The sequence below is a fragment of the Musca vetustissima genome, unplaced genomic scaffold, assembly GCF_032173495.1.
Source record: "Musca vetustissima isolate MV318-11 ecotype Yass unplaced genomic scaffold, APGP_CSIRO_Mvet_v1 utg28568, whole genome shotgun sequence".
Classification (NCBI taxonomy): Eukaryota; Metazoa; Arthropoda; class Insecta; order Diptera; family Muscidae; genus Musca; species Musca vetustissima.
Window position 1 is genome coordinate 1 of NW_026884392.1, and position 54,915 is coordinate 54,915.

The 54,915-nt window shown below is 34.4% G+C and overlaps 4 protein-coding genes across 4 annotated transcripts; all 4 read right to left on the minus strand.

Moving 5' to 3' along the window:
- Window positions 1-6,436: 6,436 nt before the first annotated feature.
- On the minus strand, window positions 6,437-33,450 carry LOC133331347 (carbonic anhydrase 2-like; the record flags this gene model as incomplete). Its single annotated transcript, XM_061539743.1, has 7 exons — window positions 33,375-33,450; window positions 28,444-28,556; window positions 23,945-24,035; window positions 23,616-23,878; window positions 23,056-23,368; window positions 10,057-10,245; window positions 6,437-6,546 (listed from the first exon to the last, which is right to left on the minus strand). Coding segments are annotated over exons 1-7 (1,155 nt in total), but the record flags the coding sequence as incomplete, so codon positions are not given.
- A 4,633-nt stretch (window positions 33,451-38,083) lies between these two features.
- Window positions 38,084-39,136, minus strand: LOC133331349 (NPC intracellular cholesterol transporter 2-like). The gene is made up of 3 exons (XM_061539746.1): window positions 39,067-39,136; window positions 38,472-38,582; window positions 38,084-38,388 (listed from the first exon to the last, which is right to left on the minus strand). Exons 1-3 carry the CDS (start codon window positions 39,134-39,136, stop codon window positions 38,084-38,086), a joined length of 486 nt encoding a protein of 161 aa, XP_061395730.1.
- Window positions 39,137-42,339: 3,203 nt separating this feature from the next.
- LOC133331348 (NPC intracellular cholesterol transporter 2 homolog a-like) lies at window positions 42,340-44,955 on the minus strand. Its single transcript, XM_061539745.1, has 3 exons — window positions 44,886-44,955; window positions 42,723-42,833; window positions 42,340-42,644 (listed from the first exon to the last, which is right to left on the minus strand). The coding sequence occupies exons 1-3, from the start codon at window positions 44,953-44,955 to the stop codon at window positions 42,340-42,342; spliced, it is 486 nt and encodes a 161-aa protein (XP_061395729.1).
- A 3,967-nt stretch (window positions 44,956-48,922) lies between these two features.
- Window positions 48,923-51,079, minus strand: LOC133331350 (NPC intracellular cholesterol transporter 2-like). The gene is made up of 3 exons (XM_061539747.1): window positions 51,029-51,079; window positions 49,306-49,416; window positions 48,923-49,227 (listed from the first exon to the last, which is right to left on the minus strand). Exons 1-3 carry the CDS (start codon window positions 51,063-51,065, stop codon window positions 48,923-48,925), a joined length of 453 nt encoding a protein of 150 aa, XP_061395731.1. The 5' UTR covers window positions 51,066-51,079.
- Between the last annotated feature and the right edge of the window lie 3,836 nt (window positions 51,080-54,915).

Consider the following 54,915-nt stretch of genomic DNA (forward strand, 5'->3'; position numbering starts at 1 on the left):
AAAACAACAACAATTTTAACTTTATTAATGTCATGATTTATAATTTATTGGTATATTTAACAATTGTGCCAGGGGGCCATTACAGACTGACATAACTGTGTGAAAATTACAAAAAAATAATACACGACAAGTTAACCTCTAACACCATATGCTACTTATGTTGGGGGGAATTCCGATTATTAGATGACACATACGGCAAAAATTCCCCGAGTTCCACAGAAAAAAAATATTATATTGAAAGTTAATTTTTATTTGAGTAAGGGCGATGATCATTGAAAGATTTTAAGTCGGAAAAACCAGTCGATCATTAAGTTCGATTCGAAAGAGAAAAAATTGTTTTGAAAGTAAATGTTCAAAACAGAAATGTAACGATAATTGGAAAGTTTATTGTAGGTTTCGGAATAAAGCGAATCAGTTATACAACATGAGCGTAGAAAAATTTTTTTCCAAAAAAATCATTGCTTTGGTTTCAATTACATATTTTGATTGTGATGCTCATAAATAAAACTAAGTTGAAATCTATTGGAATTGATGGGGTGGGCGCCTGTAGATTTTTTGAAAACAATTTTTCCATATATTTCCGATTATGTTTTATATTTTATAAATTCTATATTAGTGTTCTCTGCTTTTCCCCAACTGCGGAAACAAGCTCGAGTAGTTCTAATACCAAAAGGAAATGTTGTTAATGGTCCAGATGATCTCAGGTCCATATCTATTTTTCCTGTCTTGTCCGAAGTGTGTGAACATATCATGAAGGATTAAAACATTATGGATGTTAGTGGTTACATTTATGACGGTCCGTTTCCGTTCCATTTCTCATTTTAGGCCATGGGTAATTTCTTGACTTTTAATGCTTCCAAGACAAAAGACATCAGATTCGGTTCTTCCGCATGTGATCTCAATATTTATCTGGATGGAAACCAAAGTCACTTTGTTTTGCGGGCTTTTATGTGGGCCTAAGTCAAAATATTGTTCAATATTTAACAAGTGCTGACAACAGATATTTTATTCTCCAAAATTCCTCCCTATAATTTAAAATGGACTCAACAAAAGAACCGGAATGCTATCTATTTTGAAAAAGGCGCTCAACATTTCCAACATTTAATCATAATGTTCGGTATGTTTATGGTCCTAACCCATCCTGAGTACCTGTAGTTTAGTATTTCGTTTTTTTTTCCTTGATGGTTATAGGTATTTTGAATGTGAGGTGCACAAAATGTTCGACCCGACCGAGCTTATCTCCGTTCATACATATTTATATGCTCACTAAGTAAATGATTGATCTACTGTAGCCTACCCTTGTATCTGGAGCAACCATCTATCATTGTATAGAAATAACGCCAGTATGAATTTTGTACAATGGTTAGGGTCCTTGCTTATTAAGTGTTGTCGTTTTCCGCTGATCGGCGCCATTTACTGACAACTTTAAAATAAGCTCTACCTAATGATGGTACTTTGGGGACCACCATATTCTCGATATAAAATTTCGAAGATTTTTTCCAATATGAAACAAGTTCTGACAACTGGTATTTTACAAGACCGGAATAAGTTTTTTACACACCAAGAACACGAATGACAATCTACGCCTTGGTTGAAAAATGGGCCTAGCACCATAAAATAGCCATAATCGTGATGGGGTCTCTACGGAACCAGGATGGTACTGCTAGTAATTGTTAGAAAATATATACACCTCATTTATATAATACTAGGATACCAACATTTAAGTAACAAACGCACTTTGCAACAATAATAACTAGACAAATGGACTTTAAAGAAAGGCTATGAAAAAATATGGGACAGTAATTCTCATTCACTTTGTGTTGTCGTATAGATAAGTCTTTCAGTTTTCATCGGTAGAGGTTGTCAAGTGCTGGACTGAAATTGACTTGTGGCTGTGTCCGCTGTCGCACTACCTTGTACCAAGCATAACTAAAAACGAAGAAGTGGTAGTATAACGCCGATAACACTATGGGAACAGCAAGTAGGGACCCCAACCACTTAACAAAATTCAAGGAGGCATTGTTTCTAGGCAACGATAGAGGGCAGCCGCAATATCTAGGACTACATCAGACCACTACATCGTCTAATCAACTAACACAAGTACTAATCGAGTAAGATGCCAATGCTTTGTGGCAGCCCTATGGGAGTAACAGAAAAAATATACAACGGGCATTTTTAAAAAAAATGTTTTCAAAGGCTATCTAAGTCGTGGATTTTAAGCCTAATTGCTTTTTTCGTGTATGGTCCTTTAGTTGTATATACTATTATGTGGAGCTTATATTAAATTTGGCAGGAGATATCGCCATCCTGAGGAAAATAGCAACGCCAAATTATCAAGGGCCCTAACAACAGCACATAATTCAAGGAGGCATTGTTTCTAGGCAACCATAGATGACAGCCGCATCATCAGACCAAACATCTAACACACACGGACTAATCGAGTAAGATGGCGATGATTTGTAGCATAGAACAAGATAAATATATAAGGTGTGAATTTAAAGCATAATTTTTTCGGAAAGGTCATTTCGGTACCCAAGCTGCATGTACTATTACTTGGAGCGTATATAAAATGACAACACAAATTTAGCAAGGGACCCTACCACTGAACAAAATTCAAGAAGGCGTTACTTCTAATCAACGATAGATGGCAGCACCACCATATAGCAAATCAATCATCTAGCTGGCAGAAGAGGGCGCCACCCACAAAAAATGAAAACACTAAATAAGCAAGGACAAAAGCACAAAATTCAAGGAGGCGTTGCTCCATAATCCAGGACAATATAATAGCAGATCAATCATCTACTTAGCTAAAATAAAAACAATGACATGATTACCTTCCATAGGGCTTATGTTTAGTCTGGAAATCAAAATATATAGATATTTTTTCACAATATAAATCTCAGGATAAATGTAGTATATGTCGTAGTTCGAAATTATATGTGTCGGTATTAGGATAATTATGAATATTAATTTTGTTGTTGTATATTTAAAAAATATTAGCATATTAACATAAGGTGTTAAACAACAAAACCTAGACACTACTCAATGAAAACGCTCATATTTCATTTTTAATCACTAAATTAGTGGCGACTTATGACCAAATATAAAATCATAATAGTCAAGGTATAAATAGGCATTTCATTGACACATTTCAGCGACATCTCGGATTTGTATAATTATTTAGTCGGTTTGTATACCTAAAAAAGGCTCTACACTGACCTCCCCTCCGCGTCACCCCACCGTCGGAAAATTCAGCCTCTATGAAGAAACATCCGACAACGGCATGCGGTTGTTTGACTTCGTGGCCGCAAAAAACATGGTAGTTAGCAGCACCAGACTTAAACATCTCGATATACACAAGGCCACTTGGATTTCTTCTGATCAAGCAACGAGAAATGTTGTGGTATATGGAAGGAATTCATCCAGAGTTTTAGACGTTCGATCGATCCGAGGAGCAAATGTCGATTACCTTGTGGCAGCCTAGGTTCGCACTCTTAATATAGCAGCAAACACAACAGCTAGCAGAGGCATACTCCGGTCAACTTACCCAGTTGCTTGGCGAAATCACTCTACTTCTCCCGATAATAATGTAGAAGCACAATGGCAAAGAATTGTCCATTCCCTACAAACTGCAGCAAAAGCACCACTGGGAATCAAAGACCCCCATGAAGAAACCCGTGCTACGATTAGGAGTGTAGTAATGCTACTGATTTGAAAAAACGCAGCGTATCGTGCAACCCTGCAGACAGTAGCAAAACGCAATGCGAGAGAAAATTATCGGGAGAAAAGGAGAGAAGAGAAACGTATTTTCAGAAAAATCGAGTTGTACAGGAGTCAAAACGAAGTTCGGAATTTTTTCCAACGAGTAAAACACCAACCCGAAGGCTTTGTTGCAGGCACATCCTCCTTTAGAGATGAAGATGGAAACCTGTGACAGATACAGACAGCCAGTTGGGGATCTGGAGGGAACATTTTGAAGAGCAAATAGTGGCGGTGAAGAAGATACCCCAGAACCAATAAGAGATGACGGTACTGAGTGTATACCACCTAACCACCTTCTGGTATCAAATAGTAACGGTGAAGAAGATACCCCGGGACCAATAATAGATGACGGTATGGAGTGTATACCACCTAGCCAAGATGAGGTCAGAATAACAATTAATCGGCTAAAGAATAATATAAGCAGGTGCCGATGGATTGCCAGCCGAACTATCCAAGCCCGGCAGTCAGACGCTGATCAAGAGAATGCACCAGCTCATTAGTACCATTTAGCTAGAGGAATGCATGTCTAATGATTGGAACCTTAACATCCTGTGTTCCGTGCACAAAAAAGAGACAAGACGATATGTGCCAACTACAGAGGAATAAGTCTCCTTCCTGTCGCATATAAAGAGCTATCCAGCGTGCTGTGTAAACGACTGATTCCAATAGTCAATGATATTATTGGATCTTATCAATGCGGCTTCAGACTTGGCAAATCCACTATAAGTTGATTTTTACACTGCCCCAAATCCTGGAAAAGACCCACGAAAAACACATCAACATAGTCCTCCGATTCGTCGACTATAAAGCCGCATTCGACAGCCCAATCCGCTCAGAGGCGTTTAAAAAAGCCTTGTCTACTTTCGGCATTCCTGCAAAATTCATACGGATATGCAGGATAACTTTAACTGGCACAAGGTCAGCTGTTATAGTCGGAAATGAACTCTCGGAACCCTTTAGTACCGAACGAAGATTCAAACAAGGTGACAGTTTGTCGAGTGACCTGTTTAACATCCTGCTGGAAAAGGTCATACGAGACGCAAAGGTGAACAGAAATGGCACTCTGTACACCAAACAACACATGTTACTCCCCTACGCCGATGACATCGATATAATGGGTCGAACATTGCGAGCGGTAACAGCCACCTTTGAACAAATTGAAAAGGAGTCTGCCAAAGTGGGTCTGGCAGTAAACGGCGAGAAGACCAAGCTGATGATATCAACGCGCAAGACGTCCAGTAAACTCGGACCAACTGTGAAACTTGAGAACTACAGCTTCGAGGTTGTTAAAGACTTTATATACCTTGGTATCGCCATAAATATAACGAATGACATCAGTCTTGAAATTCGGAGAAGGATTGTGATGGCCAACAGATGCTATTATGGTCTAAGTAAGCAGTTTAGAAACAAGGCCACCTCCCACCAGACCAGGCTCACACTTTACAAGACGCTGATACTACCCGTGCTGTTATATGGATCTGAAGCATGGGTACTTGCGCAAGCAGATGAGGCAGCTCTTGGGGTGTTTGAAAGAAAAATTCTCCGAAAGATCTACGAGCCGATCTGCGTCGACGGTGAGTTGTACCATCTATTCTCGGACATCGACATAGTGGGAAGTAACGATACGACTATGGTGGCGATGTCATGTTTTGAGAATTATTGAGGATGCACCAGCTCAAGAGGCATATAAAAACGAGGATCAAGTGGAAAACAACCTTTCAAATTGAAAGCGCTGTGCACAAGATCGGTTCACATTGAAAATTTCTACGCTATATTAAGAACAATAAGTTATATTTTACATCAAATTAACATTCAAATGGTAATCTCTTAGAATGATATATTTCATGTCTTAAACTAGGCCTTTTGACGCGATAAAAATCTTTTCAGGGGAAATTTTTCTGTACGTGATTTTGTAAAACATTAAAGAAAACACTTGATTTACATCAAGTACGTTATTCTCATTAAAGATGACACGTTCTGTTGATATATCGGCGTTAGCCATTCGACAGTACAAAACAGTTAAATCATTCAAAATGAGATGTTGTGGGGTATTACACGATACAAAAGCCGTTAGGCCATTTTTCATGTCATCCGATAAATGTTTTATTGAATAGGTTTTTCGTTTTCGATGAAGATAAATCTTCATGTGATCTTCCATTGAAAATCCAATGTAAAAGTGGAAAATTTTCAATTGAGGTTGGTTTGTTGTGGCAACACAACCTGAGGTGAATTTTTAATTTGAAAAAAAAAAAAACTATGACTCTAACGTCTATATCTTAACATCTTCAAAATACCTCTAACATGTAGAAGTGCAAATTTAAGCTTGACAAATTTTAATTAATTGTTTTTTTGTTTGCTTTGCTCAACACTTGACCTTATCGAATTCGCCCGCTAAAATAGCCGAGATTATTTTGGTTATGCCTAACAAAAATAAACAAAAAAACTTCTTCTTTTTCTGCTTCGATCAACCTACTAACCTTGTTCAGTTAGATTGAGAGGGAAAGATGAAAACAAAACAAAAGCTTAAACAGACGACAAATTAAATTAAATATCGTAAACAAATAAAATTTAAAATTTAACAACAACAGAGTAATGTACTCAAAAATTAAATTCAAATATTTGAACTTGTCCAATTTTTTTTTTTTTTTTTTTTTTGACAACTCAATTCACTTACCGTTGATGTCTTGATGTGTATTGGCGATTGACGATTACCGCCACAATTTGGATGATCTATCGACCAATTGGGTGCATTGTCGTAGGTCCAGTCGGTAGCAAGTGTGAGAGCTGAAAAAAAAATAAAAAAAAATTTTTTGTCTTAGAATGGGTGTTTTATTCATAAGCCAAAGAACTGGTAGCTAGTCGGAGTCGACATTCATTGTGATGTCATAATTATGAATATTAATATTTTTTTGTTATTGTATATTTGAAAATAAATATTAGCATATTTGTGTTAACACGAGATGTTAAATGAATAGATATAGAACTAACCTAGACAATACTCAATGGAGACGCTAATATTTCATTTTATTAATCACTAAATTAGTTGTGATTTATTAACAAATATAAAAACTTAATACCATGTATCCATTGTGTGGTTTGCTTATAAAAAGGCATTTCATTGGCACATCTCAGCGACATCTCGTTTCTGGATAATTATTTAGTCGAATTTGTTGTGAATTTCAATCAATTAGACATAAAAAATCTTCCGATTGCATTTTTCTGACCCTGACCGTATTTGCTTAGCTAAATCATAAGAAACCGGTTAATGTAGAAGTTTAGTCAAACGGTTCGGTCATTTGATACCCTAGATAACTAGTTCTGTGCATTAATTACCTGCAGATTTAAATCACGTGCTTGATGTCCGCATCTGCTGCAGACTTTGTTTCTAAGGAGAAAAATATATGCCAACGAATGAATGACCAGTAAGCGGAGCAGTATAATCGGATGGGGTCGACTATATTGTACCCTACACAACTACCAGTGAGCTTAACTCATTTCGCTCTGAGATTTTAATTTAAATTTTTTAATGGCAATTTTTAAACGGTTGGCAATAATTCTTCATTGCAATTTTTTTAATAAGTAAATTATGAAAATTATACGAAAATATGGACTTCAGATATTTACCCCATTTTGTCATTTTGCCCCTCGATGGTAGGGGTAAACATCTGAAGGATTTAAAGGAGGATATTTTATTAGCTGAAATAGGTGTTATATTTTCGACAACTATAATTTTTTCTTAATTTGACCCTTCTCATGCATACATATATTTTTGAAACAACTGTTCGATAAACCGAATAGCGGAGCTTATACTCCGAACATGACAAAATTTTCTTTACCTTGTGTTAATGGTTATACTGAACTACGCTTGAGTATATATTTATGTATTAGACTTCATTGCAATATTAAGTAAATCTCCTATATTCGTCATATTATACCAATAGAATTGATATCAGATTAATGGTCAACCTGACTCGTTTATACACTGGCGAATTTTCCGGACCACGCCTGGAGTAAACATATGTACATTTTGATTAATCATTTTCAAAGCTTATTTCTTAGTCAGATCCCCTTCCTAGGAAAAATGTTCATGATGTTCGTGTTTCGACTGTAAAAAAGTTGTAAAAGTCTAAAAAGCAGGGTGCGCGAAAATTCGCCAGCGAATGATTAAAAATACATTCTTTTCGTTTTGTGCTCATTTTACGAATGAATTTATGGCGATAAAGTCTTTACCAAACGAGCATTCGCCAAAGAATGTTCGCACACACATGACAAACGAGTGAGAGCACAAAACAACGACCGTTCGTTTCGTTTGGTGGTTGAAATTCTTTCTGACATTCTCTCACGAATGAAAACAAACATTCCCGAATTCTCGCGAATGCTCAAAACGGCAACAACAATAACAACAAACGTTCGTGAAGTCAATAGTTGTTGGGCATGTGTTTTGTTATTCCACACACTTTCTGCTACACACACATTCATTCGTTGTGTGTTTACTTTTTTGTGATATTTTTGTTGTTGTTGTTTTTAACAGTGCTCGCGAGCATTCTCGAACATTTGTTTTTTGAGTTTTTTCAAAAGAATGTTATTCAGCAACAAATGCTCGCTAACGAACGAATCGACGACGCTTGCAGCGAAATTTTATCGTTCGTGAATTTTTCGCGAGAGATAGCAAATGCGTGTTCAATCATTGTAACTTTATCATTCGTGATAAATTGAAAACATTCGAATTCTCGTGGAGGTTCCAGGAGGTCTACTGGACTGGTAACCTCCACCTACGAACTTGATCTAAAGAACAAATTACGATGTTAAATGACAGTACTAATTCTGTCCCACTGCTCTTCACCAAGGAATCGTCGGAATTACAAATATTGTACTGGGATTGTCCTTGTTGTAAAGAACTTAGAAGATCGTTATATTAGTTTTTATTTTTATTTTTTCACAGATGTTGAACGAATCCGTAAGAACTGTAACTGTGTGTGTTGTATGCCCTCCATAATTTAAGTACGTAGGTGGTCCTAACTGTTTTTTTAATTCGTTTTCAGATGATAAAAAATTTATGTAATTGTTTGGTTATAGCTTATATACTCGTTCTCGTCCATTTTTGTATACTTTAAAGGGTATTCGTATATAATTATTAGGTATTATATAGTTTTTTTTTTTAACTTCATTGGCTTGCAATTTAAAGAATAATTCAATATTTATTGTTTTATTTATTTTACAAGCACGTGCAGTTCCGAACAAATAAATTGAGTTATTGTTTATTTTTTTACATGTGTTATTAAAAAAGGATCTGTAACTGATGAATATAAGCCATCTGGTCGTATAACCTACCCTTTATTCAGTGTATATTTTTTTATATAAAACAATGTTATTTCATGTTTATTTTAAAAAAATAAAATAATTATTAAATATATATATATATATATTACAAATGTTTAAGTAAAAATAAATGTATTTACACGACGAACATTTAGAAGCGGTGGGAAAATGTTTATTTTTAAATATCGACAGACTTCGAAAATAAATTTACACCTTACAAATTTCTAAAATAACATGTTTTTTTATAAAATAGTAGAATGATGTATATGGAGCATATCTCGACAAGATAAATTGTTATAACTTTGTGTGTCCGTCTGTCCATTAAATGTACAGGGCGTACATGAACCGATCGTAACGAAATGTGAAATGAAGTTTGGCTCGGACCAAAGAGGCCCTTAAAGCGATGATCGGTTAATGTTTAAGTATCAACTTAATCAACAACTTCTACCTGGATCTGAATGTTACTAATTGGATTTAATATCATGCTCTTTTGAGTGAGATACTGGTGCGTTGTCTTGATGAAAAAATATTTTTGTGTGTGTTGTAAGCCAGGACGTTTTGCTCCAATTTGTACATTTAATTGATTCAAAAGGTTGCAATAGTACTCTGAATTTATTGTTTCACCCTTTTGCAGATAGTCAATCAATAAAATACCAAAGAAACCGTTGCCATAACCTTACCAGCCGATTCAATTGTTTTTGTCTTCTATTGGGCACTTCCTCCAGCTTTAGACCATTGTTTGGATTGTTCTTTTGTCTCTCATTTATATCGCTTAAATCAATATCCAAACAAGCTTGAGAGATGTTCATTCTTATGCATTTTTGATCGACTATTCACATATTCGGCACCCATAATGCAGAAAGCTTGTTCATATGTAGTTCTTCATGCAAAATTAAATGGAATCGATCATTTGAGATGCCCATGATACGATTATTATTTCACGCACTATTATTCGTCGATCATTTAATACCATACTCGTATCATGCACTTTGGCTACAATTTCTATTGTTGTTGCTGCTTTTGGACGTCTACTACGTGGTTCATCCTCAATGCTTCTACGACCACATTTAAATTCAGCAGCCCAATTTTTTACTGTTGCATATGAAGGAGCACTTTCACCTAACACATTCATCATATTATTACGAATTTCTTGTCCCGATAAACCTTTTTTTATATAAGTATTTAATGACACCAGGCATTTCTAATTTGTCCATTGTACAAAAAAATTGCGGATGCGTCATTTTTGAGAACCTGCTTCTATATGAAGGAGTTGCCAGATCGAAACAAAATTTAACATGTTTAATTTTATACTTTAATTTAATATTTAATGTTGTCATTGAATGTGGATGTATGTGGTATTTTTCTTGCATTTTGATTTCCTAACCAACTATATTATAAGGGTTTTATAGTTTTGTGTGGCCCCAAGAGTTTACAACACCGCAATATATTGTTTATGGAATACCGGATTAGTCATATCTGACTAACTGAAGCGATCTAGACATGTGTGTCCATCCGTATGTCTAATATATTTTTTAAACACGATACATGCCACATTTATGGATCAAACGTCGCGAAATTTTGCATGTAAGTTCAGTTTGGACCAAAGAAGACTTCTATTGTTTTTGATAATCATCGTTTAGTGTTTGTGGGAAGAAATGACCAAAAACATTTTTTAATCATTTTTTGGTCGCTCTAGAGGCCACAATTGTGACCAGAACATCACGAAATTTTACACGAGGAAGGGAATCTGGCCAAAAATAGCACGACTTTATGAAAAATGGAAAAAATGCATACTATGGTGTATCTATTTAAGGGGACCCCTTAATAAATTAAGTTTTTTTACTATTTCGAACACACACCATAATTCAAGAATGTCCCCATAAAATTATTATTATAAAGATATAACTTTTTTAACATCAAGCGACGTCAAGAGTGCTGCTCAAACTTTCAACGCTTTTTTCTCCAAAAAGTGACACGATAACTCAAGAACTAATAATATAATCGGTTCACAATTTTAACATGTTAAGCCTAAAAGATAAAGGAGGAGTGGTTGACCTTTAACCGGATGCAAGTGTTATTATATTTAACCTTTACAGGCGTCTATACATTCGTATATAACGGACGGAAATGTAGCGGAAATTTGAGACGCCGAAAATTTTATTTCTAGTCGCTAAAGACGCCACAGTTGTACGCCGAGCATCACTAATTATACCCTTCACCACACTGTGGTACAGTGTATTATGTCTTTGTGCATATGTTTGTAACAGGCAAAAGGAAACGACATAGACACATGGTTCCTTTTGAGAATATGCATAGAATCACGTTCTAAGTCGATTTATCAATATCCGTCCGTCCGTCCGTCCATGTATTTTTGTGAGCAAAGTACAGGTCACATTTATGATCCGAATTAGATGAAATTTGGCACAGCCCATTTGTTTGGCCCAAGGACGAACCCTATTGAAATTGGAGAAAATCGGTTCAGATTTAGATATAGCTCCTATATATATTTTCATTCGATTTTAGGTAAATGGTGCACCAAAGTCCCTTAAAATCATTCGATTTTCACGAATTTTGGCATAGCGTACTGAATAGACGTAATTCAGTACGCAATGATGTGTGCTAAATTTCGTGAAAATCGGTTCAGATTTAGATATAGCTCCCATATATAGTATCGCCCGATTTTAGGTAAATGGTGCCCCAAAGTCCCTGAAAACCATAAGATTTGCACGAATTTTGGCATAGCCTACTAAATTAAGTCTAGAATGACGTGTGCTAAGTTTCGTGAAAATCGGTTCAGATTGAGATATAGCTCCCATATAATATAGCATTTCCAGATTAAATGAAACCTTTTACAAATTAAATGAACTCTTTTCCAAATTAAATGAAACCTTTTCCAAATTAAATGAAACCTTTTCCAAATTAAATGAAACCTTTTCCAATTGAAATGAAACCTTTTACAAATAGAATGAAACTTTTTCCAAATTAAATGAAACCTTTATTCTTATCTAAGGAAATATAATATTTGCACTAATTTTAAACCAATATTTGAAAATTAAATCAAAGAATATTAACAAATATAGTTGTATGGCTATGTAATTAACATAAATATTCTTTAATTCGGTGTGATTTCATTTAATATCTTTACTACATAAAACTAAATATAGCATTTCCAGATTAAATGAAACCTTTTACAAATTAAATGAAACCTTTTCCAAATTAAATGAAACCTTTTCCAATTGAAATGAAACCTTTTACAAATAGAATGAAACCTTTTCCAATTGAAATGAAACCTTTTACAAATAGAATGAAACTTTTTCCAAATTAAATGAAACCTTTATTCTTATCTAAGGAAATATAATATTTGCAGTAATTTTAAACCAATATTTGAAAATTAAATCAAAGAATATTAACAAATATAATTGTATGGCTATGTAATTAACATAAATATTCTTTAATTCGGTGTGATTTCATTTAATATCTTTACTACATAAAACTAAATAAATAGTAATACAAACTGGGGTATTTCTTGACATTTTAATAAATAAATATTTAAGAACAGGAATTGAATACCCGGTCCTAAATGCGAAATACATATTTGACTTAATAAATTGTTGATGATAAGGTAACTGCTTATCTTAATGAAGGGGTTCCCGACTTGCAGCTTGTGGGATTTTCAAAACCATGTCCATAACGTAGTTAGAACAATCTTGCCGAGTAAGCTTTTGAATACTTCGCTCGATTACATCAACAATGTTATGTTCCATTGAAACGTCACACAGATCAGCTCTTGGACATAATTTTATTTTTGAAAATGCATTTTCGATTGGATTTAGCATTGGAGAATAAGGCGGTAAGAATTTAAGGTTGCATCTTTTGGATTCGATCAAATTTTTTATGTCATGTCGCTTGTGTATTTGAGCGTTATTTTCCAACTCTGGATTGATTTTCTCAAAAAAAAAATTTCTATAAATAATTTAAATCTGTCTGCATTGACACTGGAATTAGAAACGATTGTGTGATGTACAACTCCCGCGTTGTTTATTGCTGCAATTATAGTGACATTACGACCTCTGACTGTAGGCAACATAATGTGTGTTATTGTTCCTTGTCTTGAACGGCCTTGGGTTCTTCGTATGTGAAGATTAAATCCACACTCATCAATGAATATTAATTTTTCTCCTTGTTGGGGTATCCATTTTGTAAAGTCTTGAGCATATTTTTGTCTCAAGCCTAATGTTCTGAAGTCATTCTTTCGTTCTATTTCAATAGAGGCCATCTTAAACGTAATTTTTAATTTCCGTAATCCATATTCTATGCAGCTTGTGGAAATATTTATTTCATTTTCCCTCAACAGTTTAGTTTTTATGGCTTTGAGGGTAATTCCAGGTTGACTTTCCATATAGAACTCGATCAGACTTAAAACTTGTGGTGTCAACAACATAGTTCTATTTCCTCCACGCTTATTTTCCTTCAATGTTCCAAAATTTTGTTTGTATCTTCTTATAAATGTTTTTTCGGAATTTATGTTTATGCAGGTTAAATTTGCAGCCTCGGAAATGGTTCTCCCCTCTTCATAGAATTTAAATAATAACAATTTCATGTCTTTTGTTATTTTGTTATACTGACCCAATTTGTTTCGGGGTCTTGTAGATGTAGCTTCGGTAGGTTCTGGAGCATTTCCACTTGCAATACTTGGCGAGGATATTGATTCTTCCTCAGGTTCCCAATTATCAGAGCTTCCCGAGCTAAAATCAGGTTCGCATTTATTTTAAACGTTGCTATTTTTAAATACAGTGAACTCTCGATAATGTGAACATCCAAAACAGTAAACTCTCGACAATGTGAAGTAATTACAAACAAAATTTTGGAACATTGAAGGGAAATAAGCGTGGAGGAAATAGAATTAAGTTGTTGACACCACAAGTTTTAAGTCTGATCGAGTTCTATATAGAAAGTCAACCTGGAATTACCCTCAAAGCCATAAAAACTAAACTGTTGAGAGAAAATGATATAAATATTTCCACAAGCTGCATAGAATATGGATTACGGAAATTAAAAATTACGTTTAAGATGGCCTCTATTGAAATAGAACGAAAGAATGACTCCAGAACATTAGGCTTGAGACAAAAATATGCTCAAGACTTTACAAAATGGATACCCCAACAAGGAGAAAAATTATTATTCATTGATGAGTGTGGATTTAATCTTCACATACGAAGAACCCAAGCCCGTTCAAGACAAGGAACAAGAGCACACATTGTGTTGCCTACGGTCAGAGGTCGTAATGTCACTATAATTGCAGCAATAAACAACGCGGGAGTTGTACATCACACAATCGTTTCTAATTCCAGTGTCAATGCAGACAGATTTAAATTATTTATAGACATTTTTTTTGAGAAAATCAATCCAGAGTTGGAAAATAACGCTCAAATACACAAGCGACATGACATAAAAAATTTGATCGAATCCAAAAGATGCAACCTTAAATTCTTACCGCCTTATTCTCCAATGCTAAATCCAATCGAAAATGCATTTTCAAAAATAAAATTATGTCCAAGAGCTGATCTGTGTGACGTTTCAATGGAACATAACATTGTTGATGTAATCGAGCGAAGTATTCAAAAGCTTACTCGGCAAGATTGTTCTAACTACGTTATGGACATGGTTTTGAAAGTGAAATCACACCGAATTAAAGAATATTTATGTTAATTACATAGCCATACAACTATATTTGTTAATATTCTTTGATTTAATTTTCAAATATTGGTTTAAAATTATTGCAAATATTATATTTCCTTAGATAAGAATAAAGGTTTCATTTAATTTGGAAAAAGTTTCATTCTATTTGTAAAAGGTTTCATTTCAATTGGAAAAGGGTTCATTCTATTTGTAAAAGGTTTCATTTCAATTGGAAAAGGTTTCATTTAATTTGGAAAAGGTTTCATTTAATTTGGAAAAGGTTTCATTTAATTTGGAAAAGGTTTCATTTAATTTGGAAAAGGTTTCATTTAATTTGTAAAAGGTTTCATTTAATCTGGAAATGCTATATATAATTTCGTTCCATTTTATGTAAATGCCGCACCGAAGCCCCCTTTATCTTTCGATTTTTGTATAGCGTACTGAATTAAGTATAGAATGAATTGTGCATAGTTTCTTGAAAATCGGTACAGATTTACATACACCTCCTATATAAAGATGCATAGTTAGGCCGATTGACGCAACGTACTGAAGTTAATATAAATTAATCTCTGCAAGTTTCCTTGAAATCGGTTCAGATATAGATATATCATTCGACTTATTCATGTTTATTGTACACCAAATAATCAATGGGTGTTTGATTGAGATTAAATTGTAAACAGTACAGCATACCGAATAGATTGTGTCAAGTTTTCTTTAAATCGATTTACAAAATTTAGCATAGGTTGCAGAATGACATGTGTAGGGATTGATGTTATTCGGTTTAGAGATAGATAAAGACGACAATGTTCCTTCGAAATGGCGACGTCTTTTAGGATACATATGTAGAATATGCCCAAAGTGGTGAAGGGTATCATATAGTCGGCCCAGTCCGACTTTACTACTTTCCTTACTGGTTTTCCACGGGGAAGACCATCGGACCAACTAGTTCGGATTACTGTCACGATAATGAAACTCAATATTTAGCGGATGAAAGGATGTAGCAGAAGAGCTGTTGATATATAATCGGCATTGTTAGTTGTGTAAGGTATCATACGTTTCATCCCGTCCGAATAGTTCAAAAGTAGTATCATAAGGGAAGATTTTTTTTTTTTTTTGAAAAATTCAAATTATTCAAATGAATAGTTTTTATTTTTTATTTGTGTTATAATTAGTTTCTATGATTTATTGAATTTACCTTTTGGTGGTGTATTATATGGATACACCAATGGCAATATAATATACAATCGGTTAACTAAATCTTGTGCAGCCACCATACTCTGTATTATTAATTTATTTCGAATTTATTTAATTCGTTGAAACTAGCACTTATATTATCACAATTTTTTTTTTATAAAACCACTTTTATTATTTAAATCTTGTATGGACTTATTTTCGTTTTGTGTGTCAGTCCTATTAATTAATATTTTTGCAAAGTCCTTTTTTAATATTATTCCGAAATTTGTATAATTTATATTTATTATTATCTATCGATCAGAAAAAAATACGGATGTTTAACCGAGCTCACTTTGTGTTAAACTAAGCATAACATAAGATAATACAATATATAATATATTGAATATATATTTGAAATATGCAACGGATTTGGCATAACGTAAATAAAAAATTATGTGTGTATGGGGTGTTTTCTTGTGGTGTGTGTATGCTTATAGTGTCGATTACATTAGCATATAAAAACATAGAAAAGCATAAAACCAAACCAACAACAAAAATTAATCAAAATAATTTGAAATCAAACTGGAATTTCAGCATGCGTTCGGCATGTTATTGCTCATCATCGTCCGCATGGTAGCAACGAAGCGAAATAATAATAAAAAATGGTCCACATATGTAAATATAAATAAAAACATTTATAGAAATTCAAAAAATTAAAACAAAATTGCATTAGGGATTTGGTTTGTTGTAATAGTTTGGCTATTTATCGTTTTCTTTTACGGTAATTCGTAATGCTGTGGTTTTTAGGGGTCTTCCGATGACTTTCGGTTTTGTTTATTCGAAACGGAAAAAAAAATAATAATTGTCATCATGAGTTGATGGGAAAAAATCGTAAAACTTGAGTCATAAATACAAAACAAACAATTGTCGACAGACAGTTCAGTAACCTGTCTTTTTTTTAAATTGATGGCCTTAGAAAACTAAAGAAAATTTGAATATTTTTTAATACCATACAAACAATTTGCAAATTTTGAAGGTTTGTTGTTAGTTTTTTTTTTGGCACAGATCGAAATATTTTTCTAGAATTATTTGAACTTTGGACGGCGTGCGTTTAAAGGAAACAATATTCAATTGTACAAATTATAAAAAAATACTAGTATTCAACTAGACTTTTTGGCTGGATCTGTTGTGTTTTAATTTAAATATTAAAAATTTTAAAAATAACGTGTCAACTTTAGTCTAGACTCATTGGTCAACGTCATTCATACGATCAAACCAGTAGGTAAATGAATAAAGTCGGACGGTGACGACTATAAGATACCCTACATCATGAACAATTAAAGGGTGATTTTTTTATGAGCTACTAGCAAAGTGCCCGCTACTTCGTATGCGGAAAGGAAATACAAGAAATATTTCATATGGAATCGAAAATACTGTTAATTTGTTTTAAGATAGTTTGCGATTTAGTACTCTTCATACACATAAGCACTATTTTCCGAAATCTCTCTTTCTTCCATTAAAAAGATAAAAACCAGTAAGGAAAGTAGTAAAGTATCTGATGCAAAATTTCGAGCAAGTCAAAAGATATATAGGGACTTTGGTACACCATTTATATTAAATCGGACGAAATTATATATGAGAGCTATATCTAAATCGGAACCGATTTTCACGATGTTTAACACACATCGTTCTAAACTTAATTCAGCTCGTTGTGCCTAATTTCGTGTAAATCGAAGAATATATAGGGAGTTTGGTGGACTATTTACCTAAAATCGGACTAAAATATATGGGAGCTATATCTAAATCTGAACCGATTTTCACAAAATTTAACACACATCATTCTAGACCTAATTCAGTACGCTGTGCCAAATTTAGTGCAAATCGAAAGATATATAGGACCTGTGGTACACCATTTACATTAAATCGGACGAAAATATATATGGGAGCTATATCTAAATTTGCACCGATTTTCCGGAAACTTAAAATACACAATTCTAGACCTTATTCAGTGCGCTGTGCCAAATTTCGTACAAATCGAAGGATATATATGAACTGTATCTAAATCTGAACCGATTCCGGGTCCAACCATATACAAATTGTTCTAAATTTAGTACCATCATACTCACAAGTAAGGATTTCTAAAACTACATCAATCTTACTCTCCAACAGTAATCTTAATTCCACCAAAGTCCAAATTTAGTACTTTTCGTACTTTTCCAAACATACCTCAATCCTGATTTCAAATAGTAATCGTAAGTCAAAATTTAAGAATTCCAGCTCTGACTGTTCATCAAAAACCAAACTGTACCAGATTTGGTACCATTCTGTACTTTTCGTACCCATATGCCAAACTATATCAAATCTACATGGGGATTAAAATTCTACCCGTTCACCAAACTCCAAAATTGTACCAGGATCCCAGCCCTATCGGTTCACATAAATCCAAATTGTACCATATTTAGTACCATTTAGTACACATAATAATATAATAAATTCAATGACTACCTCCATATCTCAATCTTACACTCCACCCTCAAATTTTAGGATTCCCGCTCACACAAAATGAATTGCACCCTATTTAGTACCATTTAGTGATTCTCGTATCCAAAAGTACGAAATTCCAATACTACCTTAATCCTGTGATTTGCATTCCAAATTCAAATTTTTCATATCTATCCATTTAGCTTGATCTAAACTGTACCAAATTTAGTACCATTTAGTACACATAATGACAAATTAATTCAAAATTTTAGGATTCCAACCCTATCCATTAGTACCGTTTAGTACTTTTTATTTCTATCTCTCCGTTCACCCAAATCACCCAAATTGTACCATATCTAGTGCCGTTTAGTACTTTTCGAACACACAAATACGAATTCCCACAGATGTCTCTATAGCTCAATCTTCAAAAGTAGTCGGAATTCCAAATTTCAGGTTTTAAGCTCATCCGTTTAAGCAAAATCCAAATTGTACTATATTTAGTACGATTTAGTACTTTTCGTACCAATAAGTACGAATTTCCAAAACTACCTCAATTCTACTCTGCAACAGTCATTTTAATTCCCAAATTTGAAGACTCCAGCTCTATCTGTGAACCGAAATCCAACTTGCACCAAATTTTGTACCATTAAGTACTTTTCGTACACAAAAGTACGATTTTGTAAAGCTACCTCAATCCTGTATTCCAACAGTAGTACTAATTCCGATTTTCAGGATTCCATCTATATACACTCAAATAGTACTAAATTTAGTACCATTTAGTACTTTTCGTACACATAAGTACGAAATTCTTAAACCATTTCCATACATCAACACCACTTCCCAGCCTGTATTCCATACAAAATTTCAAGATTTTAGCTTTATATGTTTAATATATGTACAATTAGAACTAAATTTAGTACTTTTAGTACACTTATAGGTCGAATTTCCAAAAACCCTTTTGTACAGCTTTCTAACTTTCCATTAGTGACCCACATTCCAAATTTCAGAATTCTAGCTCTTCGCGTTCGCCTAATACAAAGGGTACCATATTTGGAACATTTTAGTACATTTCGCACCCTTCTAGTTCGAATTTCCAACAACCCAGCCTTATCTCACGCCTACACACCAACAACAACGCACACTCAAAATTTCAAGCTTCTATCTTCAGCCGCTTCGGTCACTCATATAGATAAGAAAATTTTTCATAGGAAACCACTCAAATTTAACAAAATCATGAAACTTTATTCGAATCGATAATCCTAAACCCTAAACACAAAGGTTTGTACGCCTATGTTAAAAGTACGGTCCAGAAAAGCCCATGAAATGCAAAAACTATGGCTTTGGTAGCTTTTGCAATGCTTCTGGATGATCTTCATTCCAAAATCGACATGTCTGCTTGTAAACGTACCAATTGAGTCAAAACATTAGGCTCGATGCTGAACACAATTTTCCGATATTTAAGAAAGCTGTATTTTGAAAGGCTTCACACATAAATCCTTTTACTGCTCGTTTGTAAGAAGTTATATACCATAGTGAAAACTTTGAAGACAGTAAAAAAATCTAAAAATAACAATTAGTCCCTTTTATCGTTCGATATAATACACCAATGCCAGTGTTTTTTCATTCATCGAAACAATTCTGAAATGCGCTTTTTAGTATAGCTAACAGCTCTTCTTTCGGTTCTTCCTTCATCTTCTCAATTATTGAAAAACGATGTTTTTATAGTAGTTTTGGGAAGATGACAAAGTCAGTGGGGCCAAGTCCGGTGAATAGCAAAACTTTAACATTTGACCGAATTCAAGTTGTCGATTTTGGTTCTTGGTATAATTAGGCGAGTTTTGATTTCAATGTCATAGCCATACACCTTTAATTAGTCATCAGTTATGATCTTTTTGAGTCAATCTGGATCTGGGTCGTTGACGACCCATGGTCACAATTTACCAATTTTGGATCACATTTCGCTACCCCAAAAAATGCTTGACATGAATCGAACAGGAGTGTCAAAGATGACCGGGCTATCCCGAAACAGTTTTTTTTATTCAAAAAATGTAATTTTTGACACAATGGCCCCAAATACAGGACAGCTCTTTATACATCCATAGAAGGTCATCATTTTATAGATAGAAGATTGTATAGATTGAAGGCAGCCTCTTATTCATAGATGGGCAACCTTCTATCAATAGAAGACCATTTTTATCCATTGAAGGATAGTATCCTATTCATAGAAAGACAGTTTTCCATCCATTGAAGGATATCCTTTTATCCATAGAAGGACAGTTTTTTATTGATCAATAGAAGGACAGCCTTTATCCAGGACAGTCTCCTATTCATAGATGGATAGCATCGTAATTATAGATGGACAGCCTTCCATCCATAGAAGGGCACACTTGTATCCATAGAAATGCAGATTTTTATCCATCAATAGGAGGACAGCCTTTATCCAGGACAGGAAGGACATCCTTCTATCTATTGAAGGCAGCTTCTTATTCAACCTTTAGAGGATCTGAGTTTCAACCAGACTGAATGCGGTGATAATTACCAGGATATGACTATGGTGCCGAATATGCCCCATCAAATGCCGAAACTTCCCCGGGCAGGGGCACATTCGGCGAATTTGATTTTTTTTACAAAACTATGATATGTTTTTAATACTACTTTTTATAATTAGGTATAAGAGGACAATAACCAGCAATAAAGTTCTTATATCTATATAATAAGTACTGAGATATAGAACTCTAAAAAAGTGCCGAATGATCCCCAGTCCCCCCTACAGTCTTTTCATACGTCTATTAGAACTTTTTTCAATAGGTAGGTATGAACAGGTATAGGTATATAGGTATGAACTTTTTATACCCGTAGCCTTATGCCTAATAAGGATGGATACTTTGGTACATCAAAAATTTGTTTCATGAAATATCGAAATACCCAAATCCGTTTCAGACTATGTCTGTCTCTTTGGAAGGCTGGTGCGGACGATATTTGTCGGCAAGCGAGCACTCCTTCTGGTACCTCCCCCATTTCGCTGAAATATACCAAAAGGACTGGCTTGGACCATACAGATCAAACCAAAATTTGCACAACTATTTATCTTTACCAGACCTAGACCATCCAAAAAGAGGACAGCTATTGATAATGTTAAGTTTCTTGAAAATCGGCCCAGATTTAAATATAGCTCCCATATATATTTTCGTCCGATTTAATGTAAATGGTCCACCAAATACCCTCTATATCTTTCGATTTGCACGAAATTTGGCACAGCGTAATGAATTAGATGTAGAATGATGTGTGTTAAGTTTCCTGAAAATCGGTCCAGATTAGATATAGCTCCCATATATACTTTCGTCCGATTTAAGGTAAATGGGACATCAAAGCCCCTATATAAGTTTCGATTTGCACGAAATTTGGCATAGCGCACTGAATTAGTTCCAGAATAATGTGTGCCAATTTTCGAGAAAATCGGTTCAGATTTAGATATAGCTCCCATATATATTTTCGTCCGATTTAAGGTAAATGGTGCACCAAAGTCCCTATATATCTTTCAATTTGCACGAAATTTGGTATATCGTAATTAGGTCTAGAATTATGTGTGTTAAGTTTCGTGAAAATCGATTCAGATTTGGATAGAGCTCCTATATATATTTTCTCCCGATTTATGAACATAATATGGATCCATTTTCATATTAATGGTCCTTAAAAAATTGGACGTCTGTTAGGATTCACCTGTTGAATATACCCAAAGTGGTGAAGGGTATCATATAGTCGGCCCCTTCCGACTTTACTACTTTCCATACTTGTTTTTAATAAACATAGGTCTAAACTTTTTTCTATACAATAGAACTTCGCCCTCAGATGAACGGTGGGTAACGTGGGGGTTACAGGCTTGACTGCCTTTGTGTAATAAAGTTTTCCCCAGGAAGGTCCAGTTTCAATCTCTCCAAATACGGCATTTCGTATTTCGAAGTGATTGTAATTTGGCATATCGAGATCTTGAATGGTAAAAAACATCGTTGTCGAAAATTTTCGTTATGGGTCTTCGACCCATTTTCGGCATATTGAAGTGTTTGAAATTTGGCATTCCGGATTTTCGTAGAAGGAATACCTATTTTCAGGAGATTTTCTTAGTAGGTCCATCTATTGTCACAGCCACCATGGAAGGAAAAGCCCAACCCTTTTTCGGTATATTGAACACTCCGAAGGGATTGTAAATTGACATTATATTAATAACGTTTTCAATACAGGTCCATGTATTTACACATCTCTCATAAAATTGCCCTGTTTTATTTACGATACGCAGCCCAGTTCACCAACCTGAGTGTCTGTAATTTGGCATTTCATGTTCCCAAATAAAAACCTTACAAACAGACAATTTACATTTAGAAGACTCCATGCAAAGGTCGCGACTTTTTTAGGAAATCGGGTCCGCTCGAACTTAACTACATTTATATTGCATTTTGCTTTTTCAATTTGTATATTTTAATTTAAATCCATTTTTTTTATAAAATAATAAATAAATATATTATTTTTTTATCTAATTTTAATAATAAATAAATATTTTAAATAAATAACTTATGAACACATAATGCACTAAATCTCATTTAACTTATTAAATTGCTTTAAATCCTACCCGATAAAAGATCTTACGACCATTTAAGTCTTGTGTTGGTCTAAAGTTATTTGTCAACGGTTGACCATTTGAATCGGTTAGAGTCCAAAATTTCTCTACATGTTCTTGAGCAATTGGCATAGGGTCGGGGAAGACATGCCACAATACAGCCTCCGAACAGCCGGGCGTTGTCAACGAACCTTTATAGGTGAAGAAATTTTTCGTATTTAAATCACCCAATAATTGACCCAATGATATTGAACCATCAAGGAATGTCGATGAGCCGTAGGTTTCGACATTCAATAATTTATTGAAGATTCTATTCAAGCCGGGATAATAACGATCGGGATTCTGGGGAGAAAGAAAATACATTTTTAGATATAAATATTACAATAAAATTGTATATGGTTTGAGTTTGTATGAGAAATGCCTAAAAGTATGCTTTAAAATATATACTTTTTGGAGCTACGCAGGTATTGTATAGAAATCGCTGCGGTATTCAATCCAAATTTGTGTTAAATTTTTAATATTGCATTTTTTCGAATAATTCTTAATGTAATTCTTTAAATTGTAAATTTAAAATATCTGCGCAACCTACCTGAACCGCCTTGAACATCACACCCAAAACTACAATTCCATATGGCGACTGGGTGGCTTCTTCCATAGTGGCGAAGGTAGTTTTCCTATGGACAATATGCATTTCAACATCAAATTGCCGGCCATCAATAATATGTTCGGAACCTTTGCTGCCGGGACCACCCCAGTGGAAATGTACACCCACCGCCTCGTAGGTTCCTTTCAGAATGCCACCAGTAATAGTGGGTATGCGACCATCTACTGTTTCGGTTACGGAAAATTCAACTGGAAATAAGATTTTCAAAATTATTAAATATTTATATTAATGTATATAATGTATATGACGCTCACCTGAGTGACCATTATTAGTGAGCTCAATGGGACCCAGCAGAGGTATATCGTAATTTTTAAACCTTAATGGCTTTGTTGGCAATAGGTATGTCTGCAATAAAAATATATATTATATTAGATATTAACCTTTAGAAAATTTCTTTTAAAAATCCACGCCTATTGGTCATGTGAACCTTTAGAAAATTTCTTTTAAAAATCCACGCCTATTGGTCATGTGAACCTTTAGAAAATTTCTTTTAAAAATCCACGCCTATTGGTCATGTGAACCTTTAGAAAATTTCTTTTAAAAATCCACGCCTATTGGTCATGTGAACCTTTAGAAAATTTCTTTTAAAAATCCACGCCTATTGGTCATGTGAACCTTTAGAAAATTTCTTTTAAAAATCCACGCCTATTGGTCATGTGAACCTTTAGAAAATTTCTTTTAAAAATCCACGCCTATTGGTCATGTGATCCTTTAGAAAATGTCTTTTAAAAATCCACGCCTATTGGTCATGTGATCCTTTAGAAAATTTCTTTTAAAAATCCACGCCTATTGGTTCTACTGGTCCATTAAAAAAATTTATTTTAAAAATCCACGCCTATTGGTTTTACTGGTCCATTAAAAAAATTTATTTTAAAAATCCACGCCTATTGGTTCTACTGGTCCATTAAAAAAATTTATTTTAAAAATCCACGCCTATTGGTTCTACTGGTCCATTAAAAAAATTTATTTTAAAAATTCACGCCTATTGGTTTTACTGGTCCATTAAAAAAATTTATTTTAAAAATCCACGCCTATTGGTTCTACTGGTCCATTAAAAAAATTTATTTTAAAAATCAACGCCTATTGGTTCTACTGGTCCATTAAAAAAAATTATTTTAAAAATCCACGCCTATTGGTCATGTGAACCTTTAGAAAATTTCTTTTAAAAATCCACGCCTATTGGTCATGTGGACCTTTAGAAAATTTCTTTTAAAAATCCACGCCTATTGGTCATGTGAACCTTTAGAAAATTTCTTTTAAAAATCCACGCCTATTGGTCATGTGAACCTTTAGAAAATTTCTTTTAAAAATCCACGCCTATTGGTCATGTGATCCTTTAGAAAATTTCTTTTAAAAATCCAAATTTATTTTAAAAATCCAACTGGTCCATTAAAAAAAATATTTTAAAAATCCACGCCTATTGGTTTTACTGGTCCATTAAAAAAATTTATTTTAAAAATCCACGCCTATTGGTCATGTGATCCTTTAGAAAATTTCTTTTAAAAATCCAAATTTATTTTAAAAATCCACGCCTATTGGTTTTACTGGTCCATTAAAAAAATTTATTTTAAAAATCCACGCCTATTGGTTTTACTGGTCCATTAAAAAAATTTATTTTAAAAATCCACGCCTATTGGTTCTACTGGTCCATTAAAAAATTTATTTTAAAAATCCACGCCTATTGGTTCTACTGGTCCATTAAAAAAATTTATTTTAAAAATCCACGCCTATTGGTTCTACTGGTCCATTAAAAAAAATTATTTTAAAAATCCACGCCTATTGGTTCTACTGGTCCATTAAAAAAATTTATTTTAAAAATCCACGCCTATTGGTTCTACTGGTCCATTAAAAAAATTTATTTTAAAAATCCACGCCTATTGGTTCTACTGGTCCATTAAAAAAATTTATTTTAAAAATCCACGCCTATTGGTCATGTGATCCTTTAGAAAATTTCTTTTAAAAATCCACGCCTATTGGTCATGTGATCCTTTAGAAAATTTCTTTTAAAAATCCACGCCTATTGGTCATGTGATCCTTTAGAAAATTTCTTTTAAAAATCCACGCCTATTGGTCATGTGATCCTTTAGAAAATTTCTTTTAAAAATCCACGCCTATTGGTCATGTGATCCTTTAGAAAATTTCTTTTAAAAATCCACGCCTATTGGTCATGTGATCCTTTAGAAAATTTCTTTTAAAAATCCACGCCTATTGGTCATGTGATCCTTTAGAAAATTTCTTTTAAAAATCCACGCCTATTGGTCATGTGATCCTTTAGAAAATTTCTTTTAAAAATCCACGCCTATTGGTCATGTGATCCTTTAGAAAATTTCTTTTAAAAATCCACGCCTATTGGTCATGTGATCCTTTAGAAAATTTCTTTTAAAAATCCACGCCTATTGGTAATGTGATCCTTTAGAAAATTTCTTTTAAAAATCCACGCCTATTGGTAATGTGATCCTTTAGAAAATTTGTTTTAAAATTCCACGCCTATTGGTCATGTGATCCTTTAGAAAATTTCTTTTAAAAATCCACGCCTATTGGTCATGTGATCCTTTAGAAAATTTCTTTTAAAAATCCACGCCTATTGGTCATGTGATCCTTTAGAAAATTTCTTTTAAAAATCCACGCCTATTGGTCATGTGATCCTTTAGAAAATTTCTTTTAAAAATCCACGCCTATTGGTCATGTGATCCTTTAGAAAATTTCTTTTAAAAATCCACGCCTATTGGTCATGTGATCCTTTAGAAAATTTCTTTTAAAAATCCACGCCTATTGGTCATGTGATCCTTTAGAAAATTTCTTTTAAAAATCCACGCCTATTGGTCATGTGATCCTTTAGAAAATTTCTTTTAAAAATCCACGCCTATTGGTCATGTGATCCTTTAGAAAATTTCTTTTAAAAATCCACGCCTATTGGTCATGTGATCCTTTAGAAAATTTCTTTTAAAAATCCACGCCTATTGGTCATGTGATCCTTTAGAAAATTTCTTTTAAAAATCCACGCCTATTGGTCATGTGATCCTTTAGAAAATTTCTTTTAAAAATCCACGCCTATTGGTCATGTGATCCTTTAGAAAATTTATTTTAAAAATCCACGCCTATTGGTCATGTGATCCTTTAGAAAATTTCTTTTAAAAATCCACGCCTATTGGTCATGTGATCCTTTAGAAAATTTCTTTTAAAAATCCACGCCTATTGGTCATGGGGTGCTTGAAAAAACATTCTTTAAAAATCCACGCCTATTGGTCATTGGGTGCTTGAAAAAATATTCTTTAAAAATCCACGGGTGCTTGAAAAAATATTCTTTAAAAATCCACGCCTATTGGTCATGGGGTGCTTGAAAAAATATTCTTTAAAAAATCCACGCCTCTTATAAGGATTGAAAAAAAAAATTTCTTTAAAAAATCCACGCCTCTTATAAGGCTTGAAAAAAAATTTCTTTAAAAAATCCACGCCTATTGGTCATGTGATCCTTTAGAAAATTTCTTTAAAAAATCCACGCCTATTGGTCATGTGATCCTTTAGAAAATTTATTTTAAAAATCCACGCCTATTGGTCATGTGATCCTTTAGAAAATTTCTTTTAAAAATCCACGCCTATTGGTCATGTGATCCTTTAGAAAATTTCTTTAAAAAATCCACGCCTATTGGTCATGTGATCCTTTAGAAAATTTCTTTTAAAAATCCACCCCTATTGGTCATGTGATCCTTTAGAAAATTTCTTTTAAAAATCCACGCCTATTGGTCATGTGATCCTTTAGAAAATTAAAAATCCACGCCTATTGGTCATGTGATCATTTAGAAAATTTCTTTTAAAAATCCACGCCTATTGGTCATGTGATCCTTTAGAAAATTTCTTTTAAAAATCCACGCCTATTGGTCATGTGATCCTTTAGAAAATTTCTTTTAAAAATCCACGCCTATTGGTCATGTGATCCTTTAGAAAATTTCTTTAAAAAATCCACGCCTATTGGTCATGTGATCCTTTAGAAAATTTCTTTTAAAAATCCACGCCTATTGGTCATGTGGACCTTTAGAAAATTTATTTAAAAAATCCACGCCTATTGGTCATGTGATCCTTTAGAAAATTTCTTTTAAAAATCCACGCCTATTGGTCATGTGATCCTTTAGAAAATTTCTTTTAAAAATCCACGCCTATTGGTCATGTGATCCTTTAGAAAATTTCTTTTAAAAATCCACGCCTATTGGTCATGTGATCCTTTAGAAAATTTCTTTTAAAAATCCACGCCTATTGGTCATGTGATCCTTTAGAAAATTTCTTTTAAAAATCCACGCCTATTGGTCATGTGATCCTTTAGAAAATTTCTCTAAAAAAACTCACGCTTATAGCAATGTTATATATTTAATAAATATATGTTAAAAATCATAAAGAAAGCCATCAATCGTAACATTTTATTTCCCTATCTTTCGGCATCATCTCCATTGTGTTTTTTTTTTATTTTTATTTTTTTGGAGTGTATCCGATTTTATTTTCTAATTAGTTACCCATAAAATATAAAAAGTAATCATTTCATCGTTTAGAGTATCACCATAACCACCTTGACCTTCATCTAATAAATATTTAAATAATTTATGACTTTCTACCAAAAAAAAAAGTCATAAAATTACGAGTCTATTTTTGTTTTTATATGAAATTGATGAATTTGTAATAAAAAAGTAACACAACATAAATCAACTCTCATATAATTTATGCATACAAACATAAAAAATAGATACAAATTCATGCGACTTACATTTTGTGACTGTATGTGTATTGGTGATTGCCGATTACCGTTACATTGTGGATAATTTGTACCCCAATTCGTATCGGCATATGACCATTCAGCATCTGAGGTACCAGATTGTCCTAAAATGAATAAATTTTAATTTTGATTAGTTATGCCCTCAGTTTTTTGGGAAATTAAAAAAATAGTATGGCTTTAATTCAACTATTCATTTATAAATAATACGAATGGCGCCTAATTGAAAGAAGCCCAATTATTAAATCTAAGGCTTGTACTATAAAAAGGTAATAGCCCCTATACCTTATAACATGAGGTGTAGATTTTAATTAAAGGTGTTGAACAGACACTCAGGTTGGAAAAGTGGGCTGTAATCTTCAGCTTAGAGGAAATTGAGAATCTTGAACATATAATTAAAACTTTGCACACTGAAAGCCACTTCGATATGTTCTGATTGAACTTGAAATGTCAATTTACAGTGTAAAACCTTAAAAATGCTAAACATGGGCCGGGACCTACATATGGAGCTTATATTAAATCATGGACATATAGGGATTCCTTTTGATTCCTCGGAATATCAACATACATATATTTTGGTGGGAAATGCGGCTGAACCGTGAAAATATCGAAAACGGGATAAATATCGAATATAGGACTTATGTCATGGATCGATACCGAAAATGTTCTTCAAAAAGCCATAATGCGAAATTACAGGAACTTCAGTGGAAATTTTGGCGAAAATATGGGACCAAACTACCAAAAATGCAAATTTTGAAGGTACCGTTATGTGGGATTTATCCCAAAACTTTATTGAACAATTGATACAGCTTATAGTCAATTTCGTTGAAAAAAACCTAATATCTAGAAGAGCTCTGCCGTGTAGTGACCGATGAAAATAGTGATGGTAATAAGAGGTGATAGATGCGGTCAATAATAAGATCATGGAGCACCAGTTGCACGAAACGGAACCTATCAATTTGGACAGCTGCGAATTCAAAGGGGATTACCTAATACTTGCATTTGAGTCGTCAAATAATGAAAAAACAGCTATTCAGGGAACAAAGGAGGAAACTGGCTAAAATAAAACGTAGGAACATATAGACTTAGAGTACGTGGGCACCTATATTGCGGTCTTACCCCACGGAGCTACAAACACCAATTAATACAAAGTGTCAACCAACGCCCCCACAGCAAAATGCAGGTACCAATCGATCACACGCTTCCTCGGATGAGGATCGGATTCCATATAAAACTCCTGCCTTTCTATAGATCAGGCACCCGTTTGTAATACAACTCCACAACAAGGCGAAGCTCTATCCGCCGTTTGAGTATAAACCACCACCAGCACCAGGCCAACAGGCAAGATTCGTAGATCTAAGGGTCCTGACACTCGTGCTACAGACACCTTCGGTAAGGTTCATAGCCGAAGCTATTACCAGTAGAACGCCAAACAGTTAGAGGCTGGTCACCCACAGACTAGCCAAAGCTACTACCATTAGAAATAATATTTGCTGACTCTCTACAATGGAACAATCGTTGAAAGGGTAAAAAAATGTCCACCAACAGCTTACGATATTGGTAGAAGAAAACACGACAAATGAGAAGAAAAAACAGATCCAAAACCAAAACCTCTCGATGCCAATTTCTGCACTTGCTCCCATTCCCACTCACCATCATTTCACAGACATAGAAATTTCGGAAATGGTAATTCTACTAGTTTCGATCCATGATCCGGGACTAGTAAACCCAAAGGCGCAGACAAACTCTCAAACAAACATCAGAATGCCATCGCGAACATTCCACACACACATCCAACAACACAACTTCCCAACACATCCACACAGGACAGTGACCGTAACCACTGAGGTATCACACACTCCGGACAGTGGCCAGACACTCTCACGAATATCCAGCCCGTCGGACCACGCACCTCAAAAACCATTGGCTATACCCAAATACATCCATCGGTACCGAAACGTAATAACAATTGCGAACAGCAAACTGATGCTCAGACGGATATCCCCGACCATCCCTTCACTTCATTGAAGGTAAGGAGCCGCCGTCTTTTGTAAATGTCATCAGGAGACGCTGTAGAGAAGAACTCTGCTATGGGGTGATCGGCGAAAAAAGTACAACTAGTAAATTAAAAAAAGGACCAATAGGATGTTATGGATCCGGAGCTTGTTGAAAAATTGGATTTGTACAACTTCGAAATCAAGGGAGATTACTCTTAGGAAAATAGTCTCCATAATCTAGGCAATGAAACTAAAAATAGGCATTCCTCAAATGCAAAGGTCTTCGCCTGAGGTTGGGGCAGTGAATTCTTGACAGAACACGAAGAAGTGGAAAGTCTCCCATAGAGATCACAAACGAATAGGGCGCTCAGCTTGTGGTAAGTTTGTAACGGTAAATTTGGGTCAGTTCAGCTTTTGTAAGTCTTCACAACCCAATTTTTGGGAAGTGAAGACGGCGCTTAGCTTGTGGTATGCCTTTCAATAGCAAATCTGGTTCAGTCTTCGGTATTCATCTGAAGTTGGCACAGCGAATTCACGACAGAGCGTGTGCATGAAATCTTTGGCATACAGAAAAAGACATTGCTGTTGAAGAAGTGGGAAGCATTTCATAGGGAGCAGACTGTGGTAGGCTTGGGAATGTCCTTAATAGCAATTCTCCTTGCCAAAGGTGGACCTGACCAAGGTGGACCTTGGAAGGTGGTAAGTCCTTCATAGGGAGTAAAACGAAGTGGGTGCTCGGCTTGTTTTAGGCCTTTCAATAGCAAGTGTGGCTCAGTCTTCGTATGAGTTTCGTGCAGAGAATTCATGTCTGAACGCATGTTCGAAGTCTTCGGTATACAGAACAAGACACTGCTGGAGAAAATGTGGGATGTTTTTCATAGGAACCAGAGTGAAGAGGGCGCTCAGCTTGTGGCAGCCTTGAAAAGGTCCTCAATGGCAAATCTGGTTCAGGTCCACGTTTGCCAAGCCTTCGAACCCAATTCTTGGGAGGTGGTAAATCCTTTATGGGGAGTGGAACGAAGTGAGCGCTCCGCTTGTGTTAGGCCTTTCCATAGCAAGTCTGGATCAGTCTTCGTATGAGTTTCGTATCTGAACACATACTCGAACTCTTCGGTATACAGGAGCTGGAGAAAATGTGAGAAGTTTTTCATAGGGACCTGAGCGAAGAGGGCGCTCAGCTTGTGGCAGCCTTGGAAAGGTCATCAATGGTAAATCTGTTTCAGGTCCACGTTTGCCAAGCCTTCGAAGCCAATTCTTGGGAGGTGGTAAATCCTTCATAGGTAGTAGAACGAAGTGAGCGCTCCGCTTGTGGTAGGCCTTTCAATAGCAAGTCCGGATCAGTCTTCGTATGAGTTTCGTGCAGAGAATTCACGTTTGAAACTTCAATGATCGAAGTCTTCGGCATACAGAACAAGACACTGCTGGAGAAAATGTGGGAAATTTTTCATAGGGACCTTAGCGAAGAGGGCGCTCAGCTTGTGGCAGCCTTGGAAAGGTCCTCAATGGCAAATCTTGTTCAGGCCCACGTTTGCCTAGCCTTCGAACCCAATTCTTGGGAGGTGGTAATCCTTCATAGGGAACAGAAAGAAGTGGTCACTCAGCTTGTGGTCGGCCTTTCAATAGCAAGTCTGGATCAGTCTTCGTATGAGTTTCGTGTAGATAAATCACGTCTCGAACACATACTTGAACTCTTCGGTATCCAGAGCAAGAGGCAGTGGAAAGTCTTTCATAGGGAGCAGAACGAAGACCACGTTCAGCTTGTGGTAGGTCTTACAATGGCAAATCTAGCTCAGGTGCAGCTTTTGCAAGCCTTCGAATCCTATTCTTTGGAAGTGGAAAGTCCTCCATAGGGAGCACAAAGAAAATGCCGCTTAGCTTGTGATAGGTCTTTAAATGGCAAATCTGGTTTTCGTCTGAGGTTGTCGCAGCGAATTCATTACATAGCATATGATTGGAGATTCCGGCATGCAAAACAAGACACAAGATAGAACGAAGCTGGCGCTCAGCTTTTGGTCGTGTTTCATAGGGAGCACCAAGAAGAGGACGCTCAGCTTCTGGTAGGCTCAGCTCAATTGTAAATCTGGGGCAGTTTTCGCCTGAGATTGACGCAGCAAATTTAAGACAAACCGCATGCTTAAAGAAAAACAACACTGTTGGTGAAGAAGTGGGAAGTCTTTATAGAGAGCAGAACCAAGAGAGCGCTCAGCTTGTGGCCAGCTTGGAAAGGCCTGAAATTGAATGTCTGGCTCAGGTGCAACTTTTGCAAGCCTTCGAACTCAATTTGTGGGGAATAATACTATTCATGAAATAGTCGATCTAAGGGATGTGAATTAAAAATGGACTGTAGGACTTCACTAAGAACGCAGAATTCTTAGAAGCCTAGGGAGACCAAATCCTAAGATATTGTTTTCTAACTGTACTTCAATTCTAGAGCGCAAAATAGGGGTTGGAGTAAACCACTCCTCTTGTCAATCTAACCAAAATTTACACAACTTGGTGGAGGGTACTTCGACGTTGCTGAACTTTACGACAATTTGACTTGTTATACTTCTCAATCATAAGGTTTTTGGGCACGATTTTCAACAGAATTAACTATTATTTCGAAATTTTAATTCTCAATGGGTAGCAGATCTCCCTACCAAAATTGATCAGCATTGGTCTGTTTTCTTGGATATTTGGGGATTTTGGGCACGTTTTTCAATCAAACGGGAGTAATATGATATTTTGAATCTACAGTAGGTAACAAATCTTTACAGGTATTTGAAATGTACACCTTTTGGTTGAGGGTATAGAATGTTCGCCCCGGCCTTAATGACGTTTTTCCTTGTTTAATAATATTATTCTTATTATTATTTTACACCTGACACAATTAATATATAATTTTTATTTTTATATATTTATTGTAAGTAATATCAAACACTTTATTACCGTTTTGATTAAGATTAGGATATGCGAACGGCAATAACAAATATATTTTCTTTAGTATGGTACTGTGCGACACCATGGTTATCGAACCAAAACAGACAATTTTTTCGAAAAATCTTACTATAAACCGTTATTTAGCTCAATACTTTTAAAACTGAAACGAAACGATGCTGCATTTTTTGTTTTTATAGAAAATCTTCAAGTCAAAGTTGAAAATGTTTGTTAATATAATCCGTAAACGACTTATGCGAATTAGATCACATTTTAATGTAAATTGACTTGTTACTTGTTCACCGAATAGGCTGTGGCCGGGATTGGGATACAGTTTATTTTTCATAAATTATAAATTATGCGTTAAACTATCAATGAGGTCTATGACGCTGGTAATCAAATATTTAACAATTCAGAAAAGAAAAAAAATAGGTTATATAATGCCTTTTCAAGAAATATATGTAGGCATGTACGTCTTTTTATAATGAATATTTATGCATATTTGAATAAAGATTTCAAATAGCAAAACGTGATTTCTTTTATTGTTTTCCCATTCAAATTGACCTGAGAAAGTGACAAAATTTTGAACAGATATTAGCATAGTTTTAATGTGAGTTGCAAATGATGTGAGGCAGCAGTAAATCCGGATAATTTAAATACATACATAAATACATATAAATGTTAGCGGGGGGGAAACTCCTGACGTCGGATTTTTTGAATAAAATAAGAAAACAAAACAAATAAACAATTTGTTAAGTTCGGGTGTCCCGAACTTTTTATAACCTCCCCCATGGGGTGAACATTCAAAATACCACAAATAACTAAGTTTGCGGACAGGAGACTACGAGGCTTGAAAAAAAAATATTTAAAAAATCCACGCCTATTGTTGAGGCTTGAAAAAATATTTTAAAAAGTCCACGCCTATTGTTGAGGCTTGAAAAAAATATTTAAAAAAATTATTTGAAAAATTCTTTAAAAATCCAAGCCTAGATAAGTTTATCGAGGCTTTAAAAAATTCTTAAAAAATCCAAGCCTAGATAAGTTTATGGAGGCTTTAAAAAATTCTTAAAAAATCCAAGCCTAGATAAGTTTATGGAGGCTTTAAAAAATTCTTAAAAAATCCAAGCCTAGATAAGTTTATGGAGGCTTTATAAAATTCTTAAGAAATCCTAGCCTAGATAAGTTTATGGAGGCTTAAAAAAATCTTAAAAAATCCTAGCCTAGATAAGTTTATGGAGGCTTTAAAGAATTCTTAAAAAGTCCAAGCCTAGATAAGTTTATGGAGGCTTTAAAACAGTCTTTAAAAATCCACGCCTAGGTACCTTTAATGGCTTTAAAGCAGTCTTTAAAAATCACGCCTATTGTTGAGGCTTGAACAAAATCCACGCCTATTGTTGAGGCTTGAAAAAATGATTTTAAAAAAATCCACGCCTATTGTTGAGGCTTGAAAAAAATATTTTAAAAAAATCCACGCCTATTGTTGAGGCTTGAAAAAAAATATTTTAAAAAAATCCACGCCTATTGTTGAGGCTTGAAAAAAATATTTTAAAAAAATCCACGCCTATTGTTGAGGCTTGAAAAAAATATTTTAAAAAAAATCCACGCCTATTGTTGAGGCTTGAAAAAAATATTTTAAAAAAATCCACGCCTATTGTTGAGGCTTGAAAAAAATATTTAAAAAAAATCCACGCCTATTGTTGAGGCTTGAAAAAAATATTTAAAAAAATCCACGCCTATTGTTGAGGCTTGAAAAAAATATTTAAAAAAAATCCACGCCTATTGTTGAGGCTTGAAAAAAATATTTTAAAAAAATCCACACCTATTGTTGAGGCTTGAAAAAATGATTTAAAAAAATCCACGCCTATTGTTGAGGCTTGAAAAATTCTTTAAAGGCTTTAAAAAATTCTTTAAAAATACAAGCCTAGATAAGTTTATGGAGGCTTCAAAAAATTCTCAAAAAATCCAAGCCTAGATAGGTTTATGGAGGCTTTAAAAAATTATTAAAAAAATCCAAGCATAGATAAGTTTATGGAGGCTTTAAAAAATTCTTAAAAAATCCTAGACTAGATAAGTTTATGGAGGCTTTAAAAAGTTCTTAAAAATCCAAGCCTAGATAAGTTTATGGAGGCTTTATAAAATTCTTAAGAAATCCTAGCCTAGATAAGTTTATGGAGGCTTAAAAAAAATCTTAAAAAATCATAGCCTAGATAAGTTTATGGAGGCTTTAAAACAGTCTTTAAAAATCTACGCCTAGATAAGTTTATGGAGGCTTTAAAACAGTCTTTAAAAATCTACGCCTAGATAAGTTTATGGAGGCTTTAAAACAGTCTTTAAAAATCTACGCCTAGATACCTTTAATGGAGGCTTTAAAACAATCTTTAAAAATCACGCCTATTGTTGAGGCTTGAAAAAAATCCACGCCTATTGTTGAGGCTTAAAAAATGATTTAAAAAAAATCCACGCCTATTGTTGAGGCTTGAAAAAATCCACGCCTATTGTTGAGGCTTGAAAAAACTCCACGCCTATTGTTGAGGCTTGAAAAAAATATTTAAAAAAAAATCCATGCCTCTTGCTGAGGCTTGAAAAAAATATTTAAAAAAAATCCACGCCTATGGTTGAGGCTTGAAAAAAAGTATTTTAAAAAAAATCCATGCCTCTTGTTGAGGCTTGAAAAAAAAATATTTTAAAAAAATCCACGCCTATTGTTGAGGCTTGAAAAAAATATTTAAAAAAATCCACGCTTATGGTTGAGGCTTGAAAAAAGTATTTTAAAAAATCCACACCTCTTTTTTAAGGTTAGAAAAAATATGTTCAAATTTGCCACTCTAGAAGTTGAAACAACTTATATGCAAAATTTCATCTTCTGGCGACGAAAATCGTTGACCACGAAATTGACTCGTTAGACCACAAATTCCACTCCGCATCACTATTTTATAGAACCCTGACCCTTGTGACATTTTAATTGCAAATTAATAAGAAAATCGTAAGTGTTACTCACCCGCAATTGCCGCAATAATGAAATAAATTCCGAACCTTCTACTCCCTGCCATAGTGTCTCTGTCATATGATTAGAACTACTGATCGATGTTCTTGATGTCATTTGTTTTTAAATATATATAACATTTAATGCTCTGTGTTCTATATTCGAGTTTATTTAATTCATTATTTAAGTCGTTCTTAATTGACTTTTACTATCATTCGCATTAAAATCCGACTAATAATGTCATCGTCTGATTGGCTAACATAATTTAATGGCTTAGTAGAATCAATTAGCTAGGGTTTTTTTTTACTTAGCAATTGTTAATGTGAAATGTAATGTGTTTTATTGTTGTTGTTGCGTTTGTGTTACGTTTCGGCATTCGATGAGAATATTTTCTTTGTTACTTTCACATACCTTATTTGCAACTTTCTCTTTTGTTCTAATATTGAAAAAAATAGTGGAAATTAAAATGTCATTTCGCAAATTAAAACTGACTTAAGGACGATCAAGTGATACAAAAAAAAAAACACACACACACACTTTTACTGTTTTCCAAAACTGGGGGTGTGTCAAGTGTGTTTTCAAATTTTGTGGGTGTGTCAATTGTGTCTTTTTTATAATTTTGGGGGTGTGTCAGGTTTGGATGCTTTAAAACAGTCTTTAAAAATCCATGCCTAGATACTTTTAATGGAGGCTTTAAAACCGTCTTTAAAAATCCATGCCTAGATACTTTTAATGGAGGCTTTAAAACCGTCTTTAAAAATCCATGCCTAGATACTTTTAATGGAGGCTTTAAAACAGACTTTAAAAATCCACGCCTAGATACCTTTAATGGAGGCTTTAAAACAGTCTTAAAAAATCCACGCCTAGATACCTTTAATGGAGGCTTTAAAACAGTTTTTAAAAATCCACGCCTAGATACCTTTAATGGAGGCTTTAAAACAGTCTTTAAAAATCCACGCCTAGATACGTTTATGGAGGCTTTAATTTTTTTTCTAATTCCTCGCCTATGTTCCTATATGTAGACCTTAATAATGTCTTTAAAAATCCACGCCTATATGCCTATATGGACACCTTGAAAATGTCTTTAAAAATCCACACCTAGATGCCTATATGGAGAATTTAAAAATATCTTTAAAAATCCACGCCTATGTTAAAAATCCCAAAAAATGTCTTTAAAAATCCACGCCTATGTTATGAATATATCCTAAAACGACCATCACATGACTATACAAAAGTATAAAATGCAACCTTGCCGCGTGTTGGTTCTCAACTTCGTTTCGAATTTCGAAAACTAATATTGGGATAATAGCGTGTAGCCTACAACCTATTGGGTTTGTTTCCGTACTAATAACAACCGTTTAATATGCTGCAAAACGCTGGTAGTGCCGACCAGAGAACGCACTGCATTATCTATCATTACAAGTAATACCTCGCTAAACAAGCTTCAACCTTTGATATCGTTCCTAAGTAATGGAGATTACAGGTTAAGCAATTTCCGGATCGAGGAAAAATTGAACCCCCAAAAAAGAAAAATTCTATTATTCAAGTATGAATAGACCTGTTCATAGTTTTTCAAAATATATTTATTTATGATGGACTAACTAAATATATTTGCTTATTTCATTATAATAGCCTCAACTAATCACTGCAGGATTAATTTATTTTCTCAACAAAAATATAAACAGTCTTAAAACGAAATTAAACTACAATTATTTACGAAGATTCCAATTTTATCAAATTATTCCAATAATAAAGGTTTTGTGGCACCCTTCTTCACCTTAATGTTGCAGACAAAGCAAGCAATAGAATCGCCTTCGGCATCTTCCAAAGAAACTTGGACAGCAACGGAAATCTCAGGATATGAAGATTCAACATAGAAGTTAAAAGCGTAGACGACATCTTCGGTCTTATCGATGGGACAGGTGGCACCATACATAAGATTATCACAAACACTGGCCACCTCTTTGGGTAATTCATAGGGCACAGTGATGCCCAAGGTGGTGGCATGGACAACGGCATTCAATTCACGAATGTTATCCTTGGCTAAATGGCGAACAAAAAGGAAAAAAGGGATTAGAAGGATTATTATTTAATTGGTGGGAACTTATGAAAAGTCGACAACTTACTTCCAACGAAATGGACATACATAACGGCTGTGGTACCCTTGACAACGTCACAAGGCATGTTCTCACATCCCACTACTTCCACACTAAGGGGTAAGGGTTGTCCTTTTTTGCCTGGAAATAAAAAGAAGGGGTTATAAATGTTAAAGAATATTTTCTTAAGGACCACCTGATATCTAGGCGTGGATTTTTTAAATAAATTTTCTTAAGGACCACCTGATATCTAGGCGTGGATTTTTTAAATAAATTTTCTTAAGGACCACCTGATATCTAGGCGTGGATTTTTTAAATAAATTTTCTTAAGGACCACCTGATATCTAGGCGTGGATTTTTTAAATAAATTTTCTTAAGGACCACCTGATATCTAGGCGTGGATTTTTTAATAAATTTTCTTAAGGACCACCAGCATTATAGGTGGGGATTTTTAAAACAAGCCTATATTGCAGGACCGTTTTTTTAAATATCTTTTCTTAAGGGCCAACTGTGCTTTTTAAAATCATTTTTTAAGGACCACCACAGCTTGGATTTTTTATTAAACGTTCTGCTCACTTTTTCACTTTCATTTCAATCACTTCAAACATCGACACTTGCAACTTACATTGCTTAACATCGGTGGCACCAATACCGGCAATCATTAGCGCAACTATGGTAAGAGCAACGAATTTCATTTTGAATTTTTATTATTTTTTTAAACGAATATTTTCTCGAATATTTATTCCGAACGATTTCAAATAAGACTATTCCTTTCCAAAACTTCAACAATGTTTATATACAAGTCATTGGGCGCCACTTTTTCCTAATCAAAACTTATCGCCTGATATTGTTGGTGGGCTTAGTAGGAATATTGAAAATCAATATTTAATAATCTGCACAGGTGTTCGATAATTCAAACAGTCATCGATTGCAGGTGTTTCAGTCAAGACAAATGTTAGCAACAAAATATTTTGGTCCTGCGATAAGATAAAACGCGCCAGCCACTGTTTACAATTTGAAATAAAATTCCAAATAAAATTCAAATAAAAGTTCCAAATCTACGTCAATTTATAAGCAAAGAAGAAGAAGAACTATTTTTTGTATTTGAATTTAATTACCAAAACAAATAGTTTTCAGCGAAAGTCAATGAAGTGATTTTTTTCTATTTATTGTTATAAATAATTGAACAGGTGTTCAAAATAGCCATAATTGAAAATTTTGATAAACCTATGGTATTATATTTAGTAATACCTCTAATACCCTAGGAACGGGGGAAATTGGAATTTCAACACAAATTTATAAGATAATGATATCATTATTCTAGTTGCTGGAATGGGGTCCTTAATTACATATATGACCTCTAGATATCCAAAAAATTTACGATTTCAATGTCAATGAGCCAACCTTGTCCTAATTATGATTAATGTTTCGGTAATCGGTGTTTGTTTTCGTCATAAAACAAAATATGCGGAAGAAAATTTTAGTCACAGATACGTGGGTTTCTATTTATATTCGGCATTTGAAAACGGATGTATTGCCTTCATATGAGAGGAGATAGGTTTAGAGAAATAAACTATTTAGATTATGTCAAAAATGTCATAACCGGTGACGAGTCATGTGTGTATGGCTATGACATTGAAACCAAAGCCAAATCGTTCTAATGGAACCCTACATGTCTGGATAAAAACTCTTTAAAAGTGCCATGCCTAGAGACCTTTATGGAGGCTTTAAAACAGTCTAGAGACCTTTATGGAGGCTTTAAAACTGTCTTTAAAAATCCACGCCTAGAGACATTTATGGAGGCTTTAAAACTGTCTTTAAAAATCCACGCCTAGAGACCTTTATGGAGGTTTTAAACCCGTCTTTAAAAATTCAAGCCTAGAGACCTTAATGGAGGCTTTAAAATAGTCGTTAAAACTCCACGCCTAGAGACCTTAATGGAGGCTTTAAAACAGTCTTTTTAAAATCCACGCCTAGAGACTTTTATCGATGTTTTAAAACACTCTTTTTTTAAAATCCACGCCTAGAGACTTTTATCGAGGTTTTAAAACACTCTTTAAAAACCCACGCCTAGAGCCCTTTATGGAGGCTTTAAAATAGTCATTAAAACTCCACGCCTAGAGCCCTTTATAGAGGCTTTAAAATAGTCGTTAAAACTCCACGCCTAGAGACCTTAATGGAGGCTTTAAAACAGTCTTTTTAAAATCCACGCCTAGAGACTTTTATCGAGGCTTCAAAACTCTCTTTAAAAATCCACGTTTAGACATATTTGTGGAGGCTTTAAAACAGTCTTTAAACATCCACGCTTAGAGACCTTTAAGGAGGCTTTAAAACAGTTTTTAAAAATCCACGCTTAGAGACATTCATGGAGGCTTTAAACCAGTCTTTAAAAATCCACGCCTAAAAACCAGTATGGAGGCTTTAAAACAGTCTTTAAAAATCCACGCTTAGATACACTCATGGAGGCTTTAAACCAGGCTTTGAAAATCCACGCCTAAAAACCAGTATGGAGGCTTTAAAACAGTCTTTAAAAATCCACGCCTAGATACATTTATGGAGGCATTAAACCAATCTTTAACCACGCCTTGATAAGTTTATGGAGGCTTCAAAAATGCCTTTAAAAATCCACCCCTAGATGAGTTTATGGAGGCTTCAAAAATGTCTTTAAAAATCCACACCTTGATAAGTTTATGGAGGCTTCAAAAATGTCTTTAAAAATCCATGCCTTGATAAGTTTATGGAGGCCTCAAAAATGTCTTTAAAAATTGACGCCTAGATACATTTATTGAGACTTTAAAAATTCTTTAAAAATCAACGCCTAGATAAATTTATAGAGGTTTTAAAAATTTGTAAAAAATCCACGCATAGATTAGTTTATGGGGCTTTAAAAAATTCCTTATTTGTTAATACAACCATCACATTACTATAAAAGAATATAAAATGCAACCCTGCCGCTTGTAGAATGCAACTTTGCCGATGGTTATACAGTGCTCAAAAAATACGGCATTACCATTACAGGTAACACTTCGCTAACAAAGTTTCAACCACCGATATTCGTAGGTAATGGTGGTTAAAAGTTAAACAAAGCAATTCCCGAATCGAAAAGCAATTTCACAAAAAAATAAATAAATAAAAAATAATTATATTCAATATGGATCCATAATATAGAAATGTTATTCCTAAATATTGTTTTTTAACAAAGGCTAAATATTTTTTTTCTTAGGTAAGTCAGCTCAATCCCTTTCTTGTTGTTTTAAAAAATAAAAACCAAACAATTTTTATTTTTAATATTGGGTTATGGTCACATTGATTATTTTCGGGAAAGGCAGAGAAGGCTATAGTTTCGGACTTCTTGGGAAATTGTCCCAGGGAGTCATGTATCACTCCACTAAACAAAAAAACTCTTCTTCCCCAACGTTCTCAACGTCAAGCCAAAGTACCTCTAGAGAATTCTCTAAAAGTCTCAGAAAATGTTGTGGCCGAACTTGAAACCATGTGTCAAAACTCCACTAATATGTGGCATTTGTTATCCCAAGCAAAAAACTAAGAGAACTGATGAGGATTTTGTGGCGAAATCCGTAACTATAGTCTTCTCTGCCTTTCCCGATAGTAATCAATGTGACCATAACCCACTTTAAAAATAAAAATCTTGTTGCTTTTATTTTTTAAAACAAAAAGAAAGGAATTGAGCTGGCTTACCTAAAAAAGTAAACAAAAACATCCCTACAAACAAATGCCACACTGAATCTAGGCTAAATATATTTACATATATATTTTTATTTTTCTTTTGTAATAGCCTAAATTATTTTTGGATTATTTTTGTTATTCAACAAAAGTATACACAGTCGTAAAACGAAATAAAACTACAATTATTTACAAAGATTCCATTGTTGTCAAATTATTCCAATAATAAAGGCTTTGTGGCACCCTTCTTCACCTTAATGTTGCAGACAAAACAGGCAATAGAATCGCCTTCGGCATCTATCAAAGAAATTTGGATACTGACAGGAATCTCAGGATATGTAGATTCAACATAGAAGTTAAACTTGTAAACGACATCTTCTGTCTTATCAATTGGACAGATGGCACCATACATAAGATTATCACAAACACTGGCCACCTCTTTGGGTAATTCGTAGGGTACCGTGATGCCCAAGGTGGTGGCATGGACAACAGCATTCAATTCACGAATATTATCCTTGGCTAAATGGCGAACAAAAAAAGGGTAAACAAGGGATTAGTTAGGGATGGACAAGAATTTTTGAAAATTTATGTACTTACTTCCAACGAAATGGACATACATAACAATTGTGGTACCCTTGACAATGTCACAGGGCATTTCTTCACATCCGACTACTTCCACATCAAGGGGGAAGGGTTGACCTTTTTTGCCTGGAAATAGAAAGATGTGTTCATAAATGTTAAAGCAAATTTTCGTAAGGGACAGCTGAGGTATATAGGCGTGATTTAAGGATTGTCGTCGAGGAGTTATTGTCGTCGATATTTTTTCCTAGAGGCCTCACGGCGTGGATTTTTAAAACAATTTTCTTAGAAACCACCTGACCTCTGGGCGTGAATTTTTTAAATAAATTTTCTTATAGACCACCTGACCTGTAGGACTGGATTTTTTACACAAATGTTCTTAGAGACCACCTGACCTCTAGGCGTTGATTTTTTAAAGAAATTTTCTTAGAGACCACCTCTAGGCGTGGATTTTTTTAATAAATTTTCATAGAGACCTCTAGGCGTGGTTTGTTAAATACCTCTAGGCGTGGATTTTTTTAAATACTTTCTCATAGAGACCACCTGACTTCTATGAGTAGATTTTTTAAATTAATTTTCTTAGAGCACCTGACCTCAAGGCGTGGATTTTTTAAATACTTTTTCTTAGAGACCACCTGACCTCTAGGCCTGAATTTTTTTAAATAAATTTTCTTAGAGACCACCTGACCTCTAGGCGTGGATTTTTTTAATAAATTTTCTTAGAGGCCACCAGCAATATAGACGTGGAGTTTTTAATATAAGTTTTCTTAGACGCCACCTGACCTCTAGGCGTGGTTTTTTTAAATACCCTTTTCTTAGAGACCACTTGAACTCTAGGCGTTCTTTTTTTAAATACATTTTCTTTGACACCACCTGACCTCTAGGCGTGGTTTTTTAAATACCTTTTTCTTAGAGACCACTTGAACTCTAGGCGTTATTTTTTTAAATAAATTTTCTTAGACACCACCTGACCTCTAGGCGTGGTTTTTTAAATACCTTTTTCTTAGAGACCACCTGACCTCTAGGAGTGAATTTTTTAAACAAAATTTCTTAGAGACCACCTGACCTCTAAGAGGGGATTTTTTAAATAAATTTTGGTAGAGACCACCTGACCTCTAAGAGTGGATTTTTTAAATAAATTTACTTAGAGACCACCTGACCTCTAGGCCTGTTTTTTTAAATAAATTTTCTTAGAGACCACCTGACCTCTAGGCGTGGTTTATTTAAATACCTTTTTCTTAGAGACCACTTGAACTCTAGGCTTGGTTTTTTTAAATAAATTTTCTTACAGACCACCTGACCGCAAAGAGTGGATTTTTTAAATAAATTTTCGTAGAGACCACCTGACCTCTAAGAGTGGAGTTTTTAAATTTTCTTAGAGATCACCTGACCACTAAGAGTGGATTTTTTAAATAAATTTTCTTAGCGACCACCTGACCTCTAGGCGTGAATATTTTAAATAAATTTTCTTAGCGACCACCTGACCTCTAGGCGTGAATATTTTAAATAAATTTTCTTAGAGACCACCTGACGTCTAGGCGTGAATTTTTTAAATAAATTTTCGTAGAGACCACCTGACCTCTAAGAGTGGAGTTTTTAAATAAATTTTCTTAGAGACCACCTGACCTCTAGGCCTGTTTTTTAAATAAATTTTCTTAGAGATCACCTGGCCTCTAGGCGTGGATTTTTTTAAATAAATTTTTTTAGAGGCCACCAGCAATAAAATAAAATAAGTTTTCTTAGATACCACCTGACCACTAAGCGTGGTTTTTTTAAATACCTTTTTCTTAGAGACCACCTGACCTCTAAGAGTGGATTTTTTAAATAAATTTTCTTAGCGACCACCTTACCTCTAGGCGTGAATATTTTAAATAAATTTTCTTAGAGACCACCTGACCTCTAGGCGTGAATTTTTTAAAAAAATTTTCTTAGAGACCACCTGACCTCTAGGCGTGAATTTTTGAAATAAATTTTCTTAGACACCACCTGACCTCTAGGCGTGTTTTTTTTTAAATACCTTTTTCGTAGACACCACCTGACCTCTAGGCGTGGTTTTTTTAAATACCTTTTTCTTAGAGACCACCTGTCCTCTGGGCGTGTTTTTTTAAATTAATTTATTTGGAGACTACCAGTTATATCGATTGAATCACTTCATTTAGAAAATCGGCACTTTGAACTTACATTCCTTAACATCGGTGGCACCAATACCGGCAATCATTAAGGCAACGATGGTCAAAATAACGTATTTCATTTCGATTTTTGTATTAACTTTTTCCCCGAACGTTTATTCCGAATGTCTTCAAATTAGACTGTTTCATTTAACACCATCAACAACATTTTTATAATTTGCACTGGTGCTACTTTTTTTCCTAATCAAAAATAGAATTTTAGTATTAAATAACCTTAACAGGTGTTCGAAAATTCGAAGAGTCACGGATTGGAAGTGTTTCAGTACATACAAAAACAAATACAGAAACATATTAGCACCAAAATATTTCGATCTAGCGATAAGATAACGTGGGACTACTGTTCATATTCCCAATAAAATTTCTTAGGATTTTCTCAGACAAATCTATGTCGAAGTGTCATCGATTGGATGTGTTTCAGTACATACAAAAACAAATACAGAAACATATTAGCTACAAAATATTTCGATCTCGCGATAAGATAACGTGGGGCTACTGTTCATAATTCCCAATAAAATGTCTTAGGATTTTCTCAGACAAATCTATGTCGAAGTGTCATCGATTGGATGTGTTTCAGTACATACAAAAACAAATACAGAAACATATTAGCTACAAAATATTTCGATCTCGCGATAAGATAACGTGGGGCTACTGTTCATAATTCCCAATAAAATGTCTTAGGATTTTCTCAGACAACTACGTTAATTTATAATCAAATAAGAAGAAGAACTATTTATTGTATTTCGAATTTATTGCCAAAACAAATAATTGTCAGCGAAAGTCAGTGGAGTGAAGTGATTGTTGAACTTCTTGTTATTACCTGGGGACAGGTGTTCAAAATGGCCATAATTGAAAGTTTAATATACCTAGGGTATATAGGGAACATGGACAACTGCAATCTCAATTAGTTTTTGATAAGATAATGTTATAGGGTACTTGATTCCAATTAGTAGAGTGGTGTCGTTTAGTAAAATACATTAGTAATCTATTTAATAATTTACGATTTCAATATCAATGCGCCAAACCCCCCCTTGTTTTGCGATAATGTAGGGTAGAACATTTTAGTCATAGACATGTTGATTTCTATTTATATTCGACATTGGAAAATGAATTGATTGTATTCATGACGAATCATGGGCGTAGAGACCTAGATACCTTTAAAGGAGGCTTTAAAACAGTCTTTAAAAATCCACGCCTAGAGACCTTTATGGAGGCTTTAAAACAGTCTTTAAAAATCCACGCCTAGAGACCTTTATGGAGGCTTTAAAACAGTCTTTAAAAATCCACGCCTAGAGACCTTTATGGAGGCTTTAAAACAGTCTTTAAAAATCCACGTTTAGAGACCTTTATGGAGGCTTTAAAACAGTCTTTAAAAATCCACGTCTAGAGACCTTTATGAAGGCTTTAAAACAGTCTTTAAAAATCCACGTCTAGAGACCTTTATGGAGGCTTTAAAACAGTCTTTAAAAATCCACGCCTAGAGACCTTTATGGAGGCTTTAAAACAGTCTTTAAAAATCCACGCCTAGAAACCTTTATGGAGGCTTTAAAACAGTCTTTAAAAATCCACGCCTAGAGAGCTTTATGGAGGCTTTAAAACAGTCTTTAAAAATCCAATCTAAGAGACCTTTATGGTGGCTTTAAAACAGTCTTTAAAAATCCACGCCTAGAGACCTTTATGGAGGCTTTAAAACAGTCTTTAAAAATCCAATCTAATAGACCTTTATGGTGGCTTTAAAACAGTCTTTAAAAATCCACTCCTAGAGAGCTTTATGGAGGCTTTAAAACAGTCTTTAAAAATCCACACCTAGAGAGCTTTATGGAGGCTTTAAAACAGTCTTTAAAAATCCACGCCTAGAGACCTTTAATGGGGGCTTTAAAACAGTCTTTAAAAATCCACGCCTAGATACCTTTAATGAAGGCTTTAAAACAGTCTTTAAAAATGCACTCCTAGAGACCTTTATGGAGGCTTTAAAACAGTCTTTAAAAATCCACGCCTAGATACCTTTAATGAAGGTGTTGAGGCGAGGGGTTTGGTCTACTCCTCGCCGTGGTGGTGTGTGTGTGGTTGGGGTGTTCAATGTATTTACTCAAGGGAGCGGGGTGCAGGCGACAACAAGAGAACTCCCAAGCAGTTAATGGCGTATGGTAAAGAAAAGAAAGTTCGAAAGAAATAAAACGCAAGAATGATTAGTTTAATAATCTTAATAAAAGACTTGGTTTATTGGTGGTATTCTTTTCTTAAAACAACAAATAAATTACCTCTTGTAATTTATGGTGGCGGCGCTGAGACCTGTTAATAACGCGTAGACGTTACTTCTACGGTTAGACGACCAGTTAACTCTAAGGAGGTTAAACGACAATAATAAGGAAAAGAATACCACCAATAAATCCAAGATAATTAGAATAATTTAACTAATACTTTCTTGTGTTTTATTTCTTTGAACCTTTTCTTTTCCATTTACACCATTAACTGCTTGGGAGCTCTCGTTGTCGTTTCACCCCGCTCCCTTGAGTTAATACATTGATCACCCCCCAACCACGCACAAACATCACCACAGCGAGGAGTAGACCAAACCCCCCGCCTAAACAGAAGGCTTTAAAACAGTCTTTAAAAATCCACTCCTAGAGACCTTTATGGAGGCTTTAAAACAGTCTTAAAAAATCCAATCTAAGAGACCTTTATGGAGGCTTTAAAACAGTCTTTAAAAATCCAATCTAAGAGACTTTTATGGTGGCTTTAAAACATTCTTTAAAAATCCACTCCTAGAGACCTTTATGGAGGCTTTAAAACAGTCTTAAAAAATCCACGCCTATAGACATTCATGGAGGCTTTAAAAAAAGTCTTTAAAAATCCACGCCTAGAAACCTTTTAAAACAGTCTTTAAAAATCCACGCCTAGAGACATTCATGGAAGCTTTAAAACAGTCTTTAAAAATCCACGCCTAGAGACATTCATGGAAGCTTTAAAACAGTCTGTAAAAATCCACGCCTAGAGACATTCATGGAAGCTTTAAAACGGTCTTTAAAAATCCACGCCTAGAGACATTCATGGAAGCTTTAAAACAGTCTTTAAAAATCCACGCCTAGATAAGTTTATGAAGGCATTAAAGAATTCTTTAAAAATCCACGCCTAGAGACCTTTATGGAGGCTTTAAAACAGTCTTTAAAAATGCATGCCTAGATAAGTTTATGAAGGCTTTAAAAAATTCTTTAAAAATCCTCGCCTAGATAAGTTTATGAAGACTTTAAAAATTTGTAAAAAATCCACGCCTAGATAAGTTTATAGAGACTTTAAAAATTTATAAAAAATCCACGCCTTGATAAGTTTATGGAGGCTTTAAAAAATTCTTTAAAAATCCATGCCTAGATATGTTTATGAAGGATTTCAAAATGTTTAATTTCTTAAAACAACCATCACATTACTATAAAAGAATATAAAATGCAACCCTGCCGCTTGTAGAATGCAACCTTGCCGATGGTAATGCAGTGCTCAAAAAGTACGGCATTACCATTACAGGTAACACTTCGCTAACATAGTTTCAACCACCGATATCATTCCTAGGTAATGGTGGTTAAAGGTTAAACAAAGCAATTACCAAATCGAATTGACCACAAAAAAAAAAAAAAAAAAATAAATAAATAAAAAATAATTATATTCAATATGGATCCATTATATCGAAATGTTATTCATAAATATTTTTTTAACAAAGGCTAAATATTTTTTTAGGTAAGTCAGCTCAATCCCTTTCTTGTTGTTTTAAAAAATAAAAACCAAACATTTTTATTTTTAAAGTGGTTTATGGTCACATTGATTACTTTCGGGAAAGGCAGAGAAGACTATAGTTTCGGACTTCGCCACAAAATCCTCATCAGTTCTCTTAGTTTTTTTGCTTGGGATAACAAATGCCACACTGAAGCCTAAATTAATCACTGCAGGATTTATTTACTTTTTATTTATTAAACAAAAGTATACACAGCCTTTAAACGAATGTAAACTACAATTATTTACAAAGATTCCAATGTTATTTAATTATTCCAATAATAAAGGTTTGGTGGCACCCTTCTTCACCTTAATGTTGCAGACAAAACAGGCAATAGAATCGCCTTCGGCATCTATCAAAGAAATTTGTATACCGACAGGAATCTCAGGATATGTAGATTCAACAAAGAAGTTAAACTTGTAAACGACATCTTCAGTCTTATCAATTGGACAGATGGCACCATACATAAGATTATCACAAACACTGGCCACTTCTTTGGGTAATTCATAGGGTACCGTGATGCCCAAGGTGGTGGCATGGACAACAGCATTCAATTCACGAATATTATCCTTGGCTAAATGGCGAACAAAAAATTGGAAAACAGGGGATTAGTTAGGGATGGGCAAGAATTTTTGAAAATTTTCGTACTTACTTCCAACGAAATGGACATACATAACGATTGTGGTACCCTTGACAATGTCACATGGCATTTGTTCACATCCGACTACTTCCACACCAAGGGGGAAGGGTTGACCTTTTTTGCCTGGAAATAGAAAGATGTGTTCATAAATGTTAAAGTATATTTTCTTAAGGGACAGCTGAGGTATATAGGCGTGATTTAAGGATTGTCGTCGATGAGTTATTGCCGTTGATATTTTTTCCTAGAGGCCATAAGGCTTGGATAAAAAAAAATCTTAGAAACCACCAGCAATATAGGAGTGAATTTTTTAAATAAATCCTCTAGAGACCACCAACACTTACTCGTGGATTTTTTTTAAGTAAAATTTATATTTTTTTAATAAATTATCTTAGTGACAACCAGCATTATAGATGTGGAGTTTTTAAAATAAATTTTCTTAAAGACCACCTGACCTCTAGGCGTGGATTTTTTTAATAAATTTTCTTTTGTCTTTAAATTTTCTTAGAGACCACCTGACCTCTAGGCGTGGATTTTTTTTAATAAATTTTCTTAGACACCGCCTGACCTCTGGCGTGGATTTTTTTACTAAATTTTCTTAGACACCACCTGACCTCTAGGCGTGGTTTTTTTTAATACCTTTTTCTTAGAGACCACTTGAACTCTAGGCGTGGTTTTTTATATAAATTTTCTTAGACACCACCTGACCTCTAGGCGTGGTTTTTTTAATAAATTTTCTTAGAGACTACCTGACCTCTAGGCGTGGATTTTTTTAAATAAATTTTCTTAGACACCACCTGACCTCTAGGCGTGGTTTTTTTTTAATAAATTTTCTTAAGGACCACCTGATATCTAGGCGTGGATTTTTTAAATAAATTTTCTTAAGGACCACCTGATATCTAGGCGTGGATTTTTTAAATAAATTTTCCTAAGGACCACCTGATATCTAGGCGTGGATTTTTTAAATAAATTTTCTTAAGGACCACCTGATATTTATGCGTGGATTTTTTAAGTAAATTTTCTCAAGGACCACCTGATATCTAGGCGTGGATTTTTTAAGTAAATTTTCTTAAGGACCACCTGATATCTATGCGTGGATTTTTTAAGTAAATTTTCTCAAGGACCACCTGATATCTAGGCGTGGATTTTTTAAGTAAATTTTCTTAAGGACCACCTGATATCTAGGCGTGGATTTTTTAAATAAATTTTCTTAAGGACCACCTGATCTAGGCGTGAATTTTTTAAATTAATTTTCTTAAGGACCACCTGATATCTAGGCGTGGATTTTTTAAATAAATTTTCTTAGAGACCACCTGACCTCTAAGAGTGGTTTTTTTAAATACCTTTTTCTTAGAGACCACCTGACCTCTAAGAGTGGATTTTTAAACAAATTTTCTTAGAGACCACCTGACCTCTAAGAGTGGATTTTTGAAATAAATTTTCTTAAGGACCACCTGACCTCTAGGAGTGGATTTTTTAAACACTTTTTCTGAGAGACCACCTGACCTCTAGGCGTGGTTTTTTAAATAAATTTTCTTAGAGGCCACCTGACCTCTAGGCCTGTTTTGTTTAAATAAATTTTCTTAAAGACCACCTGACCTCTAGGCCTGTTTTGTTTAAATAAATTTTCTTAAAGACCACCTGACCTCTAGTTGTGGTTTTTTAAATTAATTTATTTGGAGACTACCAGCTATATCGATTGAATCACATTTCTTAAAAATCGGCACTTTGAACTTACATTCCTTAACATCGGTGGCACCAATACCGGCAATCATTAAGGCAACGATGGTCAAAATAACGTATTTCATTTCGATTTTTGAATTAACTTTTTTCCCGAACGTTTATTCCGAATGTCTTCAAATTAGACTGTTTCTTTTAAGACCACCAACAATATTTTTATAATTTGCACTGGTGCTACTTTTTTCCTAATCAAAAATTGTCATCTGATATTGTTGGTGGGCTTAGTATCAAATAGAATTTTAATATTAAATAACCGTAACAGGTGTTCGAAAATTCGAAGAGTCATCGATTGGAAGTGTTTCAGTACATACAAAAACAAATACAGAAACATATTAGCACCAAAATATTTCGATTTCGCGATAAGATAACGTGGGACTACTGTTCATATTCCCAATAAAATTTCTTAGGATTTTCTCAGACAAATCTATGTCGAAGTGTCATCGATTGGATGTGTTTCAGTACATACAAAAACAAATACAGAAACATATTAGCTACAAAATATTTCGATCTCGCGATAAGATAACGTGGGGCTACTGTTCATAATTACCAATAAAATGTCTTAGGATTAATTTATAATCAAATAAGAAGAAGAACTATTTATTGTATTAATTACCAAAACAAATAATTGTCAGCGAAAGTCAGTGGAGTGAAGTGATTATTGAACTTCTTGTTATTACCCGGGAACAGGTGTTCAAAATGGCCATAATTGAAAGTTTAATAAACCCAGGGTATTATAGGGAACATGGACAACTACAATCTCAATTAGTTTTTGATAAGATAATGTTATAGGGCACTTTACTTCAATTGGTAGAATGGTGTCGTTTAGTAAAATACATTTATAATCTAATTAATAATTTACGATTTCAATATCAATGAGCCAAACCCCCCCTTGTTTTGCGATAATGTAGGGTAGAACATTTTAGTCATAGACATGTTGATTTCTATTTATATTCGACATTGGAAAATGAATTGATTGCACTCATGACGAATCATGTGCATAGAGACTTAGATACCTTTAATGGAGGCTTTAAAACAGTCTTTAAAAATCCACGCCTAGATACCTTTATGGAGGCTTTAAAACAGTCTTTAAAAATCCACTCCTAGAGACCTTTATGGAGGCTTTAAAACAGTCTTTAAAAATCCACGCCTAGAGACCTTTATGGAGGCTTTAAAACAGTCTTTAAAAATCCACGCCTAGAGACCTTTATGGAGGCTTTAAAACAGTCTTTAAAAATCCAAAATTTAAAACAGTCTTTAAAAATCCACGCCTAGAGACCTTTATGGAGGCTTTAAAACAGTCTTTAAAAATCCAAAATTTAAAACAGTCTTTAAAAATCCACGCCTAGAGACCTTTATGGAGGCTTTAAAACAGTCTTTAAAAATCCACGCCTAGAGACCTTTATGGAGGCTTTAAAACAGTCTTTAAAAATCCACGCCTAGAGACCTTTATGGAGGCTTTAAAACAGTCTTTAAAAATCCACGCCTAGAGACCTTTATGGAGGCTTTAAAACAGTCTTTAAAAATCCACGCCTAGAGACCTTTATGGAGGCTTTAAAACAGTCTTTAAAAATCCAGAGACCTTTAGAGGCTTTAAAACCTTTATGGAGGCTTTAAAACAGTCTTTAAAAATGGAGGCTTTAAAACCGTTTTAAAAACCCACGCTTAGAAACCTTTATGGAGGCTTTAAAACAGTCTTAAAAAATCCACGCCTAGAGACCTTTATGGAGGCTATAGAAGTCCACGCCTAGAGTGGCTTATGGAGGCTTTAAAACAGTCTTTAAAAATCCACGCCTAGAGACCTTTATGGAGGCTTTAAAACAGTCTTTAAAAATCCACGCCTAGAGACCTTTATGGAGGCTTTAAAACAGTCTTTAAAAATCCACGCCTAGAGACCTTTATGGAGGCTTTAAAACAGTCTTTAAAAATCCACGCCTAGAGACCTTTATGGAGGCTTTAAAACAGTCTTTAAAAATCCACGCCTAGAGACCTTTATGGAGGCTTTAAAACAGTCTTTAAAAATCCACGCCTAGAGACCTTTATGGAGGCTTTAAAACAGTCTTTAAAAATCCACGCCTAGAGACCTTTATGGAGGCTTTAAAACAGTCTTTAAAAATCCACGCCTAGAGACCTTTATGGAGGCTTTAAAACAGTCTTTAAAAATCCACGCCTAGAGACCTTTATGGAGGCTTTAAAACAGTCTTTAAAAATCCACGCCTAGAGACCTTTATGGAGGCTTTAAAACAGTCTTTAAAAATCCACGCCTAGAGACCTTTATGGAGGCTTTAAAACAGTCTTTAAAAATCCACGCCTAGAGACCTTTATGGAGGCTTTAAAACAGTCTTTAAAAATCCACGCCTAGAGACCTTTATGGAGGCTTTAAAACAGTCTTTAAAAATCCACGCCTAGAGACCTTTATGGAGGCTTTAAAACAGTCTTTAAAAATCCACGCCTAGAGACCTTTATGGAGGCTTTAAAACAGTCTTTAAAAATCCACGCCTAGAGACCTTTATGGAGGCTTTAAAACAGTCTTTAAAAATCCACGCCTAGAGACCTTTATGGAGGCTTTAAAACAGTCTTTAAAAATCCACGCCTAGAGACCTTTATGGAGGCTTTAAAACAGTCTTTAAAAATCCACGCCTAGATACCTTTAATGGAGGCTTTAAAACAGTCTTTAAAAATCTGCAACCCTGCCGCTTGTAGAATGCAACTTTGCCGATGGTAATACAGTGCTTAAAAAATACTGCATTACCATTACAGGTAACACTTCGCTAACAAAGTTTCAACCACCGATATTCGTAGGTAATGGTGGTAGGTAGTGGTAAACAAAGCAATTCCCGAATCGAAAAGCAATTTCACAAAAAAATAAATAAAAAAAAAAATTATTATATTCAATATGGATCCATAATATAGAAATGTTATTCCTAAATATTGTTTTTTTAACAAAGGCTAAATATTTTTTTCTTAGGTAAGTCAGCTCAATCCCTTTCTTGTTGTTTTAAAAAATAGAAACCAAACAATTTTTATTTTTAATATTGGGTTATGGTCACATTGATTATTTTCGGGAAAGGCAGATAAGACATTAGTTTCGGACTTCTTGGGAAATTGTTCCAGGAAATTGTCTTCTTCCCAAACGTTCTCAACGTCAAGCCAAAGTACCTCTAGAGAATTCTCTAAAAGTATCAGAAAATGTTGTGGCCGAACTTGAAACCATGTGTCAAAACTCCACTAATATCGCTGTTATGCGATGGCCATTCAAATGACCGTGCTGTCGTCTATTTTTAGATTCAGTGTGGCATTTGTTATCCCAAGCAAAAAACTAAGAGAACTGATGAGGATTTTGTGGCGAAATCCGTAACTATAGTCTTCTCTGCCTTTCCCGATAGTAATCAATGTGACCATAACCCACTTTAAAAATAAAAATCTTGTTGCTTTTATTTTTTAAAACAAAAAGAAAGCTGGCTTACCTAAAAAAGTAAACAAAAACATCCCTACAAACAAATGCCACACTGAATCTAGGCTAAATATATTTACATATATATTTTTATTTTTCTTTTCTAATAGCCTAAATTAATCACTGTAGGATTATTATTATTTTTTATTAAACAAAATTATACACAGCCTTTAAACGAAAGTAAACTACAATTATTTACAAAGATTCCAATGTTATTTAATTATTCCAATAATAAAGGTTTTGTGGCACCCTTCTTCACCTTAATGTTGCAGACAAAACAGGCAATAGAATCGCCTTCGGCATCTATCAAAGAAATTTGGATACTGACAGGAATCTCAGGATATGTAGATTCAACATAGAAGTTAAACTTGTAAACGACATCCTCTGTCTTATCGATTGGACAGATGGCACCATACATAAGATTATCACAAACA

What these genes read in the sequence shown, in the direction of transcription:
- LOC133331348 (XM_061539745.1), bottom strand. Translation starts at nt 44,955, where the DNA reads ATGAAATACGTTATTTTGACCATCGTTGCCTTAATGATTGCCGGTATT. An exon ending in TGCCACCGATGTTAAGGAAT is followed by an intron (nt 42,834 to 44,885) that starts GTAAGTTCAAAG and finishes TTCTATTTCCAG; the next exon opens with GCAAAAAAGGTCAACCCTTC. An exon ending in GTATGTCCATTTCGTTGGAA is followed by an intron (nt 42,645 to 42,722) that starts GTAAGTACATAA and finishes TTCGCCATTTAG; the next exon opens with CCAAGGATAATATTCGTGAA.
- LOC133331349 (XM_061539746.1), bottom strand. Translation starts at nt 39,136, where the DNA reads ATGAAATTCGTTGCTCTTACCATAGTTGCGCTAATGATTGCCGGTATT. An exon ending in TGCCACCGATGTTAAGCAAT is followed by an intron (nt 38,583 to 39,066) that starts GTAAGTTGCAAG and finishes TTTTATTTCCAG; the next exon opens with GCAAAAAAGGACAACCCTTA. An exon ending in GTATGTCCATTTCGTTGGAA is followed by an intron (nt 38,389 to 38,471) that starts GTAAGTTGTCGA and finishes TTCGCCATTTAG; the next exon opens with CCAAGGATAACATTCGTGAA.
- LOC133331350 (XM_061539747.1), bottom strand. Translation starts at nt 51,065, where the DNA reads ATGATTGCCGGTATTGGTGCCACCGATGTTAAGGAAT. An exon ending in TGCCACCGATGTTAAGGAAT is followed by an intron (nt 49,417 to 51,028) that starts GTAAGTTCAAAG and finishes TTCTATTTCCAG; the next exon opens with GCAAAAAAGGTCAACCCTTC. An exon ending in GTATGTCCATTTCGTTGGAA is followed by an intron (nt 49,228 to 49,305) that starts GTAAGTACGAAA and finishes TTCGCCATTTAG; the next exon opens with CCAAGGATAATATTCGTGAA.